At 39.5% G+C, this 68451-nt stretch overlaps 4 protein-coding genes across 5 annotated transcripts in view; 2 read left to right on the forward strand and 2 right to left on the reverse strand.

Annotated features, from left to right (window-relative positions):
* Nucleotides 1-33263: 33263 nt before the first annotated feature.
* Nucleotides 33264-49208, reverse strand: exoc5 (exocyst complex component 5). Its single transcript, XM_036593431.1, has 18 exons — nucleotides 48997-49208; nucleotides 48127-48221; nucleotides 45956-46103; nucleotides 45667-45861; nucleotides 44151-44215; nucleotides 43835-43863; nucleotides 43528-43637; nucleotides 42270-42314; nucleotides 41949-42089; nucleotides 41769-41848; nucleotides 41402-41611; nucleotides 38615-38762; nucleotides 38403-38511; nucleotides 38202-38322; nucleotides 38003-38089; nucleotides 37526-37634; nucleotides 37188-37403; nucleotides 33264-34266 (listed from the first exon to the last, which is right to left on the reverse strand). The coding sequence occupies exons 1-18, from the start codon at nucleotides 49021-49023 to the stop codon at nucleotides 34078-34080; spliced, it is 2124 nt and encodes a 707-aa protein (XP_036449324.1). The 5' UTR covers nucleotides 49024-49208; the 3' UTR covers nucleotides 33264-34077.
* Nucleotides 49209-49356: 148 nt separating this feature from the next.
* Nucleotides 49357-53540, forward strand: ap5m1 (adaptor related protein complex 5 subunit mu 1). Its single transcript, XM_036593967.1, has 8 exons — nucleotides 49357-49670; nucleotides 49894-50560; nucleotides 50660-50887; nucleotides 51037-51176; nucleotides 52305-52390; nucleotides 52503-52615; nucleotides 52795-52891; nucleotides 53007-53540. The coding sequence occupies exons 1-8, from the start codon at nucleotides 49603-49605 to the stop codon at nucleotides 53087-53089; spliced, it is 1482 nt and encodes a 493-aa protein (XP_036449860.1). The 5' UTR covers nucleotides 49357-49602; the 3' UTR covers nucleotides 53090-53540.
* Nucleotides 53541-56028: 2488 nt separating this feature from the next.
* On the forward strand, nucleotides 56029-60297 carry naa30 (N-alpha-acetyltransferase 30, NatC catalytic subunit). 2 transcript variants are annotated; one of them, XM_036593441.1, is made up of 5 exons: nucleotides 56029-56865; nucleotides 56960-56996; nucleotides 58297-58420; nucleotides 59304-59359; nucleotides 59981-60297. In XM_036593441.1, exons 1-5 carry the CDS (start codon nucleotides 56211-56213, stop codon nucleotides 60018-60020), a joined length of 912 nt encoding a protein of 303 aa, XP_036449334.1. In that variant the 5' UTR covers nucleotides 56029-56210; the 3' UTR covers nucleotides 60021-60297. The 2 variants fall into 2 exon arrangements, with proteins under 2 accessions (XP_036449334.1, XP_036449333.1); XM_036593440.1 differs by having other exon boundaries at nucleotides 56029-56996.
* Nucleotides 60298-64150: 3853 nt separating this feature from the next.
* Nucleotides 64151-68451, reverse strand: part of LOC118824186 — a 6936-nt gene continuing 2635 nt past the window's right edge. Inside the window, exons 5-6 of the mRNA XM_036594172.1 lie at nucleotides 67450-67576; nucleotides 64151-65893 (exon numbers count right to left, since the gene is read on the reverse strand). Coding sequence (XP_036450065.1) covers nucleotides 65463-65893; nucleotides 67450-67576 — 558 coding nt within the window. The 3' untranslated portion in view covers nucleotides 64151-65462. The remainder of the gene's footprint in view (nucleotides 65894-67449; nucleotides 67577-68451) is intronic.

A 68451-nucleotide genomic window follows, 5' to 3' on the forward strand; every position in this document is an offset into this window, starting at 1 on the left:
TATGTTGCATCAAATTGTGAATTAGCATATATTCACAAAAATCAATAAAGCTGAAAAGGTGAAATATTAAATCTCTCTTCTTTGTGCTGCTTTCAGTTAAATGGCTGTAAAAGACAGTTTACAAATCACTGCTTTTTTGCAGTTTTATTTGCATTTTACCTACTGTCTCAACTTTTTTGAGAATTATGATTATGGAGCTAGCTCATTCAATTCAAGACTGAATGTGTTTTAAAGTTGTTATCTGCAGATTGTCCTGTTCAGTAGAGATAACCAGTGAAGTTAACTGCGAAATCAATGTGATCATGATCACATTGATTTTGCAGACGCCTCCTGTCGTTAACAATTAAAGGGGACCTCAACAGATTTTGCAAAATTACTTAATAATTCAATTGTTTAGATGTAAATAAAATCATTCAGAGTGGTTTGGTGTGAAATGCGCCTTTCTAGAGAAGTTTGACTGAGTCAAAATTGTTCACCATTGTAGTACTAGGAACCAGATGTCGTTATGTCAACATTATGAATATCACCATTATATCTGCTCTCCAAAATGACCAGTGAACTTACGTGTTTTATAAGTTTTTACTAGGAACCAGATGTCGTTATGTCAACATTATGAATATCACCATTATATCTGCTCTCCAAAATGACCAGTGAACTTACGTGTTTTATAAGTTTTTGCTGATGTTTGTCTTCTCTTTGACTTGCAAGCCAAATTGAGATACAGTCTTACAATAAAAAAAACAAATGTGGGTATATGCAAAAACTCATTGTTAGAAGTCTGTATACGGAAACAGTCCAGTAAAACAAGTGAGCGTTACGGCGAATGTCCTGCATCAGCGTGCTAATTATTCATGGCAGAACCATCACAAACTTCGTTACAAGGTTAATTGCAAGTCGACTTCTAATATAATGGCCAACCAAACCAAGCATACCCTTGCAGCTGACATTGAGCAGACATTTCATGTTCACAGCACTGGCATATGAGGCTAAGCTACATCCTTGTAGACTCAAAGAATGACCTTGGTCGTCCTCCTGTAAAACTTAAGGGTGATTGTGTGTGGGGAGAGACCACACGAGCTCAAGTTCACTCCATCACGTCTTCTAGCAGAGCCTAACTTGGCACTCATAAGTTGCCTTTGCCTGCAACTTTTCCAGCAGACTGCTCAAAGTCCGCGAGAGCGCCAGCCTCCTCCTGTCCTCTTTTGGAGATTTTTAATTGGGCATTGCTGATGTAATGTGCCTCATAATAAGCCCATTAAGCCGTCTTTTTTTCTTCTTCTCTGTCTCTCTCACTCTTTCTCTCTCTCACTCCTATGCAGATAGAGAGCGTTGTGGCAGTGTGGACACCTCTGCTATTTATACCCCTCAAATCCTCATGAATATTTACAGGGCTGGGAGATGGCAGAGAGAGAGCAGGCAGACACCCTGACAAATAACTCACACTGGGAGGATTTCACTCTTACGGCTCCTCCGGAGCCGTTTCTCTCGCAGGCCTGCACCTCTACTCAGAGCTGAAGCACACGCAGCCTTTCCTCACTGATTAAAAGTCACTTCTGCGCCGTTCTGCTAGGATTAAAAGGTGTTGGATCAGCACACATTAGTACAATCAACTAACTAATAGATAAGAGAGAATAGGGGTAAAGGTACAATTGAGTGTTAAGGAACTGTTTAATGTGCTGCACCACTAACTTACATGACGTGAAAGTTTACACTCATTATTTGTCAGTGAGTCATTTCGGACATGGACTCACTAAGTGAGCCAATTTAGCTACAGCTACAGTACTACAGCAGTCTCTGGAGTGAGATGTTCCAGTTTAAAGACAAGAGCTGTGTCCCAATTCAGGGGCTGCATCCTTTGAAGGATGTGGTCTACAAAGATGTGTCCTTCGAAGGCTGCATAGCGATGGCTGAACTGAAATGAGATGGTCTACTCTACAGCGAATTTCCTGTTTGCGTCACAGCACTGCTGTTCCTGCCCTTACTGTTGCATCACAAATTGCCCCTCTTGTCAAGTTCTTTTACAATTCTTTAAGGATAGAATCAGAAACTTTGTTCTTTTTTCATTTATTAGAGCTGGAGATGCTTCTCTGTGTCTGCTCCTTGCTCCCTAAAAGAAAACAAAAGTTAAAATCTTTGCCGACACACAGGATATGTTGGCTGGTGAAGGATCCACCTGTTGGATCCTTCGTTGCCATGGAAAAGAAGGACACGTTTCTCGGCCACATATGAAGAGGCCTTCGAAATGGGACAGGCTAGTCGCACAGCTGTGATGCAACCTGCCTTCAAATGCAGCCTCTGAAGGATGCAGCCCCTGAATTGGGGCACAGATAAGAACCCAACCCCCCAAACTTTTGAGGGTGTATTTCTTTTGGTAGCTGGCAAATGCAAAAGGAAGACAGAGAGCTAAAGTTACTACTGGACTAAATTCATGTTTAGTTCAGCCAAACTCTTCACAGACTTGCTGCTTTCAATCGAAAAAACATGAGGTGATAAAAGACTAGGCTAGTAATGTTAGCAGAGGTAACAGACCATTAGCACTTGTCTGTTTATCTTTGAGATTTTAGACTGGCTGCTTTCTCTGTGTAAATTTCAAACCATGTCATTTACTATCAATATCCATGGACTTGTTATAGGTTTAATTTAGCGCAGTAATAGGAGAATACTGACTGGTGTTCTGTGGCTGAGACTCACATAGCGCTAGCGCTTTGTCCTCAAATGCCAGTGGTAACGTGTGCACCCTCATTAAAAACAATGGGTTTGAATTTTGGATGCCATGGGTGGTCATAACTGTGGTAACTATCTTCAAATCACCATTACAACTGAGAGAATGGATTACCTATATGACAAAAATGCCTTGTCAGATGAGGAGGCTAACACGCTAGGTAGCTACCTGGATGCCTTACCTCAGTTTATCTTATTTTCTCCAGCTAAAAGCGTAAAAACATCCCATTTTATACTGAATAAAGACAGAACAGCTGTTTTTTATTATTTTGTTTGATAACCTATTACATTTTTGTTAGCTTGATTGTATTTATTAGCCTATAGCTCAGTGGTCTGTCTAGTAGTCGATATTGGTTGACATCACAGGATTTCCTAATGGCTATATCATGTATTTTTGTGCAATGCATGCTGGGTATTGTAGTGAAAGAACACTGATGAGTGATATGAAACTATGAATTCTGTCAAACCGATGAGACTAAGAGATGTATTGCTGAGCTACAGAATACTGTATAATCTGACAAAAACATTTTAAATATCTATATCCAGAATGCCCCTTCAGATATGCTAGCTCCCCAGACAGGTTTTTGCCCACCAAAATGGAGCTTCACTCAGAGCTGGAGCACAAGCAGTCTGTCTACCCTGATTAAAAGTCACTTCTGCTCAGTTTTGTTAGGATTAAAAGGTGTTGGATCAGCACACATTAGCACAATCAACTTACTAAAAGAGAAGGAGAGAATACAGGGAATGTACTAGTTCAACATTTATGTTACATCTGAGAAGGAGACACGCTAAGCACTCATATCTTGATGAATTTGTTGCTGTGGTGGTATTTTAATTAAACTGTAAAATGCTTTCATTTCATTGATCAAATGCCCTGTTTATCTACTTAATTCAAATGGATTAGACGCTGATGCAAACATGAGTGTGTGTGTCTATGTGTGTGTGTGTGCACTACCGCAGCGGCTGGTCATGAGGCCTGGCCATGGTGTATAATCCTTGTTTGGGGTGTAGTGAGGCACAGCAGATTAGCTAGCCTGCCCCTCTTGCCACCCACAGTCACCCACAACACACACACCCACACTCTTTCTTCCTGCTCTCTATCTTTCACTCTCGCCTTCCCTCCATCTCCCATTCCTTCACAGTTGGAGCTTTATTTTTTTATTTTTTAGGCAGGGCTTAAAGATGGTTCAAATAAACTGAGACAAACAACATGCTTCCAGGAAAAGAAATAAACAGGATTTAAATTGATTTCCAGTGTTCCGGAACATGACTGTTAATTAAAAGTAAAGGTAATTGAGCACTATTTTATTGTATGAAGTGATTCCATTCATTTATTGCCAAATATGTGTTAAGAATAAAATACATGGAAAGTTTCTGGAAAGCCAAAGATCAAACAGTAGGGTGAAGTCATTGGGCTGATTCTGCAGTAAAAGGCCAAAGGTAATGGACCTACAGTGCAGTGGCAGCATCTCGGTCTTTAAATGTATAGTACTGATTCAATTGAGAGATATACTGTACTGTGTAATAGTTTAAGACCACCTTTAATTATTTTCCAGTCAAACTTACCATTAAGAATAATTTATTCATTGTCAGGAGACATTCATGGGGTATAAGATAATCCACTTAAATATGGAAAGAAAAACTAAATTAGTTTCTAAGAGTGAAGTTCACAAAATGATTAAGAGAGAATAGGACTCCCAATAACTGAGTGAGACCTGACGGACCACCAAAACGGTCACCATCAGATAAACAGCACTTAAAGCTTTAATTTTAGAGAGAGCAGAGAAACTCAAGCTCCACCCTTGCTTCAAATCTGAAAAATTCACAGGTGTTTCTGTTCATCCTTCCACTATGAAAAGACAACTAAACGCTATGAGTCTGAAAGGATGTGTAGCTGTCAAGACGCTGTTACTGACAAAAGGAAATTGACAAAAAAGAAAATTAGCAAATCAAACAAATACGCTGCTGGTGTTCTGAGAACAATGGACTGACCACCCCAGAGTCCAGACCTCATTACTTGGATCATAAGAAGCAGAAAGTGCAACCAACTTCTACGACTGAACTTTGGAGGTGTGGAAAAATATCCCTGCAGACTTCTTAGAAAACTGAAAGCAAGCATCCCAAAAAGAATGGAAGCTGTAATAAAGGCAGAAGGTGGAGACCCTAAATACTGAAAAAAATTATATTAGATTTCGTGGTTTAGGTTTCTGTGTAATTTTCTTTTTTTTCTTTTTTTTCCTGATGCCAAAAAAAGAAAAACTTGTACTTAAAGCCATGCTGACTGGAAATTATATAAATGAGGGGTGGTCTTTGACTTTTGTACAGTACTGCAGAATACACAGTGTCATATCAAAACCTTGCAAATCCATTTTTGTTTCTGTATTCCATTTGAAAATGCCAGCTACCCTATACACTGTCTAAAAATTTCATGGCAAGCAGACGAATAGAAACAATCCAACAAGTACTCGTAATAAAGTATGGTTATATTAACATCCATGTAAATTAATAACTTTTTTACCTTCTCCAATAAAGTCAGAGGAATGCTGAGTTAGGGATTCCTATGCTTGGAATTAAATACAGACTTACAAAGTTCATCATTGACAAAATGTCATAATAAAACTTTGTCATTCTTTGGTCTCTTTCCACCAGGCGTGCACAACTTGACTGATGTCCAGCAAAGTTTGGTAGTTGCCCTACTCAAACACACCCACTAAATCTGGCAATTAACAAATCAACTGAATCAGGTGTGTCTGAGCAGGTAAATCACCAAACTGTGCCGGACACCAGTCCTCCAGGACCAGAGTTGGGCACCCCTGCTTTATACCATTTATAACACCAGCTGCCCTTTACATCATACGATTATTCTATGTTTAACAGACCAATGGAAATGGTTTAAAAATTGCTTGGAATAAAATGTTACAAGTCCATTGGCCACATTAACAGATGTTAAGTTAGGAACATTCTTTTGTCCTATAAAGTTAGCAGTTTGGGAATAAACAAAAGTTTGTCCTACAACAGTGTAGAGTTGACTGTTATGGGAACAGCTGGCAATATGCTCAAATTAGGTGAACGAGTGTGTATTTGTGCGAGCTCGGATTGTCTGGTACAAGACACACTGAAAGCCATTCAGCTAGTCACCTGACCCAAACTCAATGGGAACCGTAACAATCCACACACAGACACACACACGCACGCGCACACACTCACCTCCTCACCCGTTTAATCCTGCTTAATTTGAGCACTAAGAAATTCACATGTGCCAGTAAGAACATTTAGCAAGTACACTGCCTCCATTTTGCCCTGCTAAAGTAAAACACAGCTTAAGCACTAAGCTTTATTGATCTCACAACTTGATAACGTGATTAAGAGAGCACGTGGGGTCCATTTAAAACAGTCCAGCTCCAACTCTAGATTACTGGCTATGCCACATCACTTCTGACTTGAGTCCATTAGAAAAGTCATGGGGATGTCTTCCTCTGTATCTGAACATGTGCTTGTTAGGTGAGTTTAGTGTGACTGCGTTTGCGCCTATGTGTGTACATTCATAGCTAAAGAAGAATTTTCAAAATTTGTGATTTGTAAATGCGTCACTCAACAGAAAGTTAGTCAGAATTGTTCACAGTGGTAGTTATAGGAACCAGACGTCTGAAGCACTTAACGCCACACAAAAATCATCAAAAAAAGTCATTAAATACCACTTTACTACCAGCATCAGGTATTGGATCTCAGAAGACATAAGTTTACAGATCATTTTAAGCCCTTAAAATTATTTAGTAACTACAGAGATTTCAATGCAAACTGGTTGAGCTACTCTTAGGTTATACAAGTGTGTTATAAAACTTTGAGCGCAGTGGTGGGCCCGGGCCATTTAAGGGGGTAAAGAGCAAATAAAATGGCTATTTTTGGGTTTTAGACATCACAGCCCCTGGTCTCTGTCACCACCACTGTACGGAAATCTGAGTCTTGTTTGACTTTGTTTACATCTCAGTGACTGAACTGTGAAGAAATAAAAAAAAATCAGTGGATTTCCCCTTTAATAATGTCTGCTCATCTCTCAGTGACTGTGTTTACCACAGAGCAAGCTTACATCTTCTGAAGCAGCATGGCACTCACTGAATGCATGATTTGTTAGTATGCCAGCTTCACTAGACTGACACCGCACACTGTGGGCTAAGGTGGCATAATGGGCTTAGACTGCTGTGGGCTATAGAAACACATTCACATTTCTCTTCCTGTCCAAATTTTACACCCATTTCCCCACACCTACACTCTGTGGGTGGGCAGACAGCTGTGAGAGACATGACTGTGACCACCCAGAAGCCGCTTGTTTTAAAGGTAAAAAAAATAGGCTATTCAAAAATGCACAGCATATTTCAAAGTACAGTGAGATAAGCGTTCAGGAAAATGTACATTTTTATTTGATAGACATCTGCCAGAGCAACATCAGATTTAGAGAATTCTACAGGTTATACTTTTTCTTCATTAAGCTGCAAGAATTATTATTACAATGTAATACACTTGTAATATGTGTCACACTCAGGATCCCCAGCAAAATATATTTTGGCAAAATAAAACTACAATAAATGTAATATATAATTTAATAAAACTTCCTGAATGGCTGCAGGAAATTAGTCTCCATTGTGGCTTCCAAAGAAAGATAAAGTTTAACTTTTTTTTTTAAATATTGTTATTGTATTTTATACATTATAAATTTATTATGTTACGTCTTTTCATTACTTAATATTTTTTAACATTTTTAAATGTCATGTTCATAAGTTTTAGCTTCATGCCAACACAGACTGATAACCTTTAGGAAATTAGAGAACTTAAAAATAAATTGTTCCTTTTAGTTTTTAGTTTGCTTTCTGGTTAGCTTGCTAGCTTGCTGTCACTTGAAAAGCATGATGATATGTTATTACCTTTGATTAGACCAAAATAAAGTTCAGACAAGCTGAACCAAATAGGTGGTGAAGCAAATAAATCAACAAATCAATAACATTTCTTTCAATTCAACAGTAATAAAGCAATGGTGTGTGATAATATAGCTGTATCAGCAAAAGACTTTGAGAGTTACATCTAGGCGTGAGAGTACATATCTAAATGGAAAAAGATGTCAGAAATCAACATTAAACTGTCCATTAAATCAAATGACCGCTACAGTAAATACAATAAATCCTAAAGTGCTACCATTTTATTCTGAGATGGCTTTAATGATGAAAGGACAAATCATTTTAGACCTGAAATTCATTTATTGTACTTTGTTTGTAAATTTGTGAGGAAACTCATTTTGATTAAAAGTGTAAATATTGACACACACTACAAATAAGAACTAGCAATGTCTAGCAGAAGAGTATGCAACTGTATTTCCCCTTAATGCACAGATGGGCAGACTGCTGGCAGAGCCAAGACACAGTCATACACACTCACGCACCTACATTATAATCCCATAAGCAGACTGTTAGCGCTGGTTTTTGGTTTGCCATTGAAAAAAGAGGTGCTTATCAGTAAACATCAGTAAATATCTGTGAATATCAGTAAGAAGTTTTAAATGTAAAGTACAGTAAGAGGGTGAGGTGACCCTTTGATGAATGGCAGATTAGAGAAAGGAGGAGTGGAGCTCCTGAAAGGTTTGGAGCCTGACCAAAACTCAGCATTAAGCACAGGACCTGCCACACACACATTCATTCATACAATCTCTCGCCCTATCTCACATTCACACACACATTTGAGTATTGTAGAGTCATGACCCACCATGTAAGATCGTTACAATGTCATATCGCCGCCTTGTATCTCCAAAATGCAGTGGTTGACAGTAATGAAGTAAACGTAATTCATTACTGTACTTAAGTTGTTTTTTCGTGTACCTGTACTTTACTTAAGTATTTCCATTTTGGGCGACTTTTTACTTTCACTCCACTACATTTCAAAGTTGAATATCTTACTTTTTGCTCTACTACATTATGCGAAATCTGTCGTTCCTTTTGGCTTATGTGTTTATAAAAACGTAACGTCAAAACGAAATAAGTGTGAAGCAAGTGCACCAATCAGGGTACAGCGCACACTTTGTTTCGAGCTTGTTTTGACCTGTTGGACATACCTACCCAGTGCAAGCATACGGTTCAACGTCAGTGCAGCAGCGTAAAATTGTGGGAATGTCTATGCCAAAATAAATGATGGAACTAACCTAACTTTGTGTAAATAGACCACAATATAGAAATATGTACACATATGCAGTTGTGTATGCTAGTTTATGTTTATGAACAGAGACTTACAGATGCAACATAGTAAAGGAAAACTCATTTGTGAATCTGTGTTTAAAGCAAGTTTTTATTACACTTAAATTTGTAACTAAGTTGCAAATAAATCTTAAACTGAAACTCTGCGTGTTTGCAAAAAGTTATTTCATGGCCACTTGGTTCTACCCAATGGAAATTGTTTGCCTTCAGTGTTTTGTGCTTGTGATAATTTTAATAGACATCAGTGACAGACTAATTAATGACATTCTATTAAAAGATTTGGTTTACCAAGAGTGACACTAGAGTATTTCTTTTAACTAAAATGAGTTAATGAAGCAAGACTCTTGTTGCAAAAACGGTAATAGAACATCAGAGTCATAATTAATCTTTTAGTACTTTTACCTTCAATACTTAAGTACATTTGATGGCAAATACTTTTGTACTTTTACTCAAGTGGAGGTCTAAAGGGAGGACTTCTACTTTTGCTGGAGCAATATTTCACCTTGGGTATCTCTACTTTAATTCAAGTACATGATCTGTGTACTTCGTCCACCACTGCCAGAATGGTAGCTTTACAGGATAAGGAAAAAACATACTTTACCAGACATTTTGTCCAAGTAATTTTGGCCTGTTTCTTTTGGTCCATTCATCAAGAAATTTACACACAATGTAAAGGATAACAGGTATTTTCAAATTATGGCAAATGTGCCAAAATCAAATGCATATATCTTTGCTGTTAATTTACTGCACATCTACTGTTAATAGCAGCTGCTTGTGCTGCAAGAACAGTATGAGCGTCTGTCATGAGTAAAACAGACAGATTGTGCAGACAGTACAGTGCTGACGGGCTTACTGAAGATGAAAAAAAGTATGCTCTGATGTTAAACTCCCTCATTTGGTGTGGACCGTATGTTCCCACCAGTAGCAAAGGTTCACTTGAAAGCAGACCACGGTTCAGTTGTTTGGTGCAGATCCAAGTATGGGTGGAGTGCTCACGTATGTCAAAATGGATCAAACTAAATAAAAGGTTTGATCCACACTAAACAAGGTAGGAGTGGTGCCCTTAGTTGGCCTCATTGCTGGGGTAAGTTTAAGAAGTATAGGTGGAGCTAAAAATAATACAAATCATTGACTGGTCAAACACAGCTGTGACAAAATCATCATACACCACCAGTCAAGTCAGATGGTAGCCATTTATTAAAAAAAAAAAAACACAAGCAAATTAGCCATTATTCTCTCATGTAAAATCAAATGCTGTGTAAAAGGTAAATCAGAAACTTCTCTATTGCATTATTGTTGCTATTTTGCTTTACTGCTGCTGTTAACACTAATGTTGTATGAATCACATGACCTTCAGAGAAACGTACCTACAGGTATCTGACCAGGGCATGGTCAGTGCTGTACCGCAGTGCCTGGTGGAAAAATGCCATTAGAGGCCAGCAACTGGGCCTACAGTGTGATGATGAGCTCTTTGAAGTTATAACACTGTATCAACTAAGAGATAAAAGATAACATATAGGCAAGGGAAAACCCAAAACAAAGTGTGTTAGTATGGTGTTATGATGTGTTAGTACGGTGTTATAATGTGTTAGTACGGTGTTATAATGTGTTAGTACAGGTCATAATGAGCCACCAGAACAGCTTCAATCCGTCTTGGTATAGACTCTATAAGTCTCTGGAACTGTTTTGTATTTGTACTTATTTGCAGTGGCCTTTCTTTCTAAGGTAGGGGTCTCCTGGAGGGCCAGAGTCCAGCAGTTTGGTGATTTTTCTCAAATTGAATTGGGTGTGTTTGAGTAGGGAAATCACCAAAGTGTACTGGGTTCCAGCCCTACTTGAAGATAACAAGTGGACCCCAACCATGCCAGCAAAATGCCCCCTTTTTAGTGTGAAGCTGGAGAATGTCTAAGCTCAGGTTTCTTGCTCTGGGTGCAACCAAGGCACAACAAAATATTTTAATCAACATTTCTAATATCAGTATTAGTAACAGTGATCAATTTAATCTGGTTATTATTATTAAGCCAAGTTAAAATTATTGTAGGGACCTGTAGGAAATTACTTTCATTTTGTATCGATCTCTGTGTAGTTATGGATGGACTGTTCATGCTGACACAGTTTGATCACGTCAACAGCTCCTCTTCTGTTTCTTCTCCCATACTGCACAAATGCATGAGCATCACGGTAATTGAATGTATGAATTTCCAACTCTGTCCTGTAGATCTAAATGCAAATGTTACATTAGGCACTGTTTTGACTAAAACACTAGCCCAAAGGTCTTCAAAACTGGACACTAAATCCAGCTCCCGGTCCTGGATTTTGCAGTGACTAGTAGGTATGACACTAGGTGGCCAATCAACAGTTAAATCAAGATTTCATTTAAAAAAAAAGGACTCTGGATTCAAGGTCTGGATTTGAAGACGTGCACTAGCCAGCAGTCTTTGTGACTAAACCTCCTGCCATCCGTTCCTTTTATTTATTTATTTTTCACCCCTTTGAAAAGGCCAGCTGCCCTTCATGATGAATGGACCAACAGAAATGATTCAACTTTACCTGGAGTAAAATGCTGCTGCATTAACGTACATTAATGTTAATAACATTATGTTAATAATGTTAATAATGCTATGAACAGTTCTTATGCTAAAAACGGAGTTACTGTTATTCTAACACACTGACGGTTCCAGTAACAAGTTTCTGTTTCAACAGTGCAGTAAAGAAATGTGAATATTAAGCAATAACTAAGAAAAAAAAACAATATGTACCTCAGCAGGCTGCATTAGCAGTGGACGGTGCTGCTGGCTGACAGTGATTGATGTGTATAGGGCTGGCATCAATAAGACTGTGGGCTTTGCTGGGGCTTGTAGCCTGGGCCGTCCAGGGTGGGGGGGGGTTTCCTTTAATTGAAACCTGTCGGAGTCGGACCGTAGTCCTCTCCCCCGCCACACACAGCAACACACACACTCCGCTCGCTGCTCCCAACAGCTCGTTGCCTTTTGTTCCGCAGACCCACCACCAGCCACTTCATTCTCCCATCTCAAATTAATTTAGCAGAAAGTAATTAAACCTTCGTTTCCACAACCTGCCTTGTGCGCAAGAGTGCAGCGCACTGAAAAGGTGTACGGGGAGAAAGAGGGGGGGTGAAATTAAGGCAAGTTGGTGCCAGATGACTGCTGGAGGTTAAAAATAATATGCAAGGCCAGAGTGGCAGGGGTTAGGTGCCTTAATAATGGAATAGCACGAGCTGGCAGAAAACGCTTCACAGGGCCGCATTGTTTTCTGAGCAGAGGTTGAGGCTGCTGAGAGTGTGGGCCTTTGATAGTAAGGAGCGTGTGTGTACAGTCAGCATTGTTTCCACCTGTGAAGCCATAATGTACTTGGCAGGTGATTTTTTCCTGTTTGCTTTCTTAAGAAGTTTATAGGAACCCGAAGTTCCACTTTATTTTCTAATTAAATGACGGCCACTGCTTTGTTGCTTTCACATTGCTTTCATACAGATTTTATGGCTTGGGTATAAGAAATAATAAAGGAGCATTTTTAAGGTAACATGAACCCATGAGTTATTAGTTATTATAAGCTGAGGCAACAAACCAAATATTAAACTGTCTATTGTTGCTTTCAAGAAGGCCCAAGCCTAAGCAGAGAATACATGTTTGCTTATTTCTTCTATGTTTTTTTTTTAATCTTAACAAATGACTTATGTATTAAGGACTGCACAACTGTTGCCAATTGAAGACCCTTGATTCCATTAATACTGGACAATCTGGAGCACCTAAACACATACATATACAAATAAGTATTAAACTGTAGCACCAAGTCTAATGACCCATTAATAGTTATATTAATACCTTAAACCAAGGATTATCTACTTAATTATGCTTTAGGATAACATCTCGAATCAGCCCCTATAGCAGATTGTGATTGTGTAACAGTGGCTACCGATGGGTCATTAGGGTAAAAGGATAGTTGTGTCGAGTACCAGTCTGGGTGGGTCTAAGGAATGGGTTTAGGGGTCTCGCTCGAGTTCAACGAGTGTCTTTGAACTACGCTGTGGCGTTGATTCAGACAGCCAAGGCAGGTATTTGCACAGCAAATATTTTAATCCCCAACTAATCACTTGGTTAGGTTCAGTGCATTAGGGGAGAGCTGAGGGGAGAAGGGGAGGTGGTAGCATGTCCTGGTGGCCTGGCACATTCCTCCTGTCAACGATGCCTTTGTTCCAAAGGGATTGCAAGAAGATTCAAACATGGTGACCCCCAGAGAGGCACCCTCTGAATGTGTAGCCCCTCCCCAACTCCACCCTAAACACATATGGAGCTTTGTTAGGGTAAAAAAACAACATCTATCCCTCACTAGGCTAATTTAGGGCTAAGTGGACAAATGCCCCACAGATCCATGAGGATGGGAGGTCAAACAATCACCATATGAATACTGTTCCACGCTCATCACTCTCTGAATGTACCCTCTACACGTAACTCAGACTTGACTCTCTGTATCCATATCCAGTGGTTCACCTCATTGGAGGAAGTTCTTAATCCTCCCAAATGTCCTATACATCATGAAATGCCATATGCCATAACCGCTTTCTGCAGGCCCCCTAGTGGCCATTCCACCAGTGGAAAGGAAACTAGCTCTGATATTTTAAATGAATTTAATGAAATAATATATTTTTCCAATTTTGTGACTCTGTGTTGAGCTGCTAGCGAGCAATGAGTGGTGAAAGAAGATAGGTGAAACCAATTAATACCTCTCCACAAAGACAGCCATGCTGAGATTAAAAAATAACATTTAAACGTAAAAAAGGTGTTTGCTCACCTACGAAGACGAAAATCTGGTTTGCGTCCAGTTTTGAAAATCATACAAATATTTCATTAATGTTTTAGAACGTATAGTTGAACTGAGGGACCCCCAAAACAGATGGAAATTGCATTTATTTGCTAATGAGAAAAGGCATAAATTATTTCTCCCCATGGCTCGTTGAAACAAGTGGAGGAATTCTGTCATAAATGCAGATTTTAAACTCAACTGATACCACATTTTGTGTTTTTATGATTATTTTATGATAAAAATAATGCTTTTGTTGTACGTTCAGTCTTGTTTTGTACAAAAAAAACTATCGTCAACATTTTTGCCGCCATGTTTTTGTCTTTTCCTGACATACAGACAGAAACAAACAGAAAGCTGAGAGAAAAGCACTCTTGAAACTGCTGATCCAGAATGTAAATCATATGCAAATGCAATTCATGATGTAACTATGCAATTACATAATTATTCAATAATAGTACAACAAAATGACCGTTAAGTTCCATCTCCTGACCTTTAAGTTCCATATGTACTCCACTGGCAGGAATATGAGCGTAGAGGAGAAGGCCACTTTGGCTCAGCACTCTTCCCTTTAAACTAAGCTTTTTTTTTGCCAATTACAATATTCTCAACGTGAAAGTTGTTGACAGAAGACAATTGGCTTAGGAAGACGGAGACGTTCGCTTGGTGCGGAGCCCCGCTGAGCGAGCTGAAAGAAGAGAGGAGGAAGAATAAAGCAGAGAACGAGGAGGCAGACGCAGGTTCGGAGTGGAAGTTGTAGATAGGGAGAGAAAGTGTAAAAAAAAGGAAGTGAGGGGAAAAAAAATAAGAGGAGAGTCTCCATTTCTTCCTCGCTGAGTACAAGGTGATTTTGCCAAAACCATGTGCCAGATCACAGCCCACTAACTGATGGAGAGGCACATGAAGGCAGGGCTGTGACAGTAGATATGCTTCTGAGGGAGATTTGAGGAGTGGAACTGATTGTGCATGTCTCATTCGAGCTCTTCACAGCACTCACCCAGCGGGCTTGGCTTTCAAAGCTGGTTGACGCGCACACACAGAGCTCCTCCATTAACAAAGCACATCTCTCTCACTCTCATACACACGCAAACACACGAAATCATGCAGAAACCGACCAAAGGCAGTCTCTCACCTTTCCCCTTCGCCTGCCTCCCTACCCCTACTTCCAAATGTCTATAAACGTTTTTTTGATTGCACTGCTCAAAATATGCCTGTGTACCCCAGCATACGTCTTAGGCGTGAGATTACATATCTGCCTAAACGAAACAAAATTAAACATCCCAATACTTTGCCAAATACTTCTATTCATTTTGAGGGAATTAAACCAAACTGGGTTGAGTTTTCCAAAAGCGTCATAGCCAAAGGATCTTCATAAGACGGCAGAGAAAGTGTCCTTTTCAAGACTCTCTCTAATAGTTAAGCATGCATTAACCTTTCAAACCCCAAGAGTAGTTATGTGGGTCCACATTTCAATTGGCCTATTGATGCTCTGTCCACAACATGCATTTTGTCTTTTTGTTTTTTGTAGCTACTGCTGGACAACCTTTACAGAATATGGGCAAAAATCCCATTCAACCTTATGAGAAACTGTGGCACCCAACAGCAAAAAGTGTTTTTTCCCCCCTAAATATACACATTTAAGCCCATTGAAGCTGGCCTTGCCCATGTGCTGCCACTTGACAACTTCTAGCGCTGCTTAATTTCTCTAAGCACCACTGTACACCACACATCATTTTACTATTACTGCTTAAATTAGACCCAGAATGAGATCACAAAATCATCAGTAAGTGAAATTTACACTGAGTAAGGTGGTCCTAGAGTCATTAAGATAAACAGACAAATGCTGTGCATCTGTTTTCACATCAGCTAATGTTACTCATTACAGGTTGTCAAGTTTTTTTCATTAAATCTAAGTCTAAAATGTACTTGACCTTGATGCTTATCAAATCACTACAACTGTACTGCCATATGATGCTACATCCTGTGGCTATTAGAGAGCATTATTTATTTCAAATGATGTATTTTTTGTCGGCATGTGAAAGGTCATTTTTCAAATAATTTTATTTTGCATATATGTGTGTGTGTGTATATGTACACACACACACACACGTAACTTCAGTCATGTTGTTGTAGTTACTTGTGTTGGCTAAGGCATCATCATATCCAGCTAACAGTATTAAAACAGAGATATTCATCTGTAAAAACCTTGATAACCAAAAAATAAATAAATAATAACTAATTAAAATGTAATAAAGTAACCTTATTTTGTCAAAAACTGAATTGGTTGAATGGGATTTTGACAATGATACGTAAATCTTGTCAAGCCACGCAACAGTAACCACTAAAGACTGCATTTGTGGGCAGAGAATAGGTGGGTCACTGTAATTCCTCACTCTAGTTATAATATAACTCACACATTAACTTCAAACTAGTTGCCCAATATTTCATTGTAGGTAATGAGTAATAAGCCCTATGACTTATAACTAAAGAAAGTCTTATGATGACAACATTGTGATGCTTCTGGGAGACTGTGGCCTTCACAGCAATGAGTATGGATAACACAGCCCATAATTAGTCTGATGAATGACATAGCAGAACAAGTAGGGCCACTTAATAAGCAGTAGCACAGAATATCACAAGTCAACACCAAAATTACTCCTTTAACTGATCATTTGAAACAACAGAGAGAGAGAGACAATGAGCGTGAGAGTGAGAGAGAGAGAGAGAGAGAGAGGGAAAGAGATGGTGGTGGGGGTGCTGTATTGAGATCTCTCGGCTGGCTCCTGCTGACATTCATGCAAGAATATCACAGGCTCATCATGTTGCCTCTGTTTGCCCTGAGCTGTCCTCATCAACCCACACGTTTGCTGTATATTTATCTTTATCAGATCTGCACAGAACGAGAGATGAGAGAAGGCAAAAAGGAAAGGAGGGGGTGATGGAGGACGAGTGAGGCTCTCTTTCTCTCTCTCTCTCCTTTGCCTTCATCGCCTGGGGACCAATTACCTTCTCCCCCGACAGTAGCAGCCCCCCCCCCACTTCTCTCTCTCTCTCTCTCTCTCAGTCTATCTAGCTTGCTCTCTTCTCCTTCACCACAACAGCAACATCTGCCCCTGAATATGCAATCAACTTGTCAAGGAATGGGGAAAAAAACACATGTACAAAGACAGAGCTAATATTTACTGACATCAGATCTGTCTGTTCTGCTTCTCTTCCCATTGGCTTCAGTGACTGCTCTCCTGGGCCTTTAGACCACCATCATCATGGCTTTAGACCACAGGCTTGCTCTACCTCTATTCCACTGCCTCTCCACCACCAGGCCTGCGAAGACTTCAACTAATTAGAAGCCCAAATTGACCATGAAGGTTTCAATGTCAAAGCTGCCCCACAAAGGTGATGAAGGACGATTGGCTGTGACTAATTACTGATTAACTGCTAATTGGTTGGGCTCTATAGTCAAAAAGACCAGGCAGGCCCGTATTTAGTCATAAAACAATAGGGGAGGTCACAAGTTAAAGCAGTTGTGTGGCGCAAAGTTTTTACACCACTCACTACAGTGTTTTCCATCTACTCTTTTTTATGCAAATTTTAATATTGTACATATCGCTGTTCTCAAAAGAAAACCTCGTATCTCCAAAACTTTACAGGAGACATAAAAAAAACATATTTTATTTTTTTTTAATGTAAGTCAATGGAACCAGAATTTGTTCCAAGTAATTCTGTGCCATTTCTTTTGGTCCATTCATCATGACACAATGTAAAGAGCAACAGGCATTTTCAAACTATGTCAAAAACTGAAAAATGACAAAAATGAAGATACAAGGTTTTCTTCTGACAACAGTGATATAAAAAACTGGATAGAAAAGCCAAAAATTCATTAAAAAGTCTGTCACAAAAAAGTTTTTCCACTTGGGATGAGGTGGAAAAGTTGCCATATAGATAAACTGAGAAATGCAAAAAGCGGTGATGTAAAGCGAGTTGTCAAATAAGTGATGGCGTAGCAGGAACAAAGTCACATGCTCCATCTGATGAGAACAAACATGGCAGCAGATGAACATCACTGGCTGCATCTCAAACCGCACATACCACATATATCGATGCTGTCGGAACAAAACCTAGCATCTCCATTTTTTTGTTTTTCATTTTTTGACATAATTTGAAAATACCTGTTGTTCTTTACATTTTGTGTAATTTTCACAATGAATGGGCCAAAAGAAATGTCCCAAAAAGACTTGGAAAAAACTCTGGCTCCATAGACTTACATTAACAGTAAAGTATGTTTTTTCCTTCTCCTATAAAATTACTATTTTGAAGATACAAGGTTTTGATCGGACAACAGCGATATACAAAAAAGTTTGTCAAACCTGTACGCCAACAACAGTGCCATCACTATTTTAATCATATTACTTAGCTTGGCAGTATGCAAACAGAGACACACCTATCAACGCAACATCTGAACTGACATTTCCAGGGGGTTTAGTGGGTGACGGTGAAGCGGGACAGAGACTTCAGCCCTCATTAAATGGGCCACTAACCACTCCGCTCAGCGTAGCTGAACTGTTTGGGTTATAGTCATGTACAGTTGACAGAGGGCTGTCAAAACTGCTCTACTGAGACCTAATACTGGATTGAATCCCTCCACGCACAGTGAGTAAGACTCTTGAGCGTGTGGCGTGTGAGGTTATCTTCAGGAATTTGCGTATGAAAGTAGCTGATAGAAACACTGATTAATTAGAATTTTCTTTCAAAGATTTTTAGGAAATTTGCTTTAAAATTTGTTAAACGTTTGGATTTTGTCATTGTCAGAGAGAAAGGAGGGGCAGGGAGAGAGAAAGAGATACAAAGAGAGAGTAAGAGAGACGGAGAGAGAAAGGGTAGAGAGGAAAAAACACAGAGGGGAAGACAAGACATAAACGCAGATTATCCTTTCTCCCCCTTGGCACTCAGAGATCGCAGGAGCACTTCATATGAGCAAGAAAGAGAGAGAGAGAGAGAGAGAGAGAGAGAGAGAGAGAGGTACAGAAAAAGAGTTAACCAGAGAAAAAGAGAGAGGGAGAGAGATGGAGGTGAAAGGGAGAAAGATAGAGACAGAGTGAAAAGGAAAGAGGGAAAGAGAGGGAGAAAGAAAATTAGAAAATAAAGGGAAAAACAGAGAGGTAGCAAGAGAGAAGCAGAGAGAGTCAAAGAGAGAAAGACAGGCAGAAGAAAAAGGAAGAGATAAACAGAGTGAAGGAAAGAGATAGCAGGATAGAGAGGGAGACGAAACAAGGAGTGAAAGAAAGAGAGAAAGAGAGAGAGGGAGATGGGAAACAGAGAAAAGGAAAGACAGGAAAGAAGGGGACAGAGAGATAAACAGTGGGAGAAAGAGACAAGGAGAGAGAGAGCGACAGAGAGGAGAGATAGTGGAAGAGAAAGAGAACAAAAAGAGAAAGAGGGAGAGAGAGGCAGAGACAGGGAAAAAAGGAGAGAAAGAGAGGAAGAGAAAGACAGAGAAAAGGAAGGGCGAGAGAGAGGGGAGAAAGAGAGACAACTGAAGAGAGAGAGAGCTTGAGAGAAAGAAAACAAGACAGATGTAGGGAGAGCAAGGTAGATAGAGAATTAAACAGAGAGGGAGAGAGAGAGACAGAGAAAGAGAGACAGAGAGAAAACAAGAACGAGAGAGAGATGTAGGGAGAGAGAGGTAGATAGAGAATTAAATGGGGGGGAGGGAGAGAGAGAGAGAGAGAGAGAGAGAGAGAATTTGCATAATGTCCTCCACTCCAGTTGGGCCCTGAGGCTAGCCATGCAGGATAACGGAGGGCCAATACTCTTAATTCAATCTTGTGCTTTTTTTTTCCTAATACTTGAGAAATTAATAATTCTGGCCCCCGCCTCCACAAACCACCGTGAGCGTGAGCATCACAGAGCTGCCTAAGTTTGAAACTTTAACCCATGCAATTGATGTGGGGAGGCCCTTCAGGCAGACCTACTAATGAATGGATTGTGTGTGAGAGAGGGAAAGTTAAAAGATGGTCTTTTATAAAGTAATTTAAGAAAATCCTGTTAGCTGGATCAAGTACAAGAGTATAATTTCTCAAAATGGGGGAATAAGTGAAGGTTTTTTTCCTCCCTGCTTCGCTCGCACACACAGATAGGCGCTAGAATGCACACGCATACACAGCCTCTCTCGTACTTAATAACAAATTAGCTAAGTAAGTGAAGAGATGGTGATAGGAAATCAATTACACTGGTAAACACTGATGATTGTTTATGGTGTACGAGAGTGGAAAGGAAAACACACGCACGCACACAGATACAATCATACACGACGGCCTCCAACAGTGACAATCACAGCCAGCACAGACACACACACACATTCTACAGCACCTTCTGTCACATGGGTGCATGTTCGCTTACATAAATTCACATTCACAGAACGCACACACAGCACTGTGCAGATGTCAGAGACCACCTTTTATTTATTTACTTTCCGGTCAAAATTAACATTAAGTACATTTTTCAGTGTGAGAAAAAAGCAGAAACATATTTAACAGAAAATATCACAAGTCTCAACAACTAACCACAACATCACATTTTTCAGTATTTAGTGCATCTACTCTGTCTTTATTACAGCTTCCATTTTTATTAGGAGACTTGCTTTCAGTTTTTCTAAGAAATCTGCAGATATTTTTCACACCTCCAAAGTTCAGTCTTAGAATTTGGCTGCATTTTCTGCCTCTCACAATCCAATTAATCAAAACACTGAGTGATGTTGAGGTCTGGACAGTAATGGCCAGTTACACATAGTGCTGAGTTACTGTTAGGGTTTTCAGATCTGAATAAAGACTGGAGCTTGATTTTCTTCTAACGATGAAAGCTGATGGTGGCAGTTTTGCAGGTCTACTAGGTTTTGCATGGTTGTAAAGAGTCCCATTTTCTCTGTATTTTTAATCCTACACTCTCAGAAAAAAAGGTATGAAACTGTCACTGGGGCAGTACCCCTCTTGTCACTGGGGTGGTACCCTCAAAGGTACATCTCAGTACCTTTAGTCAGGGAACATAATTGTACCATAATCCATTGAAATTATATTTTTTAAGTTGTATTGACTCTACACACCCAGTCTCGTCTCCAGGCATTAGGTTATGAAAAGATAGAAATATGTACTTTTTACCTGGGAAAAACTTATTTAAGGTACACGTTTGTAAAATTTCAACTTGCCACATACTTGATGGCCATTCTGAATGGAAATTAAACAAATGAAAGGTTTGGTCTCTGAGTTTAGCACAGTAATGTACACAGATCTGAATAACCAGTATAAAATGCTGTACTGTATACCTATTATAAAGTTGGTATTGTCTTTAAATATGCATTATAGGAATATAATGATAATAATACTAATTACTACTAATAATAACAACATAAAGTCCCATTTTTTTTATCCATAACTTAAAAATTCAATTCTTAAACAATATTAAGTGTGCTTTATAACGATGCAACTGCTTCATCTACAAGTGCTCATGTTCTTTGTGATTTTGATTATAAAAGAATCCAGACTAATGAATCCGTAACTAAATCAACGTAGGTGCAGGCAAGTTATAAGAGCAGCATTCACTGCATTAGCGGTATTTTCAGTTGTAGGCCATTCATACAGAGCTTTGTATTGTGTGTGGGCATTTTCATCCTGCTGTTCTTCATGCACTAAAAGCACACATGGGCCTATTTATTCACGTTTCATACTTGAATAAAAGAATGGCTCTCAAACACACAGAAAGCTAAGCAGTAATAGATTGCTTTTATTTTCCACTAACACTGTAATAAAGAGAAGCACGAGTAGAGCTAGCTCTGCTTCTCTTTCATTACAGTGGAACGTCAATTCAGTCTCACAGAGAGGCTTCGTTATGAGACCGAGCTATTAGAATCATTTTACTCTGAATTTTACAAAATATTATCAAAATTCAGTCTGTACTCAGAGGCTCTCTTTTCTTTCTGGCAAACACACAGCACTTACTACACAATTATAAACAAACCTTGGATAAGACTGGCTTTACTCACTATGTAGTGAGCTCTTTGGCATGTTTCTGTATAACAAGCATGCAGCACTACCATGCCACCCAATACAGAAGAACTGCTAAAAAATTCCTCTGATTTTGTTTACAGCATTTGATGGCATGCTATATCTGAAGAAATGTAGTGTTGTGATTCCGAAGTGCATCACGAGACGAATGAAAGGGCCCCATTTTCGATGGATACCATAATTTTAGTTATTAAATTTTGCAAGCGTTCTGCATTTTATTATTCTCGGTTAAGTGAGAGACGTAATGTAGGAGAGAGCGAGGTACAACCTAACAGTTTTAAATATTTGCTTAATAATTTTGCAAGTATTTGAGCAACGTTTATCCTTTTTTCATACAATAAACCAACACATATCTGCTACAAGTGAATACATAAATTCATAAATACTTACAAATATATACATCAAAATAAATATAATTAGAGAAAAGACAGTGTGTCAATTGCGGCAAATTTATTTTTTCACCCACTAACTAAGCTAATATCAACACAATATGTATGAAATGAACTGTATTTTGTTTATTCTGTAGTGCACTTTTAAAGAATCTGTGCATAAAAATTTCCAAACAATTCCAAACATCTCCCTCGTTTACCTTTTGTGGCTTATAACTAATTACCATGTGAGGGCTGTACTTTACCCTGGTTAGCTCTCACTATGAGTTGGTTGTATGCTTCAAAATGGTGCTATTTTAAGGCATCAAGAGGGTGAATAAAATATTAGGAGTGAAATGTGCGATTTAAGCACACAACAAAGTAAGGGTGAATCTCAAGAAATACCTGATTGATTGATGTGAAACAACTGCAGATGATGAATAAGAAGATAAAAGAAAAGCATGTTCTACTGGAACCTGTTCAGTTGTATAAAATATATGTTACCTTTGACTCTGTGTTAGTTGGTTTCCTGCTCTCCCCAATAAAAAATCCTACTGATAATATTAAAAAGTAAAATGTTCTCTCTAACCTATTGGTAGCTAGTGAAGATTCTTTCTCTGGATAGACAAAGCACTTTTTGTAAGTCGCTCTGGATAAGAGCGTCTGCTAAATGATGTAAATGTAAATGTAAAATGTAAGTGTCTGAGTGTGTGTGTGAGCAGTTAACTTATGTTTTTTGGATTGTTACCAAAGAAAACCTTTGCTGAGTGGCTAGATCTTAGAGCTGATTTGTCCCTGTTTGGAAAGGCCTATTTTATGATTCTAACGTTACTGAACTAATGTGCATAGACTGAATCTGCACGTCACGTTTGTGCAGTAAGCAAGTGATATTTGTTATATTACAGTTTGCATTATTCTCAGAAAGTGTTAATTCATTGATTGAGCTGCATGAATCGTAACATTGTAATCTGCAGTGTTATTTTCAGGTTCTTGGTGAAGTTCCATATATGTTATCACAAAATGTTGTGATTGCAAATGCCTCATTAAGTTAATGCTAATTTGGTCTCCAGCTAATCGTTCTCTCTTTCTGTGAATGTATGTTTGTGCCCGTGTGTGTGTGTGTGTGTGTCGTGTGCCATCTCCAGTGCTTGAGGGGAATAATGAGAGACACTGAAGTGGATGGATGGCAAAGACTGACTTGACAGACACACACACACATCCTCAGTTCTGGCAGATACATACAAACATTCCTGATTTCTAATCTCTCTCTCTGTATTTATCTAATTCTCATCATTCTCTCTCTCTCTCCTCTCTCTCAGTGCCACCCCTTTACTCTGCCTCCTTTCTAAATTTTCCTCTCTCCTCTCAGCTCTTTCTCTCTATCTCCTATTTCCCTTTTTGTTCTCTCTCTCTCTCTCTTTCCCTCTCTCTGCATCTCTTACAAAGGCAGCAGGCAGCATGCCTCCCCTGAAAATGAGGCCACGCACGGCAAGTATGCAAATGAAAGCAGTGCTCGTGGATTAGAATGGGACACCATATACCCTAAATCATGATTGTCAATCATGGTGAGGGATTAAGGGATACGGGCTTATAGACCTAAAAAAGCAACACTTCCCCCCCGGGCGCACTCCCATTGTGAAGAGCTGAGAGGAAGAGAGGGCTCGTTGAGGGAAAGGCTGGCTGCTTTAGAGCACTACTGCCCTCTACCTGCTGCACAAGGGTGCTGCACATATATTCAGTCATGTTTCCCCAGTTAACACACCAATACGCTCTCTGTTTTTATTGTGAAGCTTGAGTTACTGTTTTTCTGTTTAATTGCATATAGACTCATCCTGCACTTTGCCTTTTTTTCAGCTTGACTTCATGAAGTCAGGACAGGTCAGAGGTCAAAAGGCCAGTATGTGACACTGTTCCACTGAATGCTAAGTCACAGTGTCAGGTGAACAAATGCACAATGAGATGGACTTCTGTATAGTCTCAGACTCAAGAAGCGTTTCAGCAGAGAGTCTGTATAATTGGCTAATTTCTTGGAAGCTAGTCTGGATTATTTTACACAGTCAATGAAAGTCTTTTTTATAGTAAGGTTAGGTTTGGGTAACTGGCTCTGGGAGGATAATGTAGCCTAAGATTAGGCTTAATGTCTCCAAAACAGCTCAATGAGTTGGATTATCATGGTCCACTGCGCATTTGATAGCATTCTTACACTTTCCCTGGATTAAAAGTAGGTATTAAAGTAGTAAAAACACACTGAAAGGTAAATATTCAAGCATTAATATATGAGGATCTTTGTTTACACAAAACACAACCTACATCTGTGATGGGTTTTGCTATGAAAACACTGACCTACCTCACAGGATAGAGTACCTCCAAACACTGCCTTTAAAAAAAAATGTTTACCACTTATTGAATATATTTGCTGCCATTAGTTTACAGTGATTGTACTTCTTATTGGTCACTAAGGTAACAATGCCTTACAATGAACAGTTAACTTGGGCAGAATGCACACACTGTGAAATGCTGTACTAAATTTAGGGATGCGCTGATATGGGACTTGTAGACCAATGCAGATATCCAATATTTTTCAAGTACATATCTGCTGATACTGATGCCAACACATATAAATGCATAAAATGTAGAAGCTGGGGCTAAACCCACCAGGATTAACATTACCAAAGAAATCTAACTCATTTTCAGATGGTTACAAATGCAGTAAAATACATAAAAACAGACAGTTTAGCTCATCCAGAGTACAATAAATGTATCATCAAATATCAGTTAGACATATTGACATGATTCTGTTATCATAGTAGAGGTGGGCAATAAGGCAAAACATACTGAAGTATATGATATTTTGCCATATTGCCCACCTCTACTATATCAGAATCATATCGGTCGAATCTAAAATTGTCAGATGTCAGTATTTTGTTTTAAGCAAATATTTGCTGACACCAATATGTTTCTAGTATCATAGTAGAGGTGGGTGACATGGCCAAATGTCATATCATGATACTTCAGTATTTTACGATACACAATATGTCACAATATTTATTTTTCTGACATCTCATAAGAACAGACAAAGTAAGCGCACATTTTAAAAACACCATCTAAAACTACGAATTAAATTATTTGTATTCAACATTGTGCCGCACTAAATCCAATTAAACAGGACTGATTTTACTCTCTTTCTAATCAAACATGCTGTTGTTAAGTGGTTTTAAGTACTGATGATATCCACGATATTCTAAGGAAAGCATACTGTGATTTACTGTGATGTAATTTATCATGATAATGATAAATATTGTCATATTGCCCAGCTCTAAATCATGATGCATCCCTAAATAAAAAATAAAAAGAAAACAAGTAAAAACAAGAGTTGCCATAGACTTACCAGCGGGCAAAGACATGAATAAAGGGCAAAGGGCAACATCTGTACAACAGCAGGTGACAAGCAGAGGGTTGGCACACACATCCCACAAAGACCTAATTAGCAACGCTGAAATGACAGACATAAACACTCACTACATGGAGTCTAATGATGGGCCACAATAAAGCTTGTGAATGTGCTCAAGTACAGGGCCTTTACAATCCATTGCAGCCTTTATTTTAAATAACCTGTACCTGCAAGGCCCACTATAGTGCAATCTTGTGTGAAAGCACAAACACATATCCACACACTCCCCCCAGAAAATAAAAAAAAAAAACACTAATTGATAGAAGCCCATCGGCAGACCAAAAGACCAAGTGCTAATCGTTCAGCATCATTAGGTGAAGATTTAGCTTAAAAGCTTTTAGCTGGCATTAAGCAAAGCTGCTGTTGACATGGATTGACTGCTGTAATGCTGTATTGTCACTGCTCCAGGAGGCAGAGGGAGGGCCATTTGAGAGAGTGATGCGCTCAAGCTCGGATTTGTGGGCTGCTAGAACCACTGGAGGGGATTGGAGGCAGGGTGGACCAAACGCACCACCATGGGATTGCAATAACAGCTCTAACAACGTCATTACTGTGTAATTACTATTAATGTGTGCGTAGGCACCCACCCCCTGGATAAACGATGCTCAGTTAAGTGCTGATGAACTTCCAGCAAGACTCGTACTAAGTGCACAAGTCGTCCTGGATTCACTGCTGAAGCTCGTCCAATCAATCAATCTTCAGACTGGGGTGCTGATTAAAAAAATTAAATAAATAAACTGTGGAAGAGAGCAAAGAGATAACGTCTGGAAGGATTTAAAGTAACACTGAGGGAAAACTCCACTCCACAGGGAGTCTAGGCCAGGATGGGGCATCCATAAGACTCTTGAAAAGGCATCGTTTTGAAGCTTGTGACCTAAATGTTTCTGAATATGTGGGATCCATCAGCATAGGCATGCACTGAGACACTCCAGAAAGATCACTCATGTCTGAGACAGAGGACGCTAGCATGGGGACAAGTGTTATTGTTGGATGAAGACAGACAATAAGAGACACTCAGGACATGAAGTGACACTTCAAAACCTCAATGGCTCCACTTGGTCTCCACTAGAGTGTGGTTTGGTGCCTGTCTGAGGTTAAATCAGGGTGGGCGCCACATCTCCAGAAGTGGTGGGGCAAAATTTAATTTTATTAAAAGTTTTATTAAAATTAAATAAAACAAACAAACAAACAAACAACCTACAAAAATGTGCCAGTGAGACAGCAGCTATCTGACTAGCTAACTGAAACTCCAAGGACTATATATAGCCTACATTAGGGCTATAATATATATTGATGTCTCAATAAACTTCTTCATTTTTTTATGAATGATGCCACTGATGTGTCACCCTTTCTTGACCCTGTGCACTTCACTGGGTTTTGCTCAGATATGCTAGCTTTGTGAAGAAATCAAAACCTAACTTAGCAAAGTATCAGGAAGAAATATTGCACCTGACAATGTCGCATAACAAACTGTATCGCGGAGGTTTCATTTTTTGGTAAATGTCCTGCCTCCCAGCTGAAAAGGAGATCTGGTTCTGCCACTTTGGACCTTCTGTCTGATTGTGTAGGTCAGTGGCCCATGCGGTGAGGGTGAATGGAGTTTGTTTGCTTCTTTTTTTTTTTTTTAAAACGAAATCAACACTGAACCAAATGCCTGCTTGCCCTTATAATTCTGGGGGTCTTGGGTTAAAATAACCACTAAAGGTGCAGTGTGTAAGATTTAGGGGGATTTATTAGCAGAAATAGAATATAATATACCGTTTTCATGAGTGTATAATTATCACCTGTAATTACGAATTGTGTCCTCGCTTAGAATGAGCCCTTAGTATCTACAACGGTAGCGGGTCCTCTTACAACAGAGGCCCCATGTTGCACCACTCAGAAAACCAAACTCAGAAACATGTCTGAAGCACGCTATAAGGCATTACATTTTAAGCAAAGATTGTGTGAAAACAAGAATTTTGAGAGGAGCCTAAATCAATACTCAAGCATTGATTAAGTATTGATAATTGCATAGAACAATTACACAAGTAAAAGTACCTTCCCCAAATCAACATGAGAATTACAAAAGCAGCAGGTCAAAAAAGTACCAAAGTGCAACTTTGTAGTAGCTACTTTGAGCTTTTGTCAGCATAGGGTCTGAAGATTGTGTGGCTCTGTTTTTCTCCTTGGGATTTTTTTGGTCTAAAATACAAAGTCAGAGATGTAACCAATCAGAGAGCAGTACAAGTATTGCCACCATTAAAACATACTGCAATTAAACACAAAAAAGGAATTAATAACTAAATATGAATGGCTAAAATGTAACTGAGTAAAAAGATCCTTTACTCACTAATACACATTAACAGAAGCAAAAATACTGAAGTAATAAGTAAAATCCATTAATATTTGACTTAAGTACATGTACTTGAGTAACTGTGACTTTTTACTACCCACCTCTGAACAGGTTTATAAAGACATGTCATTAGCTATTTTAGTCAGTGGCCTAATTGCATTTCATCACTGAGCCAGCCCGTGTGGTGCCACCCCTGTTCATAACTATATAATATAATCAGCAGTCCTAAAATTAGTACATGAACTGAACGCATAGTTAAACCACAGACTTTCCTCATTACCCACTTTGTCCTGTATGAACCCCAAAGCTAGAGCTACCATTTCAAATTTAAACACTGGTCTCTTCAATACAAAAATGTTAACATGCACACTTAAAAATATTCTCCAAGGGTTCTTTAGTAAAGGCAATGGTTCTTCAGATTGTTGAAAAATGTGCTGTATATGGTTCTATATAGAACCTTTTGAAAATGGCTCTATATAGCGCCAAAAGGCGTTCTTCTATTGGTAAAACACATGACAACAATAGCAGAATCCTTTTTAGTGCTATACAGAACCATATGCAACACACTGTCCATCAATCTGAAAAAACATTTCACCATGCAATAAACTATTGATATACTGATATCAATATAGAACTTATGGTTCTAAATAGAACCACTGTTTTTACTAAAGAACCCTTGAAGAACTATCATTTTTAAGTGTGAAGTCAGACCACGCTGCCATCAAAACTTCGCAAGCAATTTTAATGCAAATCAGTTTCAGTACTGCATCCAGCAGCCCAATGTACCTGACCAACTACACCTCCAAGGGGATTCGGGCCTTCCCAAAACAAATGCTATCTTCACAGAGGAAAAGACAGATATGTGTGCGTGTGTGCGTGTGTGTGAGGAAATGGTAAAATCATGAAGGCTAATGAGCAGGGCTGAGGAGGCTTGTTGACAGTGCTCCTAATCCGCGCCACCTGCTCAAACACATCTCCCCCCGAACAGCAGCCCTGACTGTGAGAGAGAGTTAGCCGGGCCCGCGGGATGCTCCTCTCCTCCCCGCTTCCCTCGCTCCTCTTATCGGCCCTCCGCCCGCTCGCTAACGGCAAACGCTAATCGCCACGGAAAACAAATAGTGCTCAAATGTTTGGAAAAGGCCTCGGTGTTTGCACCGGGGCCTAACAAAATAATTTTTACAAGCTATCCGGTTGTGATTAGGGCTGGGAGAATTGAATTTCCACGGCATTGATCATATTAATATTAGCCTAATTAATTGTGCTGTTTAACTTTGCCCATTTGTCATTGTGTACCTACCTTCGACGCAACAGCACGCTTTGGCGGAGACAGAGCTTAGCTTAGCTAACTTAGCTTTCTGCTCTCTCTCCGTTTCACTGTCGGCCTTCTCTCCATCGGCCACCACGACCACACACGTCTCACAAACCGCTGGGCGGTTAAGCCCCCAGTTTTGGCCCATTCTGTCGCTTAAATTGCGAGAATAAATTGCCCTCCTTTGGGAACATATTACCCTAAACCTCTATGGTTAAGAAAACGCGATGAGTCTGTGAGGCGAGTGTTTCTACAGGCCTACAATGGAAATATCACGACTTCAGGGAAAACCAGCTCACCTTGTCTTCTCTCAGACCTTTGTAGGAGAGAGAACGGGGTTGGTTAGCACAGGAGTCGGTTGGCACGGTGTTCTGGGTCAGTGAGGGGTACTCTTAACAATATGTAACTTTAATAAATGTCCTCTTGACCACCGTTCATCCATTTTGTTGAAGGCTCTGAACAAGCTCTTAAGATGGGGGTAACTTTCCCAGAACTGATTTAAGATTTTCACAAAGAAATTAAGCATTTCTCAATATTGTGTTAATGAAGGGTCACTGACTTCTGTCTCCTAAACCCCCTAGCAAAAAAAGGAGATTGACATCAGATTATTCAGCGAAGACTGGATTGAGATGAGTCAGACACAAGAGTTAATCCATATGTGTGACAATATTTTGATCAAAGTGAAAAGTCTGAAGGTTATTTCTCAGGAGCCAAATTTCAGAAAGAGGAGAAAATGGCCTAAGTCTGACTGTCGTTTCGAATAGACCTTAACCACATCCAGGAGATGTACAGGAGATTAAGAGGAGATCTTATGTAGAATCTTTCCTCTGGGTTTGATTTTTCTGTGTTAAACAAAAAATGTCTCTCTGTACATTATAGATATGTTTTAAAATATCTTAAGTTAGCAGAAATGACAATCAGCTATTTTGATATATTACGATACATGAAAGCCAAGGATAGCTAGCTAACATGAAGTAAATAAAAAGTGTCCTGATGTGGGCCGGGTTGGTTGGCACATCAGCATGCTTGAGTGTAGGGCTGTTATTACAAACATTATTTTATATTATACACTGCACACATACTAAATAGCACAAATAGAAAGCAGTACTGTTTCTATAACATTTTCATTTAATTTGTAATGTTGTTCTTTTATCAAAGACTTAGGCCTTTTAAAGATAAGGGAATTTATGTCAAGATGAAAATAATATAACTTTGAACCTGAACTATTTATGTATTAAATGTTTTCATTTAAAATATTTAACTTTTCTTTTAACTTATATTTTAACTTAACAAGACAGAAATCAGTTCACTCAACAAAAAAAAGATTGTTTGTTAATTGTGATGTTTTAACATAGGCTGATAAAAGAAAAACACAATAGGCCTTTAAATTGGCAAAATTTCTTTCTTAATGTTCTTTAGTGCAATAATAAAATAAACATCCCTGTTGTTGCCTGGGACAAATGGCAGAGAGTGAAAACTGTGTATCTCCCCTTTGTGTGTTGTGCAGGGAGATATCAGGGAGAAATCCTCCAAACCTTCATCTCTAACCTAATCAAGTGAAAAACAGAGTAGACATTAGAGTTATAAAGTTATACAAGTTTAGCAGCTCAAATGAGAGTAGGGGGTCTTTTGAGGTGAAGAGACTCCAGGCCTACTTTGAAATGTTAATTACCTCATTTTGTTTTTAGCATGTTGCCTTCAGTGAGAAAAAACTTTATCTTTGTAGAATAGATGATATCAAGCAGCGTTGGTGTCAGCTGACCAGCATATCAATGTCTCAGAATAAACATATGAGATCAACCACTGGATATAGTTCATGAGAAGTTCCACCTGATCCTCTCTAGTGGCCAAACACCTAGGTCAGACCCAGGAGTCACATGTCTCTGATTTCCATAGATCTCCATAGATGCTGAGAGTTAAAGTTCAAATTGAGTCACATGACACTGCATAAAGTACATCACTCCCTGATTAAAAGACTAGGTTTACAGTTGGGAGAATATTGGGTGTTGAAAAAACATTTTGATGGTTGCAGCTTCATACCAATCCTGTAGATAGACATCTGGACTAGACAGGTCAGACCCGTGCTATCCAAAATCGACCAACTGCCCTTCTGTGTGTTGAATTTGGCCTAAATTTCACTATGTGTCTGTGATCTCTAAAGTTCCAGGAATGCTGTAGGTTGCATAGTAGTGCTAACTGTACATTCAAATGCAGTGCCATTTAGGGATAAACTCAGTATTTCCGATCTATTTTATTCAGCATGGCCTACGTTTTAATGCTTGACACTTTATATAGAAATTTTCTACAATAGCTTATCTCCTCAAGAGGCTTACATTAGGTTAATTGGGCATTGGAACGCACAGAAATAAGCCGTAAGAAAGCCTTAAAATATAATGATAGTTTCAAAACCTCACTGTTAAGAAATTTATGTATTAAGATTGCCTACAGAACAAATATGCACTTAGAAATATATATTCTTTGTTAAGTGCCAAAAGTACAGGCAGATTGTTGCACTGTATCTTGCCATTCAAGTGGAGCTATTTGGAATTTTAGAAATTTTTGTACTCATGACCCAATAACCACAACTGTCAGCCTCCCACAGAGTTTGGTGCTGTAGAACATTAATATGTAAAGCTGCACCCAGCAAATAAAGTGTGATGATCAACAGCTTGTCATCACAGAAAAAAACAGGTGAAATGTAAATTAACTACAGACGCAGCGATGTGGAAATTTTGGGCCCATGTCAATATCCAATATTTTTGATGCCTCTGCAGATATATAAACATGTTGGCATTGCAGGGAAACGTAACACTAATTTCTGTAGGGTTACAAATTCAGTAAAATTAATAAAAAATAAAGTACAATACAGAAGCCATCATATTTCGGTTTGAAATATTGGCCAAATCTAAACATCTGTCCGATAATTTTTTCTAGGCAATTGATTCCAATATCATTCTGCATCCTTAAAGGTGCACTAGGTAAGATTTCTTTGTTAAAATTGAAAGAACTCACATTACTGAGTCAAGAGAGAAAAAATCTGCTAAATGATGGTGTTCTTGTGCTGCTATGAGTCTCCCATTAAAGCTTGAAATATTCAAAAATCAAAACTGTCAGGTCAGATAGGGCAGGTTTTCAGACCACATCAGACGTCTTTACATATTGTCGTCACAAGCACAGACTCAAAAAGAAGGTCTGGCTCAATTTAGACTGGTTTCCTGAGAAACACTGGTGGAGTGTTGCTCACAGTGCTGAATGTGAGTAAAAGGAAGGAGAGAGATATCACTGAATATGGAGACACCTGTGGTCAAAGCAAAGAAGCGTAGAACTGAACAGAGCCAGCGAGCTAAAAGGGAGTGCAACAGAGATCAAGCTAAGACCAGAATCAACATTGGCTTGGCTTTTTAGATGTGGCAACAGCTCCGTGACATGAAGGGACTCAGGAGTGATGCTGAATTGGCTTTTTATTGCTGGATAGGTAAGTTATGTTGGTTGTTTGTTAGCTAACTACTGATAATAGCCAGCCAGATTATTACTGTTGTGGAATTTAATGTTACCTTGTAATGTACCTGTAATGTACCAATGTACCTGTGTAATTGTGAAGTTGTTTAAGCTGTATAGCTAACGTTAGCTGGCAAATTTGCTAATATTAGCTGCATAGCTTACTTTGTCTCTTTTAATTTAGAGTTCATCCTCTATTATTTGATAAACCAGGCTAGCCATTATTCTCAGATAAGTTCCAAGGCTAACACTCAGGCAAGGGGACCACAGCACAGCCCACATTACACAATGTTCTTCCACACAGTTTGTGCAGTTACGTATTTCCACCAGAGATGTCGCCAATTCCCCAAATTGGCCAAAGTTACAAAGTGTGGCTTTAACAATATTGAAAGTACCCTTCAAGATGATTTTGGCAGGCAATCATAAGTCACTAGACCTATGGGACAACATGACAAATATCAAAATTACTACGATTTGTTTAACAATTCAATTATTTATTCAATGACTTATGTTTTAAGCAGTGATCTGTTCAGTGTAGTGTATTGTAGGTTTTGTTGCTTGGTCTTGATTATGTTGAATTAACTGCATATATAAACTCTGTAACTTGCACACCAAGCACAGAATTCATATTAGATCTCTATTAAGTCCTATGTTGGGAAGAAAAAAAAAACAGAAATTAGCTGTTGCTCATTAGTGAGTTAGCTCATCATTCTTTAGAGCAGCTTGCTGAAGTGTCTCCAGTGCCAGCAGAGCCACAAATATTTGGTACAATAAAAACAAATGCCAACAAACGAGTCTCTTCTCCTTCTCCCTCAGATCTCTGCAGAATTTCAAATCTGGTCCACTGTAGTTCATTCAGCTTCACCCACTCCACATCAAAATCCATAGAAACCTAAAGCGACCCTCTTTACAATGTTCTCTTTTTACAGATCAATATCACCTGTATTAAAATAGGCCTTAAAAATTGTAATGCAAGGACGCTGTGAAGTGAAGAATACATTTCAAATGAAATGCTGCACATTCGCATATGCAGTATACTAGTTAAAAGATGAGATTAGAAGGCAAAAAGCAAATTCAGAAATAAAACAGATGGAAGGGGGCATATCCATAAATATTCACTGTTCAGTTAAGGTGGGACCACACAGTCTCACATCCATGGAGAGATTGTTAATTTTAGGAATAAAGGAGTCCAAGAGCAACTCAGTTTGGCAGTAGTGCTTTTGCCTACCAAGTGGGCTGTTCTGATTGGACGGCTGTGTGGTGGGCTGTGCAGCACATTTGTAGTCATTAGCTAAAATGGCGACCTAGTCTGGCCGAGCGATAGTCTGCTCTAAGCTGCACAAAGGCATGTAGGAGGTTCCTGTCCAGGTTGGTCAGCTGCTCTCCGGAGCACACCTGTTTCAGGTTATCCGGAGCAACAACCAGGAGGTTGCACAGAGCATGAAGTGTATCAAAGAGCTGCAGGACCAGAGAAACCTGAGAAAGATACAGACACAGCTGTTACTTCCCTGATTTACCAGGTTGATCTAATACACAAATGGTAAAAGAGTAAATAACATCACCTCTTTAGATAAATAACACTAGGGCTGTAACAAATATTCAATAAAATATGATACATCTGATAATTAAAACAGTACAACAGTACAGACATTCAAATGATCAATTTTTAACTACTTTCATAAAAACAGAAATGAATGAAGTACTCAGTGTTAAAGTTTTACAGCTCTAGCTGTTCCGAGCAAGAAGAGACTCATACTGGACCTGATAGTAAGACATCATGTACTCTGATAAAGTAGTTTTCAGCATTTTAAAACACTCGATCATATAGAATCTAAAAAAAATATGGCCATCATTTAAGACGATATTTAAAAAAGATGATCAGCTGTGCACTGCTCAAAGCTGATGATGCCTAACTGTGTTGCCAGATTTTATTATTTTATGCTACTTACTATTAAAATGCTTGAATAAAAAATTATAATAAATTAATATGATTTATGAAATTAAAAAAGCAGTAATTTTACCCTGTTTCCAGTTGGGACGCTATGCAAAATGTAAATAAAAACAAAATGCAATTATGTAAATATATTTTAAACCTTATATTTAATTGAAAATCGTACAAAGGCAACATATAAAATTCTGAAACTTTTCTTTTTTGAAAAATATATGCCCATTTTGAATTTGATGCCAGCAACACGTTCAAAAAAGTTGGGAAAGGGGCAACAAAGGACTGGTAAACTTGTGTAATGCCAAAAAAACACCTTGTGGAACATCTCACATCTAATTCGGTTGAAGGCATTGACAGAAGGTCAGTAACATGACTGAGTGTAAACAGAGCATGCCAGAGAGGATGTGTTTTTCAGAAATATTGGTGAGGAGGGGTTCACCACTCTGTGAAAGACTGTGCAGGCAAATAGTGCAACAACTCAAGAATAACATTTCTCAACGTTTTAGAAAAAAAAGAATCTGGGGATTTCATCATCTATGATACATAACATCATTCAAAGATTCAGAGAATCTGGAGAAATCTCTGTATGCAAGGGACAAGGCCAAAAACCAACATTGGCTGGCCATGATCTTCAGGCCCTTAGGCAGCACTGCATTAAAAACAGACATGATATTTAACCATATATAAACAGGATCCAGAAATGCTGCCACCTTCCCAGAGCCCAAGTTCTTTTAACATGGACTGAGGCGAAGCAGAAAAGTGCCCTGTGGTCTGATGAATCAAATTTTGAAATTCTTTTTTCTTTTTGGAAATCATGGACACCGTGTCCTCTGGGCTAAAGAGGAGAGGGACCATCCAGCTTGTTATCCATGATTGTATGGAGGTGTATTAGTGCACATAGCATGGGTGACTTGCACATCTATGAAGGCACCATTAATACTGAACTATATAAAAGTTTTGGAGCAACATATGCTGCCATCCAGATGAGGTCTTTTTCAGGGAAGGCCTTGCTTACTTCAGCAAGACAATGCTAAACCACTTTCTGCATGTATTACAACAACATAGCTCTATAGTAAAAGAGTGCGGGTGCTAAACTGGCTGGACTGCACTCAGACTTGTCACCCCTTGAAAACATCTGGCGCACTGTGAAACGAAAAATACGACAAAGTAGACCCCGAACTGTTGAGCAGCTGAAATCCTATATTAAGCAAGAATGGGAAAACATTTCACTTGCTACAGCAGTTGATCTCCTCAGTTTTCAAATGCTTATAGAGTATTGTTTAAAAAAAGAGGATGCCCACGTCTCAAATTTTTGGAAATGGGTGCTGCTGCTGGCATCAAATTCAAAATAGGCATACACTTTTCAAAACAATAAAATTTCTCAGTGTAACCATCTGATATGTTGTCTTTGTACTACTGTCAATTAAATATAGGGTTTAAATGATTTGTTCACATAACTGCATATACTTACATTTTGCACAGCATCCCAACTTTTTTGGAAATGGGGTTGTGAGAAGAAGTAGTAGGAGGAGGAATGCACAGATCCAGCTTTCTCTTTCCCGATTCTGATATCGAAACTCACAATATCAGCAGATACTGAATACTGAGCCAAAATTTTTCATTTTTAAGTTTTGATTTGGCTCCCTTGTATAATGTGAAGTTACAAATGAAAAGATTAATCCAAAACATGATATATCTATTTTAGGAATTATTGGTAATTAAGAATTATTCAAGTGAGGTACACTATTTCATCTTCAATTATATTACTCACTACTAATTTATTTTAGGGCTATGAAGTCTAACTAATCACTGTAGAGATTTGAATTATCATCTTATTACCTCAAATCAATTTAAGTATTTTAGCCATAAAAAATGTTAAATATACTTGGTGGCAAAGCTGGTGCAGAGCACAACAGAATTAGAAACCCCTCCTGCACAGGGCTTTTACCCTGACACGCAGTCATGCTTTGTTAAAAGGGCTTTTATTTTGACACTTTTAACATGCTTTGTAGAAAAACAATTGCCCTTGCATCTCAAACAAGTTTGCCTGTAATGTAATTTTTCATAATAGCTGTATTAAGAGTATTTAGTTTCATGGATAAAAAAAAAAACAATGTTTTTGAAATTTGAAAATTTGGAAATTTTTGGAATGACACTGTTCGATTTTTTAACAGCTGTGTTTAAGAAACACCTTTGATAGTGGATCAGTCACGTCTGCTGATATTCATCTCCGTGTATCACTAGAAATAGTAATAATAATTTAAAAAAATGAAAAGTTCCAGGTTTTTTTTTATTCATTGGAATGAAACATTGAGCTTTTCTTATCCTTATAGGACATTCAAATATTTGAGATGGCATTCAATAGAACATCTGAAAATGAAAATATCTGAAAATTGCAGCCCTTTTTAACACACTTATAACCTTTGACCCTTGACCCTTGACCTTTCCTTACCCGGAAATCTTTGGCGCAGCGGCGGTACTCTGCCACATCACAGATGGCCAGCATGCCCCCCATGTAGTTGTAGCTGAACTGCTGCAGGTGCTCATGGATGAGCCTGTGGAAGCGCACGCCCAGCTCGGTCAGGACCGTGTCCACATTCTTCCCATCCATAGACCTCCGCACGCGCTCCACCTGCTTACTTACATACGCACACACCTTAGAGCACGCCTGAGGAGACAAAACACAGCACAGTTAGACAAACAGCAGCACTGTAACATTAGTAATGACTACAAATATACATTATACAGAATTTGTGATAGAATTCAGAAATTGTTATTTCGGTCTCTTACTGTAGTGTACTGTATCATGACATTGTTCTCATCTTCTGGCCTGAAGTCAGTTTTCTTCTGCTCAGTGGCCAAAATGTGCTTCATCTGACCAATCATGCAATTCAGTGTCCTAAAAACAAGCAACAAAATCAACAAACTTACTGATTGATTAAATGTTTTTTTTTGTTTTAATCCAAAGCTACCATATTCAACAACATTTATATAATACAGTGAAGTATTAAGAACGGTGTACTGGATATTGTATATGCTACATATGCTGAGCACTTGTTTGCTACCTGAAAACCATTTGGTGGAGGAGATATTTCAATAATATTTAAATTCTTTGTTTTGGACACATTCAACAAACATTAATATAACGTATTTGACTGGTAGTGTACATTATTATGATCTCAGTGTTTTATGTTCTAGCACAAAATATCCAGCCTTAACAGGTTCAAGCTCATAATGGACATTCAGGTTTAATAATGAAAGACCAACCGGTCAATCCCAGTGTCCAGCTTCACTTCCATCTGCTCAATCACCTCCTTCTTCTTCTGCAAGCACTCCGTCAGCTTAGGAGATGAACTACAGGAGTCACAGAAGGTCATAAGAGCCAGTAAAGGGAAGCAAAAAATAAAAAAAAAAAACTCTCCACCACAAAGATGCATATAACTGGCCTTTTAACACCCACACTCACCTAATAAGAGGCATGAGGTGATCATTAAATTGCTTATCAAAGAGGTGAAAGATAGTGTTGGCCTGCTGGACCACATCCAAGAAGTAGAGGTTGGCAGTTTTGGCGTCTGCAGAAGGAATAGCTGTGTAGGGACAAACAATCTTTTCTGTTAAAAGTTCACAAGCTAATGCAATAGTATGCATTATATGATTGTCTTCTTACCTGAAAGGCCAATCTCCAAGGCATAGTCAATATGATCCACACAGAGGTGCTCTACCAAGAGCAAGAAGATAGAGTATGCATTCTTAGGAAGGTCAGCTGGGTCAGACAACTGTGAAGCAAGAAGAGATACAGATGTTATGCTAAATGGCAGTAGCTAAACATCCATCATTTTACAGCCAAAAGTGCCAACAATAATATGAAATGTTCTTTGCCTTGTGACATCTCTGGAATGCATGGCGTGTCTCCTGCAGCAGGTTGACCACAACTTCCTGTGAGAGGAAAGTTTCTCCATGTGTGTCAATACTGGGGCCCAAGGGCAGATTTGTGCGCTGTCTGATCCTCTCCTTCAGCTCCTGGATACTGCATGTGTATGTGAGAGAGACAGAGTGAGCAAGTGTTGCTCCCCGGGCACTTTCAAAGGCACTCAAACACTTTATGCAGAGATGAGCAGGAATGTCAACCAGTCCTGGGAGACTACAGCACTACAGAGGACACTTAACGTACACTTGTCATTAATGCTGAAAAGGAAATCAACTAAACCAGGTGTGACACAGCAAAGACAATACTAGTCTGGGCAAAGCTGTATTCTTCAATGCCTGAAACTGTGCACCAGGGTTGGACGATGCAGACAAATACCAGCATTACAAATACATCAATGTAATTAACAATATAACCAATATTCTGACATGGTTAAAGATTGGCCTGCATTCTTTTGATCAAAATGATTTACTTTTGGGCTCCCGAGTGGCGCAACTGTCTAAGCGTTGACCCTATCATCAGGAGATCACGAGTTCGATCCCTGGTGATGCTACAGCCATCTGTAGCCGGGAGTCCAAGAGAGCACAACTGGCCTCGCTCTCTGGGTGGGTAGGATGGCCCCTCCCTCTCCCCATCACTCAACGCGATGCTAGTCAGCGCAGGTGTCTGTTAGCTGACGTAACAGATCTGGCAGTTGGCGCTTTCCTCCGAGCGCGTTCAACTGTCCAATGATTCAGTTCGAAAAGAAGCGGTGGCTAGCTTCACAGGTCTCGGAGGAAGCCTGTGTTAGCCTCCACCCTCCTAGCGTTGGTAGTATCGTGTGATTGGGGGAGTCCTAACTAGCAGGTGGAATTGGGGACGACTAAATTGGGGAGATAATTGGGTAAAAATCCAAAAAAAAAATTTTTTTTTTAAAATTTACTTTTATTAGATCATACGCATAACTTGTAATTCAACAAGACACCTATAGAAACAAATTCTATAAAAAATTACCCCATATCACAGAAAACCTTTTGGAAATAGAGAGCTTTAATGTAGTATGTAAACAGTGTTTAAGTTATGTACAATTCATTTCCCAGTGCATATATGGTAACCATACTGCAAAAACAGAACATTTCCAATTCATTGTTTTTTTTAATGAAGGGGTTTGGAACTGAGGGCCCAAGTCTAACCCAGTTTGGTGCTCTGGACACATAGCGGAGGGGATAAAGAGAAAATGGTCATGTAAAATTTAATTAGGACTGTTTTTGTCCATAAAACCACATAAATGGCATAACTGGAACTCTGAGAATAGAATAAAATAGACCAAATGTGGGAGATGGGCTCTTTAAAGTCACACAGACTTGTTGATGTGGCTTAGGGCACAGCAGGATTTACTGTGCAGCATAAAAATTAACAAAACTTCACCATGTAGCTGAACACTGCGGGCAGCCACTTTCGGTAGCGTTGTGCCCAATTCTGACTCCTCTGTACATATGGATAACACAAATTACTTTAACGTTGTTTCCTTTTATTAATAACTAGACATCTTAAATTTCCTAACTGAAAATGCAAATGTAATCTAAGTCCATTTGTCCGTAAAAATGCACGTGAATAAGAAGGAGAGTCAAGATTTTGTGGGCGAGTCAGAATACAGCAAACAGCTTTTGTCTAATGGCTGCCTGCAGTGCTCAGGTACTCTGTGAAGTTGTGTTCACTTTTAAAATCAGTACGTCAAACTGTGCCCTAAACCATATCAACAAGTCTGCATGACCCTAATGAAGACCTGGATGTGGCTTGAGGAGGTTGAGAGAAGTTGAAGAAATGTATTTTTCGAAAATATTTGAGTGACTATTGACTTCTAGTGTTTGTTAGCAACATTAGCCTCCAGCGCTAGACTAAAGAAGCAAACGTAAGACACCAAACATGTCTTGGCTGGAAAACTGTATGAATTAGATTTTTCACCAAATCATTCCTTTAACAAACAATATACTGGGCACCCTTGAGTAACAATGTCTTCTCCTGATATTAGGTGAAATATGCAATTTTGTAGTATTATAGTATTACAGTACTACTCTTTCACTGTTAAGTATAGGATGGAAAGAAAAAGCGTTAAATTCTTAAAACGTTGAGTGGAAATTCGGCCAATCAGGAACTGTTTTTCTCTGTGGTATCTAGGTAGATACAGCTAAACTACTGGTTACAACTTCAAGAGCTGAAGAGAAGTTCCAACATGTTAGATTAACTATCAGCAGAATTACAAAGTGACAGAGGGATCAACCCATCATGTTTTGATTTCCAGTCGGTGGGGCCAAATTTGTGAGAAAAAATGTCAAAGCCTTCTGGATGTTCCAGATGCATCACTGACTGAATATGGCAGCTCTATACTAGAGCTCAGTACTGAAAGAGTAATTGTGAAACTGCTACAAGCTAAACTATATGCTAATGTGCTACATACGTTACAACTGCACCAGAATGTAACTGCTGCACTGTTTAAGGTGGAACAGAAAATCTGAATAAAAACTTCAGCCTTATCAGAAAGTGTTCATGCAAATTGCCATTAGCTTAGTGCTAACAAACTATTAGAATCCTACAGGGGTGCTTACAGAATTTAGCTTTATCGTCAAACTGTTCTTCTCCTCATGTTTTGGCAACACTGAGTTTTGGCGATTTGAAGGCATAGCTGTAATAGTCACGTTTTGCCACTGAATACAACGATACCCCTCCACACAGACATCATCAGCATTTAAAGGGCTTCTTACCTCCCAGTGCCTAGTGGCCGTTTTTGGTGGTTCTTTGAGTCATAGTACCTCTGCAGAATTGAGGCACTGCGGGTTTGTAGATACTGCTGCTCCATGTCTATGTAGCTGTCCAGGTAGGTGGAGAAGATGCTTTTAATCAGTTTGGACAGAAAAGTGTGTTTGTCCGAGCCCAAGTTAAACTCTGTTAGCTTAGCAGCCAAAGCTGTTGTCCTGCAATCAGAGGAAACATGGTTTGCAATTGAGAACATTGCTCAAACAAGTAACCAAAACAGCCAAAATGATCTTTAAGCTTTTTGGGCAAAAATGAAGACAATAATAATAATAATAATAAATAAAAATGAAAGAAAGGAGACTTAGGGCAGAATACCTGGTGTAGAGGTCATATAGGTTTTTGAGGTACTGCTCCAATTCAGTGGGACGAGTATCAAGTGTTTCTCTTACATGAGCCTGAAAGCATGTAACTTAGTCACTCCAGCCCCCAGACAAGTGAACGGCATGATAGTGCCCATATCATTTATATCAGCATGTGTATAAGTCATAGGAATACCTGTAACTTGTTCTCAAAGATGTTTTGGATGAGTTTGGCCATCACCGTTTCTGGGCTGCTGAAGACCTCTCCCACTTGTTTATTGACTCGCTGACACAGAAGGGCTGTGTCCTCAAACACATCATTGTGCATGTACGCACCCTGAGAATGAAGACGGAGTGAATAAAAAAAGATGCTGTCACCGTGGTTACCGACAACTGTAACAGCATCTATATTTTTAAGTACATCTGCTGCTCCAGGCAGCTATAAGTTTTATATACACTAACACTTATTCTCTATTGCTTGAAATATTTTGAATATGTAGCCCAAAACAAGGCCCACCTCTTGGCACTGTTTGATGTACACATCTATACAATGGGCATACCCCTGAGAAAGAAGGCAAAGAGAGCATGTGAGACAATCACCCGAGACAATGAACAAAGACTAAAATATAGTCTACATTTGTGTCTGACCAAAAATTTAGTCACTGATAGTCAAATTTAAAGTGTTTCATTTAAAGTTTAATTTAAAATTTAAAATTCAAATTTAAAGACCATTAAAACAAGAATTCTGATAACTGATTACATTGGTTGATATAAAGTAATGCCAAAGTCAAATACCCTCAATTTCCATTCAAACCAAAGTATAAGTTCTTCATTTTTTTCAGTGTCAGAAAAAAAATCCAAAAACATAAATTTAATTGAAAATTACAATTTTCAGTTCTTAAGAGAAATCTGCAAAAATAATTTTCCACACCTCCAGAGTTGTTTGTTGTTTGTTTCTGGTACTGTTTATCTCATGGTGACTGTTCTGTTGGCCTACTAGGTATTGCATGGTTGGCAAGGATCCCATTTCCTCTGTATCTTTTAATCTTTATTTGAACTGTTTTTTCCACTTCTATTCCTTTGATTACCCCTTCCTTATGCAAGTGAATTATCTTGAACTTAATGGTCTTTTTCACTGTATATCAAACAAATTAAGGGTAGTCTCTGACTTTTGCACAGTACTATACCTTCAGATAAGCAAAAGTATTGACAGACGTCAATAATTTTATTTAAGCTGTGCTTCAACCAACTGTTAAGACTGTCACTTTGTCAGTTTCTATTTTCACATTTCCTAAACTCAAATTACCAGCAGAAGCTCACAAAGTCTTAAATGACACATTTAAAAACTGTGATCAGTGATTCTTTGTAGTTTCTTCTCTTTAGCCGTTTTGTTGGTTTCTGTTAATTAGCTCAAATTTTTCTTATTTCTTTATGCTGTAACATGCTAAAGGCTAGGTCTGGATGCAGCTATATAACCATGGGAATATAATTTTCTGTTATATTGACCTTGATGATTCAAGATAACCTATTCAGCCTGCACTGCTGTACAAAAGGTGAGCAGGTGTACTGCCAGCTTAGCCGTCAGTGCAAGGTGCGTGGCAAGCCCATGTGTATCAAGTGTTTTAATGGTGATATCTACCCCAATACCAATCATTTTATATAACCTTAATACCAGCATGTTAGATCAACTGACATATATCGGTAGGGCCTTAGTCTACATGACGCATGCAGAGGTGTTACAAGGAGCATTAACACTGAGAAGGCCTCTACCTCACCTTGAAATGTAGTAGGACTGCAGCCACTTCCCTCATGCGGCCAATCTCTCCCCTGCGCTGAGCTGCTGTGAACTCCTGGATCAGCTGCCGTTCCAGGTCATGGTATTTACCTTAGAGACACCACACACATCCCATAGTAAATGGGTTTTAACACATGCGTACAGTCTAATGGGCTCATACTAATACTGTAAGTTTAATTCTTGTGATACTAATCCAGTCTATTACTATAAAGCACGTCTGGATTTAGTCATGTTACCTTTTCACAAATAATGCTCTTTCATTTACTGTATAAAAAACCACTGCTTACTTGCTATCTTGGCCTTGACATCAGCAAATCTGGATGAGAATGAAGGAGAAAGAAAAAAGAAAGGGAGAAATACAAGGAGACACATTTATACAACCTTCAAGAAGCCATTTCAAATAAACGGAAAATCTAACAACTTTCTATAAATGAAAAAGAAGTATGAATTTATGACTTAACCTATTCATGACCCTTTACTTGAAGTGATTCATGTGACCAGTGCCATTTGTCTGACCTAATGGATCATTCTGATCATTCTGATGTATCTGTCCTTCCCCTGTATAGCCCTTTTTCAACCTCAACTGCCTCACATATTGCTTACCTGTCAAACGGCAGCTCCTGGGCAATCAAGTGCAACTTCTGAATGATGTCAGCAGCTTCTTTTATCTGCACAGGATGAAAAGGAAACAGATAGTGACGATAAGAGATAGTGAGAGCGAGAAAGGAAGAGATGGGCACCTTGCTGGCAAGGGAAAAAAATGGACATGAGAAATGGCCTCAGGCAATGGCCTTAAACCTGAGGATCAGCTTAAAGTAAATCTCTCTGTGTCCCCCCTCCCTTCACCCCTCCTTCCTCTTGTCCAGTACAGAGCTGATAAGAGCGAGCTCAGCTTCAGTACACCTGCGCCCCATCAGCAGCAGCAGCTCTACTAACTCCCCACTCTGCCTGGTGCCACCCAGCCAACTCTTCACTCTCACTTTCATATAACTATTATGAATGAGCTACGGCTAATCCCGTAGCAGCCTACCTAAATCGCCTCCCATAATCTGTCCCAATGGGCAGGCGGGAGGTCTCGCCAAAAACAGGAACCCTGACAAGAACTCCCCACCTCGCTCTTCACCCCCTAACACACAAGAAAAAAAAGGATCGGAAAAAGGCCCTGCCGTCCACATATCCTCTGTTCCCCCGTCTGCTATTCCTGCCTGCCTCAGCTAACATCATTACTGTGCTCCCGTGAGGTGGATCCAGCCTTTTTCTGCTCTGCTCGCCGAGGTTTTCTAAGTATCTGTCCCCCAGCTAAGATTAGCTAAATCCCATGTAAGTGATGTAGCCATCTCCCTGCAGTGGGGGTTTTTACCAGCGCTTGTCTCCACACTGCCTGGGCCCGGCCCTCCCTTTCACAGGGATTAGCCCAGCCTTCGTTCTCTCCATTTCCTCTCCCTTTTTTTTTTTTAACCCCCCCTTCAGCTATTCACCGGCAGCTCTTCTCCCTGTCCCCTCTTTTCTCTTCTGGAGGTGGGCTGCGTTTGAGAAATATTGAAACGTCTGCCGGGTATATTCCCACACGTTTCTCAGGAAGCGTGTTGGTGGTCTAATGCTAATAGCATCTCAGATGTAATACTTGCCACCCGTGGTTGGTCACACCACAACTCTTGAGAGTGACTTGAGAGATAAACTTATGAAGGGCATTTCCAATTAAGTTGGCATGTATCAACATTTTGCGCAGATCAAATCTATTAGCCTGTGGCATGTGCAATGTTAAAATGTACTGATACCTTTTGACAATACAGTTAAAGCTGGTTTAATCCACAAAATGTTCACTAATATCAAAGTGGTGGTGAACAATATTGATGTCATAGCTACGTAACATTTATTTTTAGTATGCAGCACTGACTAAAACTATGCAGAACTTTACAAATCCTCAAGTACAATTTTCCACTACAACACTACTTAGTATTTTCATAGCTTTAACTTTTATTTCACCTCAATAGAACATTATCAAACCCTTTCTAAGCCAACTCTAAGCAAGTTCAAAGTAAACTCTAAGCCATGCAGCACTGTGACTCTCTAGAACCCGAAGCTGTACAATGTTCATTTGTAATGTCAGAATTATGACCTTATCAGGGTTGTTGAAGACATCGCTGCGCAGTTCTCCATCTAGGAACTCGTTGAAGTACGTCATGAGTCTCTGGGCCTCGACAGCTCTCTGTCTTGGAGTGTTTACTCCCTCCAGCTGGTCCCCAAGGTGACAGACCTTCGTGGCCACATAGCTGATGTGGTCATCCAGCTCCTGGAAGTGCAGGAAGGCCACCTATGAAAAGAGGCAGAGGTTAAGGCTAGCACAGCAACTCAGGCATACCTGGCTCACTTCATTAAGCAACAATCAATTCATGATTGCTTCAAACCTGGTTGCTCCTCTGCAGCTCCAGAACCTTGTGTGCAAACTCCTTGGCCTCACGGTGGCATTGCTGTTCAAGCTTCTCCACTTTTCTCTGGATCCTCTCATCCAGTTGTTTCAGTTCTTCTATGTGGTTCTCAAACTCTTCCAGCAACCTAAGAGAACAGGGATCACAATCAGTATGTTTGTCCTACAAAAGGAGAAAAACACAACACTTTACTTTCAATGCAAAGCAACTGGATCAACTGTAAAAGGAAAACAATCAGGTTAAGGGGCATAGATACAGAGGTTTCCAATTTTCTCATATTTTCAGCTCCCAATAAAATGAACAAAGTTATCAAGTGCTAGGGCTGCATAATAAACAGTGGCCCAAAAAAATATTTGGACATTTGTTCCATACATACAAAAGCATTAAGTTCATTGTGTTAGGAAACAACATGTCAAAACTTGGCAGCATTTATTTTAAACAGACCACTCCAATACTGTCATTCTCTTTTTGTATTTTTTCAAAAGGCAGCTGGTTTGTTTCATATCAATCGAGCAATTCCTTTACAGACTTCTGCAGTTTTGCATCTAAAATGTCTTTGTACACCTAGTTCATGTACTTATCAATGAACACAAGCTCACTGACACCACTGTAAGAAAAACAGCCCCTTTCCTTACCTCTGTGCTTTACAGTCAGTCTAGTTGGAATTCTTCTCCAGACTTTCTTTACACAAAACTATGCTACATGTATTTTTTCTCAGAAACAAATAATCTGGAAAATATTTTATGAAGTAACCTAAAGAACTTTATTAAAGGTTACCAGTGTTTTAACTAGCTAAAGCGTCCAAAAACATTTTTAGAACCACTCTATTATTCGTTAAACATTAATGCAATATTGGCCTTTGCAATCCTAATACTGCAGGAGGTTGTAATATGGGAATGAGCCCTCTAACAAATAATTTTGTGCATTAGAAGCATCCTAAACAAATCTCAGACATTGGTAGCACAGGCCAGCCTTTAGCCATGTCACATCAAGAGTTCAACAATGTGCTTTTAATATTTAATATTGCAAGTCATACTGCAATCGTAATTTGTAGCAATATATAAGCAATGGTATTTTGTCAGTTTCCTGCATCCCTAGTAAGTGCTCTAGACTGCTGATTATGTTGCTCAGATGTGTTAAAACTGAGAAATGTTTTATAATCCTTTTGGACCAGGTCTCAAACTTCTGATATACATGATATACTGTAAACTTTCATCACCCCATTATCTCAAATGCACGTCTATAACTGCCCTTGCTAAAGTTCAGAAATATCTAGTTCCAATCAGAACATCAGAAAAGTGTGCAGAAGTACAGCAAGAAGGCACAGCAAGTCTAAAAGTATATTTACTGCGCTGGCAAAACAGCTAATTGCCTGTTACCATAAACTGCAACTCCTCTTAAAAATGTCCTTTTTGTGATATGCGAGTGTGCGTACGAACCCTCACACACTACTAAGAGCTTTGTCAGCTGCATTTCTAAGCACTTGCAGGACAGCAGTTGTAAAAAGCCCCACGCCAGCACATTTGGATTCTCTGGGTGGTAGAAAAACCATTCCAAAGTGATGAGTGTATAATCTCATATCACAATAATTCCTCCAACGCTGGGTGCAGCTTAGGGCCTTTTTCCCTCTCTCGCTGAAATTCGTTCTCTTCCATCATTTGTGAGTCAGTGGTTCAGCAGCTCATTCCAGCCTCTCCACGGTTGGTTACTTGAGATGTTAGTGTTAAATTTGGCCTGATGTTTTTGCATTGCCAGTGCAACAGCTTTAACACACTGCTCTACATCGCTGTAAGAGTCCAATATAGCAGAAAAAAAAAAAAACTGTGTGAATGAATGTCAATTAAAGAGGGTGTAATAAAGTAAGAATCCCACATATAATAATCAAACCAAACCAAACCAAATGCAAAGAAGACTAAATCAAAGCAGGTTTACTAAATTGACAGACACGAAATGTACGACACTGTGGGTCAATATCTATAGTTCACTCAGCATACTAAGCTAAGGTCCAACAATTTTGTAGTATGCCAGTAGCCATGACTGGTCAAAATCTAAAGACATGTTCCCCAAACCCATTGTTTTATACGCAAAAGCCTTTACAGAATGTAAATAATGTTCCTGAAAGAAACTATAAACAATATTCTGAGTCTTACTTTTTGGGGTCAAACCCCTCAGCTCCTCCTTTAGAACCCCCTCCTGGAGTTCTCCAAGCCAGCCGCTCAATGTACTCATCTGCATCAAATGGTTCCTGGGAAAATAAGCAATTCATAAATGCAAGATCCAGACTAACCTACCTACTCAAAAAATGTAATGCAGAACTACAGGCATAACGTTAATGAACCTTAAAGAACATGTGACAGTGCACCATGCATCTAGTGTATAAATATGGACACACATAGCTACATAATCCACGTATAAAACGAGGAAGGGTAGATGATATGCCTAGACCATATGCTTGACACATAATAATACAGTAAAACAACATCTCAAGCATCAGGCAACGTATTTGTAACCATTTCATATCATAGCTTATAGTAGTTTTTAGAGCTGCTTCAAACGTAGTTATGGTTCCTACCACCACTACTGCGAACAATTCTAACTCTAACATAGACAGTATGAGACAAGCAGCTAGATAGTAAGCTAGATACATATACAATTACACTAGCCACACAGTCCTCTGATGGACTGTTTCACGTTTGAACTTGCTGCAAACCAATGAGCTACAAAAAAAAAGCTAGAAATGGGCTCTGCACGGTGCTTATTTCACTTCACAATCCAGAACTGCAGCATTCACTCCCGTCAATGCTAGCAAGCTAACCGCTATGGCTTTTGTGCAATAAGCAGGTGCAGACAAAAGAGCACATTTGACTATCAGCACTTCAGGGTTTAACATTTACGATTTATCCATCCAAACTACTCTAGCCTAAATATTTAACGATTTAGCTGAGTTATTGAGCAAGCTAACTAGCTAGCTAGCTAGCTGACTAGCTAAGCTGTTAGCTTGACTAGCAACCGCAACTTACCTCAAATAACTGAGCGGTCGTGGCCATTGTTTACTGCGACAGCGAGATATTACAGAGAGCTAAATAAAGTCCGACAAACTCGTTTTAAATCAGGACCCAGTCGCTAAATTTCGACAGGGTCTGCTAGGCTTGTTTACTCTAAATCAAGGCCCTCTGCTTCCTGCATCCAGCTGCCATGACCGGGCCGGAAACGAAGGGAAAAAGTCCTACTAGCGAAAGTGAGCCCTTAGCGGCAGGTCTGAGATCAGCTCCTACTCTGTTGTGTTGTATGTGGAGCGGAAGGTAAAGGCGTGAACCTGATCCGACATCAGCGCTGATGGCGAGGCAAGCCATCAGTCACGCCCCTGCGTGTCACATGCAGCTTCAAAACAGGAAACGTCAACAGGAGTGAAGGTTTAACACTTTAATTCGTAGTTTTATTGATTTGTTAGCTCATGCAGCCGTTCACTGTGCACTATAGTTGTTTTTCAACTCATTGAAGGGCAGATATTCTCTGGACGAGGAGATGTGACTGCTGAGTTTCACAGTTAGCCAGCTACCATGTCAGAATGTTAATACTAGTCAGCTTCCTCTGTTTATCGATACAGTAAAAGTAGCGGATTCTCGATGAGTATACGGGCCCTGTGGGTTGTTTCTTACGACAAGGGTGAATCTGGAAAAGTGCGATTTTCCAGGTAAGCAAACAAATTGTCACCTTTATGCTTTTTTGCACAGAAAATGCGTTGCTATTTTTTCTTTTCAATTGAGTCATATTGTTTGGAGCTGCTCGTGCTGCGCTCGCGTGCTGTGAAACAAAATATAACCTCACTGAAATGTTATTTTATAGCCACCATTTGACTAACATTTAAGGGGGTATTGTCATTCAATCGCAGTTTTTCTCTGTGGTCTTTCATTCAGACGGTACCCCACAGTGGAGTTCCGTGCTAAATCCCTGGCAGGAGCTCAGTATGTGGCTGTTCCTGAGGACCGTCTTATACCCCAGCTCCTGCTGACCGAGCTGGGCCTGATAGACCCTGAGAAGCCCTATGTGGTCGTACGGGACGACTGTGCCCGTCAGCAGCGCTGCCCTGCTGTGGAGCTACGTGTCGGTGGTCCAGGTGGGAGAACCCTGTGGCCCCTGCTAACCATCAACCAGGGTGGGCTAATCCTAGCCTGTCTTCCTCTAGTTGAAGCCCCGCCTGATCCTAGACCTCCTCTCCCCAGCCTGGCTTCAGTCTCTCAGGGCTTAGCTCTTCTCTCAGGCCTGCAGGGTTTTCTTTGTGGCACAGGGGGTAAACTGCCAGAGCCTGATGTGTTGGCCTCCCGCTTGGCCGCTCTCCCCTCAGTGCTTCTGCAGGTTTGTCCTCTAGGGACGCCCTTGGACGTCCCCCCTCAGGCTGGAGTGTTGCCTGCCACTGTGGCTCCAGGCCCAGGAGGTGCTCAGAAGCAGCCAGCCTGGAAAGCAGGAGTCCATCGAGGCAGAGCGGTGGTGAACGTGGCCCTCACAGAGATGGTGAGGTCCATGCAGTATGGCAACAGGAACAAGCAAGATATGTGGGATGTGTATGGGATGGTGATGTGCAAAGTGAGTGTAATCTCCTTTTTGTGTGTGTCATCAAAATAATAATTTTTCTGTGTTGATTAACCCAAATCTCCCATCTGTTTTCATGTATTTTGGTTTTAGTGTGAGGTGGAAGGAGTTCTACCCAACGTCACAGTCACCCTTACTTTGCCACCCAATGGTTCACCTCTGCAGGACATCCTCGTCCATCCCTGTGTCACATCTCTAGATTCCAGCATTCTCACAGCCAGCAGCGTGGATGAGAATGATGGCTCAGCCTTTTCAGGGCCATACAAATTTCCCTTCTCTCCACCTCTGGAGTCTTTCAGACTATGCAGTTACACCTCACAGGTAGGCCTACACATCTACTTATTACAATATGTTAGAGACCTGTTGATATAAACATTTTTCACTCTATTACTAATCTCAAGGCACTGCTATCAACAGGGTACGCACATTATTTGAAATTCATTTTTAATCAACTTCTCTTTGTGACACAGGTACCTGTGCCGCCTATTCTTGGCTCCTACCAGGTGAAAGCAGAAGAGAACCTGCTCAAGTTGAATGTCGTCCTCAAGCTCCATGAAAGTGTCAGAAACAGTTTTGAATACTGTGAGGCACAGCTACCGTTTTTCAACAGGTGATGCATTTCACAAATCTGACTTATTTAGCTTCTAGTGTTGTAGGAGGTAAGAAGAGATGAGTGAAATTTGAGGTGAATGAACGTTATTTAAGTTGAAGTCCAGCTGATTCATAAACACTGTTTCTTCTCTCTTCCCCAAGCTTCTTAAAGAGAAATTCCTTGGATTTTTTCTAAATTTTTTGCATAGTTAATTTGTTAAGATGTAAATGTCATTCTGAGTGGTTTGATGCAAAACACTCCATTGTAGAGAAGCTTAGAGTTAGAATTGTTCGCAGTAGTGATGGTAGGAACCATACATTTGAAGCAGCTATAAAAGCTACTATAAGCTGTCATATGAAATGGTTACAAATGCGTTGTATGATGCTTGAGATGTTGTTGTACTATAGTTTTGAGAATGTTTAAGCCTAAAACATATTTTTACAAATACATTCATCGCCGAGTGGTACATGCTGAGTGTTGTGAAGCAAAGTTGCCCCCAAAACCCTTTTTTTCCAGATTTACCACTTTTTTTACCATTATCAACATTACATATTGAAATTCAGAAGACACGTGTAGCCTCATTGGTCATTTCTGATAGTAAATAAAATGGCTATACTTGACCTGTGGTTCCTTTCACTGCCACTGTAATAAAGTTACAGTAAGTCAGTAAGTTTCTCTACATTACACAGTAAAAAAAATCTGCAATAAAAAATCACATCAAACCTTGCTGAATGACTGACTACTGAATTATGCAGCAATTTTGGGATGGAAATCTTCTTTATCTCACCTTTCACTCCTATTGGGCCTCATTCACCAATATCTTCCTAAGTTTTTTCTTAAATCTGTTCTTAAGAAAGGTCCAAAGCAAAAGTCACTTCAGCTGAGGAAGGGATTGTTAATGAATTGACTAGCTAGATCAGGTGTGTTAGAGCAAGGAAAATTAAATACAAGAAAAAAGTAGGAAGATGGACCCCTTAATAGACTATGCAAGTGTACTGTACACAATTCCAAATGAATTAATTAAGAGCACAGTGTTTATCAGATCTGTAGTGTTCTACTCATTAGTTGGCCTGTAAAGCACTACTGAGGTAAGATCTATACGGCTGTATTTGAGGCAATTCCTAATGCACTTATTCTTCTGTACAGACACCAAATAGGCAGTGTGGATGTAAAGGTGAGTTCAGGACAGTTAGAGGTGTCTAAAGAGAAGAATCTGCTGGTTTGGGTTCTTGGTAAGTCTATGCTCAACGTTAGTATTGTCGGTGTTTTAACTATGGATTACAATTAATAGTCACAACATAATTTAATTTGAGTTTTTTTTTTTTGTTTTTTTAAACTTGTCAGGTCAGAAGTTTCCAAAGTCGCGAGAGGTAACTCTGGAAGGTAGCGTGAATTTCTCTGGGCATCTTTTTGGACCAACAGACCCTCTGTGCACAGATCTCACTGCATACATAAAGGTGAGTGTGAATTCTGTGTAAATTTTGGATAAATATGTGTACTCGTATTTTATATAGTTTGAGGTTGAACAAGCTGATCTTTCTAAATTTCTGATTACATAATACACAGTTGATGTGACGTATTAGTGATTAATAATTATTTACTATTATCTCAGTGATATTTGTTGTCTTGTTTTCAGCTCTTCTTCCGAGTACCAGATTTGACCTTATCTGGATGCTGTGTGGACCAACACTCTGTGCAGGTGTATTCCTCAGCAAAACCACGCATTGTCACAAGTGGGTGTTTCAGTCATTCATTCTGTATTATGTAACTAATATACATCAATGAATGGAGATATGAGAGGTGTACATAAGGACAAAATTAACTTATGAACTCCATTTTTCCCCATAGCGCGAGAACTGGTGTCTTCTGAATATTACATCTGGAACTCCACTGGAGATGCTCCTTTGTCCTCTGGACTCATGATATTGTAGCATCATGATTCACTGCCTTAATATTGACCTTAATAACTGAGCTGATCACTATCTGCTCTTTTCAGGTGCTGGCAGGGAATCAGGTTTAGGCAATTGGATTAAGTCAGGTGACAAATTAGATTAGATTTAGATTAGACAATTAGATTTTTACACATTAGTTAATTAATTGACAGAGTGGCACTAAGTGAACGAAAGGCTGTGCCTACAGCTTGTAAACAAGAGGTATGCTACAGCCTGTCATAGTCAACATAGGCCATAGAGTAAACAGTGTCTTTCATTTCCACCCTGCAATTCACCATATTTCAGTGCCTTGTTGCTCTTTGTTTTGGTTTATTCTTGCAAAGAGAAGAAAACCTTACCCTCCATGGACAGAGCAGAGTCTATTAGTGAGTCAAAGTTTTATATGTGAGGATCTTTGGTGCTGAATGAAATAAAAAAAAATCTTTATACAGTTCTGGAGTGTTTTTGCCGATTTTGGCTAGTGATGTGTTCATTTGATTTCAATTAATTGCTCCTTCATTTTGCTTTAGACAGCACTCGTTAGTTGTTGTCCCAGTTAGCCTTTCAGTCAGTCTGTAAAGGGGAGTCCTCGAGCTCTTTCACAAGAGGGCTTTAGGCCCTGTCTGTGTTTGCTGGGGTTAGTAATAGACTGACTGACTGACATGGAGAGGGGCGACTGAGAAAGAGGAAGACTAAACTGGTATCCAGAGGGAGAGTTAATTACTCCACAGTGGCCCTTAGAAGCCCCCCTTTAGCTTGTCTCTGCTTCTTAATACTCTACAACAAAAGTTTTCAAAGCCCTAATATAATAGTCATCCAGCAAGCAACCTTAAGGGGAATTCCACTGATTTTTCTGAATTTCTGTATAATTAAATCATTAAGATGTAAACAAAGTCAAAGTAGTTTGATGTGAAATGCTCTGTCAGAATTGTTCACAGTGGTGGTGATAGGAACCAGACATCTGAAGAGTTTAACACCTCTAGAAGCACCCTCACTGCAAGTTATTACATGAAATGGTTATGAATACGGATGACTGAGAAATTGTTTTATGATTTTAGCCTAAAACTTATTTTTTTTTAAATCTCTCTCCATGGTGGAGAGCTACATGCAGGGTGTTGTAAAGCCACATAATCTCCAGAGAAAACTTTTTTTTTTCAGATTCACAACTATTTTACCATCATCAACATATAAACTCAGGAGACACCTGTAGGTTCACTGCTGCTTTAGGATAGTAAATAAAATGGCTATATTTGCATTGTAGACATCACCGCCCCTGCTTCCTATCTCAGTTAGTACATTTCTCTACAGTGAACCATTTCATAGCGAACCACATTGAATGATTTTGTTTACATCTTTGTGGGATCGAATTATGCAGAAATTTTGAAAATCAATAACTGGTTTTTAATGACTGCAATATAAACCATATAACATGATATAACACTGACATCTAGTCTGTTTTAGATGTCATCTCACATTAAAGACGGAGTGTCATAGGCCACAGAAATTCATAGCGTAAAAGGGAAAGTTTAAAAATTTCTGCCTATTTCAATGTATATATATATGTATATTAAATCATCTCCTGCTAAATTGTGACACAGTATGTATTACTATTTTGGCCCAAAATTGCACTAGGAGGTCCCTTAGATGAGACAACAGTGTGAAAGAGCACTGGAGCCAGGCGAGAGCTCTCCACTGAGGTAAGCCTTTGTTTGTGAGCTTTATTGTCTGCTGTGTCTATTGGTCATCTCTGTCGCTCTGACATAGCAAGACTGTGTTCTCACAAGGATTTCCTCCGTGGAAACCCATTGACCATACCCAATCTATTGGCAAGATCCAATCACTCACAAGGTACTCTTCACCTCTTTACTGTGCAGAAGCATGCGGCACTTACTCTGGGACTTACTTTAGAGCTGTCTGTGTTGAAGTATGTGTTTGTCTGAAGAAATCTGTCAGACCACTCTGGACCACAGCTGGATTCTCTCCTGGAGTCCAGCATGGCCATATAAGGAATTTTCAATAAAATTTTTCATTTTCTCCTGATCCCTGAGCACTTTGATTTTAAATACAACATAATTTAGGTTGTGACATAACGAACTGTATAATTGCAATGCTGTACATTAATAATAATTTATGTATATTTCTTCTACAAACTCTTATCAGCTCCATCACATGCTTTAAAGCACTATGAGAGCTTCTCAGAGATGTGCAAAGATGGCATTTTAAAAAAATACTTTTAAAATATTTTTTACATTTTCATTTAATACTGTCAATAATAACACTGGCATGCGGCACCTACTGAGATTTGATCTCCACTTTTGAAATGCGATGAATTCCAATTATTAATTTATTTTAACTAATTTCTTGACGTTACACAGCCTTTGCAGTCATTTTAAATTCTTGTACAGCTCCGTTTATCATTATGGACACACCTAAAATTTCTTCATTTTTATTTACAGTTTCTAAATGTCCAAATAATTACTACAGTAAACATGTGAAGTCGACTAACATATTACAATAATTTTATTGAAAACACATTGAAAACCTTTGAACACGAGTGTATATAAATAACACAGTGTTAGGAAAAATTGCATTTAGTATTATAAAAAGGCCCATTGCTGTGGTCCAAGTCCAAGATATTTATTTAACATATTGGTCCATCTAGTGGTGGTTTTTGGAAATCTCTGTGAGAAGGGAAAGAATGAAGTTACCATGCTTGCTGTAGCCTAATACTAACAGCGAGGTTTGTACAGTAAACATGGGAAACAGGTGAAAAAACTACATTTCAAGCCGGGCCGTCAGCTCTCTAATTTTTGAAGAAATATTTGGCTTTGGATTCATTTCAAACGTCATTTAGGATTGCCATAAAATACTATATTTCCCAGAATTCTGAGTGTCGCAAATCGTCAAGCCTGCCTTGCGGCAGACGATAGGCCAGCTAGTGTGGAGTAGGTTGAGTAATGGCTAGAGGGGACACGAGATAGCTCAACTTACAGATATTTGCTTATTTTATTATTTTACCGTCACCAGAACTCAGGTGGGTATTTGTCTCACTCGGCCTTTCCCTCGAGCGCTTGGTTTGGGCCCCCATTCTTTTGTTTTCACAGTTACTGTATGCAGTGGAATGGCTGAAGTGCCGCCTGGGCCTAACGCGCTGTCTGCATCCCCGGCCGAAATTATACCGCTGCCCGTGGACGGCTGTTCATTCCTGGGGAACAATGAAAAACTGGACCGCGGCCGAGGGGATGTTATAGCTCTGGGAACGGAACCGCAGCAAGCGACGGAGCCCAGAGGAATAATTAAGACGAAGCAGAACAACGTCCACCCGAACTCCTCGCTGACACAGCTGAACGGCGTAGGCGAACACACGGAGGAAGAGGAGGAGGAGGACGGCGAGCACTGCAGCCGCGTCTCCGTCTCCAACCACGTCCCACACCCGGCGCACAGGGCGGCAGTCTCGGAGCGTTTGGATGGCGAGCGCTCGGCGAGCGTCTTAACGAACAACGAATGCGAGAACCGCACAGTCCCGAACAACGAAGTCAGCACCGCGGCTATCAGCGAAAACAGTTCGGATGAACCGGAGTGTGACAACAGTACGTGTTCGGGGACTGTAAACAGCAGGACAGTCGGTAACTTGTCCCTCGCTGAGGCCGGAGGTGAGGGACAGGAATTAGCGGCCGATGATGGCAGTAAAGGCCGGGCTGTTGAGGAAGAGGCCCCGGTGGCTCAGATGGCAAACCTGTCACTGACGGAGGAGCAAACGGGCGATAGCGCCATCAGTTACGTGAGATACGAGTCAGAGTTGCAAATGCCAGATATTATAAGGCTCATAACTAAAGACTTGTCTGAACCTTATTCGATATACACCTATAGGTACTTCATCCACAACTGGCCACAGCTCTGCTTTCTGGTATGTATCTAGCACGATTAGCTAGAGCGTGTATGTTGCTATGTAGCAATAGCAGTTAGCCTGCTTAACTACACAAGCGGGAAAATACTACATGCTGTATACTGTACTTACATACTGTACATGAAGTGACGATCTGATGGCGATCTTTGTTTGTGTTAAAATTCCTTATACTTTTCAAGGGGATCTCTTTTTACCTCTTGTCAGTTGACACCATGTAGCAGCAACCGTGTAGCCCTTTCCACATAGCTAATATTTTCGAGCCGTTAAGACAGAAGGACAAAAATGGCATTGGCAACGCTTCACTAACAGTGATAAACAGTTATGTTGGTTCTAGATCAGAATTAGCCGTGATGATATATCATTGGAGATTAGCTTGCGTCCTCATTTCATTGGTCATGGGCTCACAGTGCACAATGAAATGGAGGCAGACACTTTGACACCTGGTGTCAGTGTTAGTTTGAACTGACCAGCTAGCAGCCAAATAATTTTACATTTGCGCTGATTATAAAGTAATTGTCAATTAGAGATATGTAACAGTGCCCTCTCTGGAAAGACCTGGCATCAGCTTAATACTTACATTTCAATAAGCCTAACTCAAAAATGCACACCTTAAGATCTTTCGTTAAGAACAAATAACAATCTTACTTTACAGATGTAGTGTTATGTTATTGGAGAGTGATTACGTTTCAGTGTTGGATTAACAACATAATGTGCTGTTTAGTTAAATGTTAGATTCATTGATTTTTTTTATTGTTGCTTCTGAACACTTTAAACTTTTGAACAAGTTTGGTCTATATGACTTTCACAATTATGAAATTATTGCTGAAAAACGTAAGCTGTCATTAGTGTATATAATTTTGGCATCCTGTCAACATTTTCACAAATACTGTTATAGCATTCTTTCATTACTCTATGACTCTAAGGTCTTTTGAATTGTATTTTATTTTATTTTTTATTTTATATGTTGAAACAATAATCTGTAAGGTATTTAACATAAAATGTGAGGCATATTTTTTAGATGTATTTTTAGTTTTGGCTTTCCTACTCCTCCAAATTTAGCCTAATAATAATAGTTTACCAAATGTATAATCTGCAATTTAGGAATATTACATCCTGTTTGAGTTATTCTTTAAAAGTAATACATTTATGAATTTTGATTCTATATTTTCAGAAATTAAAATTAAATGTTTTAATTTACTCATATTAATTCAGATATATTATATGTTGGATATTTCCACATTTCATGGAAGAAATTGTGTGTGTGTGTGTGGCTCTTTTCTAATGCTGTAATGTGTCCCAGGCTATGGTGGAGAAAAACTGTGTCGGTGCCATTGTGTGCAAGCTGGACATGCACAAGAAGATGTTCAGGCGGGGCTACATTGCCATGCTTGCTGTGGACTCCAAATTTCGCAGGAAAGGCATTGGTATGTGTCTTTCTCGCATCGTCAAGATAATACCCCTTTCACACTGAGTAACGTTAAAAAAAAATCTTTGACACCTCTAGACATTCAGATGACTTTACCAGCCTAACCTGATTTTGGTAGTAGAACTCAAACAAGCATACATACACACAAAGCATGCATGCATGCATTCCTGTTATGTTACATAAATTTCTGAGTTATTGATTTAATCATAATGAGCCAATGCATTGTGTTAAATGTGGTGAATGATAACATTGACCATTCGCATGCAGATAAGTACCAATACAAGGTTCATTGATTGCAGTAACTTAATCTAATGGGCTTTAATTATCCTGTTTTATTCCATTCATTGTCATTTTGGCTATGTGCAGACTGACAGTCCAAACCAGATTTTTACAGATGCATCTCAGTCTGGATGCTCTGGCTGCTTAGATCGTTTTTCAGACTGTCTTTTGCACTTGCGTGTGACAAACAATGGCAATGTCACATCCAGAGTGACAGAAGTGCTGGGATTCAAGAACAACACCAAAGATTCAAATGGTTATGCCAGAGAATTTTAAAGAGTTTGCAGGGCGAGATGATGCGCCTTCAATTCTCTTGCATCCATGTTTGAACTCTGCGTCGCTAGCGTAACTACGTGGTTGCTGATACCTACGTTATTACCACAGCTACCCATACAGATAAGTTGGTCATGTCTGGACACACAAATCTTATCTGATCACTTGCGAATAAAGTGCGAATAGTCATCTCAAAAGATCTGGATTTGAGAAACAAATCCAGTTTGCCTGCAGTGTGAACATAGCCTTAGTCCCTTCTGACTCTGTCTAGTGATATCATGTTTATGGGATTTTATATTTAGGCTAAAAATCTTCCTGTGTTGTTTCAGGTACTAACCTTGTTAAAAAGGCAATCTATGCCATGGTGGATGGGGACTGTGATGAGGTAAGAGATTAAACATAGTCTGAGTTAACATAGATGTGTACATATTATTCATATTGAGTCCAAGATTTTCATCTACATTCTTAAAAAAGGAGCCACAGAAGTTTCTTTAAGTGATGCCATAGAGGAACCACTTGTGGTTTCTAAAAAAAACATGTTTTGTAAAAGCGAGTTGTGAGTGTGAATAACCAACAAAGGCTTGAAGAACCTCCACATAATGTAAAGGTTCTAAACCAATTAAATAGGGATTGTATTGACTAGCTGACTAGTTGACTGACCCATTAGTTGGTACTGTGGGCAACAGTTGACTCGTTAAGTACAGTACCTGAAATACAGTGATGGTTTAAAAAAAAAACCTGCAATGAAAGTACTTCTCAGGCTTATGTGTAGAAATGCAACTGCCAAAAACAGCTCTTCTGAGGCATCACGCAAAACGCTCTTTCTGGCACATTTATTTTTAAGAGTATGGCAAAATGCTTTAAAGCTGTAGTATGGATTTAAGAGTTTCTGCATACTGTCAATGCTTCTTTTCTGTTCCCTTGCCCATTGTTTATTCTGACTGTTCTCTTATTCTTTCATTAATCAAGCATGGTCTGCATGCTGTCCCTGTGTTTTCTTGCACAGGTGGTGCTGGAGACAGAAATCACCAACAAATCCGCCCTGAAACTTTATGAGAACCTGGGCTTTGTCAGGGACAAGCGGCTCTTCAGATACTATTTAAATGGAGTGGATGCTCTGCGGCTCAAACTCTGGCTACGCTAAGTCTGACTGTGACCTCCTCAACTATCCCTTTGGTCCTCTGTTCTCCTGTCCCTCTGCCCCAGCCCGGAAGAGCTGCGTTCTTTCAGTGAGTATGGCGAGTCAGCCTCCAGCAAGCCACAACGAGGAGGCAGCCTCGCATGAAAAACGAGCAAAATGTAATAAAGAGTTTTAAGTACCTTTCTGCGAGTGAAAGAAGTTATTGCAAAAAGGGTGGGGGGGGTGCTAGTATTTGAAAGCAGTCACTGACTCCGAAGAGGAAAAACTGGTGGCTTTGCACTGTGACATCTAAAGGCCTGATTGCTGGTCGCTGTGTGATTGCGTCGGCCATTGAAGAATGACTGGGCAGGACATTAGCATCACCTCTAGGAGTTGTGCCGAACTGGATCGGGCTAATAAAAATCAAACAAGACATCACCCCTCTATTCTTTTATTTTTTATGAATTATTATGACTGAGGGATGGAAAATAAACTTCTATGTTCAAAACAACTTAATGGAAACATGAAAAGAAAAAGGAAAAAAACAGGAACTACACTAACAGATCTTATTTTTTTTTGTTTTTTGTTTTCTTCTTAAGAGGGTTCATGGGGATGTTGAAGGTTCTGATTGTGTTAGAGCCTATAGCATTGGCTTGTGTTTGTGTGTATGGGGGTCTATTTTATGTTTTTATTTGGTTTCATATTTTTGAGCAGACCTTCCTTCATTTTAGTAATGCAGCTGCTCAAGAGAGATATCCACTTGTTGCAAAAGAGGACACCACAACATACTCAGACAGAGAATAATGTCCACAGACACAGAAACTGGCATTTTAATTAACCTAGAGTGAAAGCTAAAGTTGGTTATTACCAGAAATCGCTGTCTTCGTCTATGCTCTGCTAGATTAGCCCGATTAGACAGTTTACTATTCAAAATGTCTTGAATATGCTATGTTCATTTATGAATAAGTTAATTTTGTGCTTGTTTATTGGATGATTGATTGCATTTGTCACATTTGCTACCTTCATCATTTTCATAAAAATTTAAATATTTATTAAATATCATGAAGAGGAAGGGTGTTCTGACATTGTGTAAATCAAATTAACAAATTATCAGCCCTCTCTGAAAATACTCCTGATGCACTTTTTTCACCGTACCATACCTAAAACAGATGTTAAAAGCGTTTGATGACTCGATTTAAAAATGGCAGGCAATAATCAAAGGTGTGAATTTGATTGAGCTTTCTTCAATGTTGTACTTACTGACTGCCAACAATGCGACTAATCAGTCATTAGTTAAGTAATAGTAAATGCCTTTCATTCAAGTAGGCTGTATGTTATAAACCAAAAGTAAGCTTTCTCGTTTTGTGAACTGTTTGGAGCAGTGGTTCTCAAATTGGTGTTCAGGGTATCCCAGGTGGTCCACATTTTTGCTCAATTCAAACTACCAACACGTAGGAATAAAGGAAAAATGTGGACCATCAGGGTGTCATGAGGACAAGGTTAAGAATTACCGGTTTAGAGAAGGTTCCTCTGATGTGCCATCTCTTTAATTCAGCAGCAGGGGGCAGCATATAAATACAACCAGCATACCACTCTCTATTAGCCACCACTTTCAGTGCTGGCTAGGATATGCAACAATTTGAATGGTTAAGGAGTTGTTTCACAGAGTGGGTGTTATAGGCATATAATGTGTTCCCATTCACATTGTGTTAGAATTGGAGTAAGTTCTTGGTGTAACATCTTGATAAGATTAGACCCCTTTCTGCAAGATAAAAGTCCATTTGTGTGTGTGTGTGTGTATCTCTCTCTCAAGACCCACTGATAGAAACCGATTTGCTTTCTCTTGTGTTCATGGCAGATAGACCCCCAATGTGCTTTGCTGTTGGTTTGTGGGTTCTTCTTGAATAATCAAAAGCATTTAGTTCATGCAAATCTTTGGTGGGAAGAAGTGATTTTTTTTTTTCTTCGTTCAGAGGTGCTGGACTCAGTATTAGTCAGATGAGCATGTTGGAACATAAAATTTGTGTTGAAGTATAATTGTTTTTGTGTGCGTGTGTGGACCCAGAATTTCTTAAGAAATGTGACAGATTAAACCTTGAATCATGGAGAGGCGTATTGGACGCATGCCATATGCTGTATACCCTCAAAACAAATGGGCTCAGGTGTTTGGTGTTTGTCCAGTTCTCCTCCAGGTCTCTCCTCCCTGGTCAAGAGCTCCTTTTAAGGACCCCATGGTTATTACTTCAGAGGCAATTTGTTTTTCGTGAGGGGTTGGGCTCCTTCAGAATTTGAATAGCCGTTGAGAGATGGAAATCTGAGTTGTTATTGTCCAAACATCTCCCTCTCATCATTCAGCACTGTTTGTGGAATATGCCTACACTCTTAAAAGTAAAGGTGCCAGAAAAGATTTTTTGGAGCCATGCCATAGAAGAACCACTCTTGGTTTCCTGTAGAACCTTTCAGTGGATAGCTCTAAAGGAGCCAATTTTGTAAGTGAGACCTGTGAGTGTGAATAACTTTTTTTTAAGTTTAAAAGAACCACCACACATTGTAAAGGTTCTGTCTATACCAACTGACAGTTCAGAGTCAAGAACCTTGTTTTTTAAGATTGTAAGATCAACCAGAATGAAAGAACTCAAACTCTTGTGGCCTAATCCATAATAGGTACCAACCTAAATAAACTGTCATTCGTATTTGGCAGCTGAGTGGTGGTTTATCTTGCTATAGTCTGTGTTCTCTTACAGGATGAGTGAGCACTGTATGAGACTGTAGTATGCACAGTTCCAAAATTGGATTCTTAAGTTGCACTGCTGTTTTGAGACTTTCATAGTTTACTACTGTAAGCTATCTGCATAAATGGCCATTAGAACGAACCAACAGTTTCTTAGGCAACAGCTGGCAGGTTCTAGCTGAATGCGACCATGTTCTAACTGGTGAAAGTCATGAGCTGCATTTTGTTCAAGGAAGGATCAATGGATCTGCAGTTGCAGATAATTTTTGCCACCATAAACATTTGAATTTATGTTGTATGTGTGATGCTTTCCACATGTCTGCCATGGCTTTGGACAAAGGAGAACTGCACCTCAGTCAGAGTGGCATTTAGTTGGGCAGAGAGGTCTGCATGTTGGTTTATGTCATCCCACTCCTCTTCCACTCTCTCACCTCTTACAAAGTGTCTTGCAAGTTTTTTTTTTTGATTTCAAGTGGACAACAGACTTTGTTTAAAAAGTATAAATAAATTATTTGATTTTTATTGCAGATGTGTAGTGGTTTTTAAATACATTTGTGTGGTGGTGTCTGTACTGCCTCAAGTGATAAATGAGCAGTAAAATAATACATGTACTGTATTATTTTTATAACCTAACGATGAACGGTCTGACTGACACTGTATAGGCCAAAATTTGTGCTTATCTTGCATGTAGTGGCCCTGCAAAATATTCACCACTTGTCTAATTCAGCCAGAATTGCATAATCACGTACGCTGCAGAAACGGATACTTGATTATTCGTGCTCGCTAATTTGCGTTTGTGATTAAACTCATTTAAATCACCGTTAGAATTCATATTTCTCTTGGGTAAAGAGAAGACAGCTGTATTCCCAACAGCCTCAATGTGTATTTTATCATGATAATTATGTCAGCTGGGAACCATTCACTAGGAACAAGCACATTGTTTTCTGTATGGCTGGAAACAGGAAGGCCACCATACTGCATCTGCACTTCACCTACTGAGCATGTAAGCTGTTTTTGGTTTAAAACCTGTTGTAGGAGGAAGTTCAGGTCTTTAAAGTGCTTTAACATTGGCTGGTGCTTCTAGTAACCCACAGATCTCAATGTTCAGTATTTTTTTTAATTCATCCTACAGATTTACAATTGAGATCTTTTGAAGTGTAGGTCACCTTCTCACATGACAAACCTTTTTTTCCTAGCATAAATTTTTACAAAGATTTTTACTTGATAAAAACAGTTAATGACATAAGTAATCTATTTGTAGCCATTAGTCAGAGTTCAGTGTTCAAGACTGTAGGAAAAATAAATAAGCTGGACGATTACAGAGACTGATTGCTGTTAATAAGTCAGTGATACAGCAGTAGGGAAGAACAAGGCACAGCCTGTTGGCTTGTGCTAAATAATATTAAATGTATTTGAGCAAGATTAACATATATAATTTGTATGCAAGCCACCTACACATTTCTGCCGCAAATGACTGTAGACTGAGTTCAAACATCACAACTAACCTCACAGTTCTGAACCAGATTAGCTTCCCGAATTAAATATATAAAAATAAATTAATCAGAATGAATGTAATAAGTGAAAAGGGGCTGTTGAATGTTAGAATTTGTTGAATTTGTTTACTTATAAGTAGAGAAACAAATAATAACATGATAAAATTTAAATATATTTTATTTACATTACATCTATGGTACAGTTTTAATTCATTTGTGCATAAACAAACCTTTCAGAAATGAACCGTTTTAAATTTGCTCATAGGATACAGAATTCTCCCATTGTTTATTTGGGGAGGCTTAATTGTAACACCGCATTACAACTAACCCCTAATTAACTAACCTAATTTACACGTGTTTTAAAACAGTGCTATATAACAACCATCAAGAGGATGATTCACATGACATAACTGTGAATTCTGTGACTTGAACACAACTCCATATTCATAAAACACTTATGATGAAAAACTTCAAGGCAAATCTTGGGAAATATCTTCTCTGATTGTTGTCAAAATGTGTGGACGATGTGGAATACGAGAACATGACTAAAAGCATGTTCAAGTACAAAATATATGTTACATTCTGCCCTGTGTTAGTTTGTGCCCAGCTGTGCCCTAAATCATATCACCAGAATGATTCCCTCCCAAATTGTACACATTGGGGCAAATACTGAAGTTTAACAATTGGTCATTGCTATGTCTGCTCTTCAGATGGTATGTAGTTGCATTTAAGGTTTCTAATATTTGACTGGAACTAGCCCTATTTTGCAACACTTTATCCATGTAGACTGGAAGTAGAATTTTCTAGATTACAAGTTTTACCAAATTTCTGCTTTAACAGACAAATGATCTAAGTTGTTCAGCACTTTTTCTGATAATTACTTTCTTTATTTAGATTTATTTTATTGTACAGCCAGCTGCATTAACAATATAGTTCCCAAACCTTTTGGCCCTGTAAATACTGTATCTCAGCATACTAGCAAGTTGATCCTAAATAACAGGATAAGGAAAATTCCTCAAGGATGATAGTATGTTACATATATTTGTATCACCCTTCCCTAAATCCATATAAATATCTGTTTGTCCCCTTCTGTTCCATACCTGGTGAACAGAATTCACCTGTTCAGCAATCTTAACCATCTCCCTCATGCACTCTCTGCATCTTTCACTGGCTGTCCCAAGCTGCTATTTATGTCCCCATCTATCCTCCAGTACACTCCATGCGTTTGCTTTTGCCGGGGTATGTTTTTCTGCTGTGTCATGTAGCCTGCTGTTTGCACAGGACTGATCTGACCTCTGTCAAAGTTTGTTAGACTTCCAGACATGTTCCAGGAGAAAGTCCACGAGTTACCCTGCACCACACTTCCACACCTTCTGTCTTTGATGTGTGGAAGTGTGTCTGGTTCAGATCTTCTAGCCGCTTCTTCTCCTAAGCCTGGAACTGTCACCGGCGGACTGGGCTGCTGGAGCTCTTTAGGATCCAGACTCTGTCCCTTTACCTCATCCCAGAAGATGTCCCTTTGGGTTGGCCTGGATACCAGTCGGATTCTTTGTGGTTCCTCGTCGATTCCTTTAACTGTTGAGATCAGCAGTGTTAAATGAGAAGCTTTCAGCTAATCAACGTTTAGATTCTTATTTTAGTTACATAATGAAATGTATTTAAAGCACTGTTCAGTCTGGATTAGTTTTACTAGGTGAATCCCCTAATGTCATTTGTATGGGATTTGATTGGATAATTCATACGAATGAAATGAAAGAATGAAATGAACCGTTTAGCCAACTGTGTCTGAACACATCGGAATTAGACCTCCGCATTTAACCCATCCGTGCAGTGAAACACCACATACACACTAGTAAACACACACACACTAGGGGGCAGTGAGCACACTTGCCCAGAGCGGTGGGCAGCCCTATCCACGGCGCCTGGGGAGCAGTTGGGGGTTAGGTTCCTTGCTCAAGGGCACTTCAGTCAGATACAGGATAACTATCTATGTATTTTTTCTAAATTGAAGGGACTGAAGTTAAGGGTGGGCAAGTTGACTATATTTATCATTATCATGGTAAGTTTGTTTCAGTAATTCTGGTGTGCTATGTAGCCTCATCACAGTAACAGCCCAAACCAGACTCATCTATGCATTTGGTTTACACCACCCAGGGTTACTGGCCAATATAGGCACCTCACATTAAACATCACAGTACTGATTTCACATGCTGGCATTTAAAAAGCCTACCATAACGGAACCAGCATCTGAACAGGGTACATACACACTAGAAAATAGCCCTGAATGTATTATTTTTGAATCATGCATTGTATTGTGAAGTCAAATCTCGGGAACAATGTGGATATTGTAAAGTGTTGGCATGTGGTAAAAATCAGTGCATTGTGGAACTTGCAGGAGTTTAGGGTAGGGGTAGGATTTGGGAGGGTTAGGGACTGGGTACGGTTCGCTGGGCACTGGGTAGGGTTCTGGGGGGATGGGCACTGGGTAGGGTTCAGGGGGTGCTGGGCACTGGGTAGGGTTTGGGGGGGCTGGGCACTGGGTAGGGTTTGGGGGGGCTGGGCACTGGGTATGGTTCCAGGAGGATCTGGGCATTGGGTTGGGTTGGGGGTTGGTTCACAGTTTTTATCAAAATCTGCAAGGTTTCCATCACTCAAGTCCATATTTCTTTTATGATTAGGTTGACAAATTTGTCCTACTTATCTAGACACGCTGATTATGCTGTCTTGGACTCCAGGCCACAGATGGCTGTGGCATTGCCGGGGATCACCACCCTGATCTCCTGGCAATAGCACCTCTGCTTAGACAGGCAATAAATTATTGTTTTTAAATTATTATTATAATAGATTATAGTATGTTACCGGTACCAGTATGGCTCAACACTATAAAACCATGTAACTCTACCAAAACATATCATGTATTTAAGCAGGGGGTCCCAAACTTTGTTCTTGGAGATCTGCTGTCCTGCAGAGTTCCAACCCAAATCCAACACACCTAAAAGAGTTAATCAAGGCTTTCAGGAGCATCTTAACATAAGAATCAGAAATGTCGGAACAGAACTGTCCAGGGTGGGAGACCACAGGGTGGTTGGGCACACCTGTTTAAGCTGAATGTTATGATACTTTATACTCACCAGTGGAGGTGTAAAATATTCGTTGTTTTGCTCGCCTCTCTCTAAAGTTCCTCTGCTGGGCTTGACGCTTCTTGTTTACTTGGTGAGTAAGGACTGTCTGCGCTGGAAGAAATCCTCCCATGTTTCTCTGTGAAAGCCATACAGTGTACATCTCTGACTCAGCCATTTGAAAAATGCAAGTCGTTTGGTGACACATTTTAAGTGACATCAGTTCAGTACACTCCTTAAAAATGGTTCTTCAAGGGTTCCTTAGTAAAGACTGTGGTAGGTATAGAACTAGGAACTCTCAAAGAACCATTTGCATGCTTAAAGGGTTCTTTGCATCAGGAAATGGAGGATGTGTTGTATATGGTTTATGGTATCTTTTTTACAAGCAGGAGGAACTCTATATAGCACCAAAAAGGGGTTTTCTATTGTTACAAGCTTGACAACATAGCAATAAAAGAACCCTTTTTGGTGCTATATAGAACCATTTTCAAAAAGGTTCTTGAGCATCATTTCAGATGCTGTTTAGTTTAAATGTTTAGGTTTCCTGATGCCGTGTCAGAAGAAATATCATTAACTCTTGATTGTGTTGGAGATTCCTGAGGGGAGGGAGGAGCTCTCTTCCTGCTCCCTGTACCCTGAAAGTGGATCCCATGGAGGAAGCACTGTGGCTGCAGCCCAGCCCACTTTCCATTCCAGCAGCACCGTAATCAGACCCAGTGGGACCACCAGGGCAAGGCTCAGCGCTCACCAGCTGTCTGCTTCTGCCTCCCGCTTTATCCTCATCTTATGAGCTACTAAACACCACTTATTAATAATTCATTTTCTGAGATGTATTTGACTTACTATAACTACTGACAAATCAGCATCACTTCAAATCAAATCATAAAATAAGCAGTCTAACCAGTTGTGAAAAAACTTACTATGAAACATCAGAAGGAACAAGCAGGTTTTGTAAGAGTTTGGGTGAATAAATGGTGGTGTGATGATCTATAATAGCAAAGAATGATCCATAGT

The sequence above is a fragment of the Colossoma macropomum genome, unplaced genomic scaffold (genome assembly GCF_904425465.1).
Source record: "Colossoma macropomum unplaced genomic scaffold, Colossoma_macropomum, whole genome shotgun sequence".
NCBI lineage: Eukaryota > Metazoa > Chordata > Actinopteri > Characiformes > Serrasalmidae > Colossoma > Colossoma macropomum.

Coding starts and splice junctions, on each gene's coding strand:
- exoc5 (XM_036593431.1), bottom strand. CDS start 49,023: ATGGCCACGACCGCTCAGTTATTTGAG. Junction 45,862..45,955: donor AGCTGCAGAGGAGCAACCAG/GTTTGAAGCAAT, acceptor CTCTTTTCATAG/GTGGCCTTCCTGCACTTCCA. Junction 37,404..37,525: donor TCATGATACAGTACACTACA/GTAAGAGACCGA, acceptor TTGTCTCCTCAG/GCGTGCTCTAAGGTGTGTGC.
- ap5m1 (XM_036593967.1), top strand. CDS start 49,603: ATGAGTATACGGGCCCTGTGGGTTGTTTCTTACGACAAGGGTGAATCT. Junction 52,391..52,502: donor TCTGCTGGTTTGGGTTCTTG/GTAAGTCTATGC, acceptor TAAACTTGTCAG/GTCAGAAGTTTCCAAAGTCG. Junction 52,892..53,006: donor AAAACCACGCATTGTCACAA/GTGGGTGTTTCA, acceptor TTTTCCCCATAG/CGCGAGAACTGGTGTCTTCT.
- naa30 (XM_036593440.1), top strand. CDS start 56,211: ATGGCTGAAGTGCCGCCTGGGCCTAACGCGCTGTCTGCATCCCCGGCC. Junction 56,997..58,296: donor GGCCACAGCTCTGCTTTCTG/GTATGTATCTAG, acceptor AATGTGTCCCAG/GCTATGGTGGAGAAAAACTG. Junction 59,360..59,980: donor TGGATGGGGACTGTGATGAG/GTAAGAGATTAA, acceptor TTTCTTGCACAG/GTGGTGCTGGAGACAGAAAT.